Below are 72,089 nucleotides of genomic sequence, written 5' to 3'. Positions count from 1 at the left end.
GGGCTGGCAGCCCACCTAATAAATAGAAGAGGGCTGACCGGCCGGCTTCCCCTTCCCCCCGCCGCGATGGCGACTCAGTGCGGCAACATGCGCCGGCCGGGCGCTGACCTACCTGCCCCCCCGCACCCCGTGCCGAGTCAGCACAACGACATCCGCTGGCCTGGCTCGGGAACGCTGACCGCTCACCGTGCAAGTGGAGCACGGTGAGAACTGCAAGGTCTGCAAAACTTCAGCCGGCCGCTGACGCTGACGCCGACGTCGCCGCTGGGACCGCACTCACCGGGCTCTGGCAGGTGTCGGAGCAGAAGACTGGGGCAGAGCCAATTGGACCGGCGAACCAAGACGACTTACCAGCTTAGATTTATTAAAAAGAATAATTATAACGAACTCTAAAGGCCGACGCTATTCGTTGGGAGGAGCACTAACACATACAAGGGCAACTCTACCGATTGGGAAGAACGAGCTACGCTTGGGACTGCACGAGTACACCGGAATGTCTAGGTATTAAGTCGGTCCTTCCCGGGGACATACGAGGCCCCTCGGGAAGGACTTAACTTATATATAATATATAAGATATACATAGCCGTCTCTCTGCTGTCCAACTGTGGGCAGCGCAGTTACGAGACTTAGGCTTACTTAGAACCTATGGGAAAATGTATGAACAGAAACAACTGAACGTTGGTAGCGGCATCTTTGCTGCTCCAAATATAATAAAAGATTATTCAAATAAATAAAGAGGACATCTTTTTACTGCATGGCGACCTTGACAAGTGTTCACTAGGGCGGTCCACATTTGTATGGAAATTTTTAAGGTCCTTTAAGGTATTTAATGTATACCAAAAAAAAATTTTTTTAAACTTCGTTTTAGGGTCCGCGAATTGGTTTCAAAGTTTATCTCATTATTATTTAAAAAATAATTAGCATTAGCATAAGTATTGTAGGGAACTTTTTCTGTCGTTTGCTCGCTTCGTTAACGCTACACCCAATTTATATGGCGCGACAGCAGTTAAATATGCCAGGGCATGGTTGATACTAAAGCGTTCATTCAACATGATTCTAAACGGCTTTCCCTGTTTCGGTGAAGCTCTCCTCTTTTATTAACACGGCAATGAAGCTAACAGCGCGAGGGGCTGCTCCGTCCCTTTCGCCTACGAAGGAGTGTCAGCGTAGTCAAACCGGCGACGACCAGCTGACGCGGAAGACATCCGGTGCAACAATCAAAATAATTCTAATATACATATAGTGACGTGTCTGCACTGCGATTTCTCAACGGCCACCAGTTCAAAGAACGAAACCGTTCACAAACAAATAGAATCGCCAATTTCGGCTTTGATTAAAAACGTTACAGAAGCTTGAGATCTCGCAATGCAAACAAACGTTTGTTACATACGCCCTCCCCCATACAAAGATTAACCCCTGCAAAAAAACTGTCTTAAGTTGAGGGTAGGGGCCGCTAATGACTATCCACACTCAGATTGATAAGGGCAAAACAGAAATACAATTCGACAACTCACGGGTGTGGCGTGGCCAGAACAACGACCACGATCGACCTGCTCGTAACCGTACTCCAGTAAGGTAGCAAAGTGCACCAGCCGGCCGTTGACTCCTAAGACAGGGGAAATGGAGAAACAGTACCCCTAGGTGGGAACACCTAGTTAATTCATCCAATATGGGGGGCTAGCGAAAGCTCTAGTCCGGTATAAAAGACCCCAGCCAAATAGAGAAGACAGACAGAAATTGTTCTGATCTCCTTGACAGTGGTCTAGAAGTACAACTCCCATCAACACAGACCACGACTGGAAGAAGGCTGGTGTCCAGAAAGATGTCTTGACCGTTTTCCTAGGATCAACTTCACCCAGGAGAACGACCTGATTACCGGTCCTGCGATCGATCACATTCTGAAGGAAGTCAACCTGCAAAATTCCGAAGGACGAAAAGAACTAGTGAAGCAAGTGCATGGCTTAAGGACCCCAAGATGGGCAACAAAACGTCTAAAGTGGTCGGCAGCACCGCCAATGTGTTTAACACCGTAGAGATCGTTGACCACAAGGACGATATTCAAGATGTCAACAAGACCTTGAAGCTAATCGTTGGACTACTCCTGGTTCTGGTGATCCTTAAGGTGGTTTAGATCTACAAGCGCTCTGTTCAGAGACGCCGCGACCAACATCATGCCCTGGAGAAAGTGGTGACCCACTTCAGAGCATAAGCAGAGCAGTTGCACTGAAGTGAAACAGCCAAAAGACAATAGAAACAATAAAATGCGAATAAATTGCATTCCAAAATTATAAACAAAAAGTTAATCGCTAAAAACAATTACAAACAATTTGCGAGTACATGTATTTCTGAATGCAAGTCTAAACAGAACCCCCAAATAAATACGCTGAACAAGAAATTGGAGCTGCACCGACCAGCCCCAGCCCGAGCATTGGAACTGACGTGTGCCGCAGTGGAACTCTCATACGATGCATACATACATACATATCTATACAGCGATGGTCTTATTTTTTTTTGTGTAACGTAATTATACCCGTTACTTGTAGAGTAAAAGGGTATACTAGATTCGTCGGAAAGTATGTAACAGGCAGAAGGAAGCGTTTCCGACCCCATAAAGAATATATATACTTGATCAGGATCACTAGCCGAGTCGATCTAGCCATGTCCTTCTGCCCGTCTGTCTGTCCGGATGAACGCTGAGATCTCGGAAACTATGGGAGCTAGGCTATTGAGATTTGGCGTGCAGATTCCTGAGCTTCTTACGCAGCGCAAGTTTGTTTCAGTAGAATGCCACGCCCACTCTAACGCCCACAAACCGCCCAAAACTTTGGCTCCTACAGTTTTGATGCTATAATAAAAATTTTAACTGAAATGTAATGTTCTCATCAATACCTATCGATTGACCCAAAAAGAAGTTTGCCACGCCCACCCTAACGCCCATAAACCGCCCACAAACTTCAAAAAATCGTAAATATGAACGTGGATATCTCGGAAACTATCAAAGATAGAGAATTGGGATTTCAGATTTAGATTCCGTAGCCTTATACGCAGCTTAAGTTTGTTACGCGATTATGCCGCGCCCACTCTAACGCCCACAAACCGCGAAAATCTGTGACGCCCACAATTTTTATGCTAGATAAAAAATTTTAGCTGAAATGTATTGGTCTCGTCAAAACCTATCGATTGGTCCAAAAAAAAAAATTTGCCACGCCCACTCTAACGCCCATAACGCTTTAATCTGTTTACCGCCGGTAGGTTGCGCATTTTAATCTCGCTTTGCTACTTGCATATCTCTATTTAGCTGAGTAACGGGTATCTGATAGTCGAGGTACTCGACTATAGCGTTCTTCCTTGTTTTTGTGTTATGTTTTATGAACCACCATCAAATCTTTCACTTATATATTTATATATAAACCAATTATAACATCTCCCAAAGACCAGGATCCGGAGCGTCGCGATCTCATCGCCCAGGATTAAAAGGAGGGTAAGTTTGTCGGAACAGGGTCCCTTTCTTATAAATAATTATACATATATATTAGTGCACCATGATCACTTCAGAAGCTTTAGCAAAGACTATAAACCATGATCCACAGTTTAACATAAGAGTTCTATACTTGTTATCCAAAGCAAAACTACCAATAACAGTGAGTGAATTAGAGTACTTTTATTTTGAGACCTTCCGTCTAGATTTTTCATCACTTGTCCACTGTAACAAGTCCGAAAAGGCAGTTATTGTCTCCACCGTTGTCCTCTCCGTTTAGTTAATACCAAGAATTAATCTTTTAGGAATACGTATAATAATATTCATATGTAATAATTAATCATATATAATCATTTAGATCTACATTCCTCTTTTTATACATTTTACATTTTTATATATATAATAATTAAATGTTAATTTTTCAGCGGCGAGTATCAGCCTTGTAATTGTATGACAATTGCAAGAGCCCTCTGAGCGACGTTTGTAGTCGTGAATGGTCAGCATTTTGCTGATATGTGCGTCTTCACAGTTGGTAAATTCGATACTCTCCGCTAACAAAAGTAATTGTCAACTAATTTAATTTCCATATGAATTAGCCAACATTATGTTACTCTTCCGCGCCGAACGCCGATATAAATATTACCTAATAAATTTGTAATTTAAAAGAATATCGAAACATGAAGTGCTAGAGCTTTATTAAGGGGGGTGTGCTGACGCGAGAAGTGGAGTAGGTTAAGAACAATGACATAAAATATTTATTCTCGTTATGTTGGAGAGGAGAGAGGCTTGCCAAGATCCCACGACCCGAATACGACGTTGCTTATGCCGGCAAATGGTGCCTGAACATCGGACGCCTCTCCCTCGGCCCAAGTCCCTGTCAGGACTCGGGCACTAATATGCCCACGTAACACGTTCTAATAAAGAATAAAAACAATTAAGCAATTTAATCGACTAGCTCGGAAGTGCAACTAAGAGATCCTCAAAAGAACATAAGTGCAAATTAAAGGCATTGGTAAAAAATATAGAAATAATTTATATTTCAATCGACTACTGAATAAATCCAATTCGGTCAGTGATGAAGTTGAGCGGAATTTAACTAAACACAATAAAATGGAGCAACAACCACCAGCTCAATGGCAACCACAAATTGGGGTGGCACCCAACCCATTGACGGTGCAAAACTTAAATCAGCTTTTGTCCCAGGTCCGGAATATTCCAACGTTTGAAGGAGATCCATCCGCCTAGGAACCTATGTCAGAAGAGTTAACTACCTTTTACGTCTGTATCCTACAACCAATGATCCACAGACAAGCGTTATACTTGGAGCAATTGAACTTCTAATCACCGGTGATGCTCAGAGGATTCTGCAAGTTCTACAAGTAACAACTGGCTAGATGTTAGAGCAGCCCTAATCGACGAGTACAAAAAAAAATTTTGTAATGAGATCAAGTTCAAACAGTTAGTTATAAGCAACGAATTAGAACTTGAGGGAAATCCAAATGAATTAATATTGTACACAGAAGCAATGTTTAGGACTACAAAAAGCCTAATACAACGAAAGTTACCTGACAGAATTTTTATGATATTAGCAAGAAGCGATATTTAAACAGTAATTAAACTGAAACAAGCGGCTCAGCAAGAAGGGCTATACGAAGAAAATGAAAATTTAAAACATTATAACATCAATGTTAATAAAATTCAAAAGCAACAACAAACAAATTATACACGTAACCCCTACCCTTACACTAATTTGTACAACACCCATCAATTTAATCCTGGCCCAGCTCTTTCAATTCAACCACACCCCAAACAACCCCAAAGAATGGTCCCACAAAATTATAGGTTCCAATCGAATAACAGAAATAATACTTTTGATCAAAATAGGGGAAGTTACCAAGAGTTTCGAAGAAATTTAATTCAGGGACAGCAAAATAATACAATAAATCAAAGCCAACAGCCAAGTGGACGATCGGGCTCAGTACCCAACCAAGCACAAAAGAGAGTCAGAGAAAGTAATAGTGGACAATCAAGAATGCAAGTAGATGAAAATTATTTACAAAATAAAGAGTACAAAGAAGAAGATGATGAAAATGAAAATTTTTCAATGCAAGCCTCGGACCAATTTCATACATAGAAATAACTATAAATAATCATATTTATCGATGCCTCGTCGATATCGGTTCATCAATTAACTTAATGGAAAAGAATTTTCTTAACGGGAGCATATATAAAGATACGACAATTATACGCTCTATGACAGATCATTATGAACTAAATGAATTTGTAAAAGTTGCACCTAATAGTTTATTTACTCAAGAACAAATATTTTATATTCACGCCTTTTCTTCCAATTATGGCATACGAACGTACGAACATACGACGAAAGTTACTAGAGGCAAACAAGGCAAATGTTGATTATTTAAATAATCTCACTACTATTAGTGGGCGCATTTTTTCTACACAAAAACATTAGTTTGAAAAATTCAACACAAATAAATGATTTTGAGGCATTGCTAAAATCTAAAAATTATACTGATGAAATAAATTATGCTGTTCAAAATGAATTAGCAGAGGGAAAAAATTATCGTTTAGAACACTTAACTGAAGAAGAAAAAGTTAAATTATTAAAATTAATAAGCCAATATAAATGCATTCAATATCGTGATGATGAAAATTTGACCTTTACGAATGTTGTTGAGCATGAAATAAAAACGCATCATGAAAATCCAATTTATAAAAAACCGTGTGGGTATTCTTTTTCATTTGAAAAAGAAGTTGAGTCTCAAATACAGGATATGTTAAAGCAAGGAATAATTAGGCACAGCCAGTCACATTATTGCAGTCCTTTGTGGATAATACCAAAAAAGAAGGAAGCTTCAGGTAATCAAAAATTTAGACTTATAGTAGACTATAGGGGCTTAGATGAGATCACTATTAGTGATAAATTTCCCATTCCCAATATGGACGAAATACTAGGCAAGCTAGGACGGTGTCACCAAATCGAAATGGACAAAAATTCCATAAACAAAACAGCCTTTTCCACAAAGAACGGACACTACATGTAAACACGAATGCCATTCGGATTAAAAAATGCACCTGCAACTTTTGAGCGATGCATGAATTAATAAACAAGCATTGCCTTGTATACTTGGACGACGTATTTGCTTTCTCTACGTCTCTTGACGAACACCTTACTTCATTAAAAATCCTTTTTAAAAAACTTAAAAACGCTAATCTTAAATTAGAACTAGACAAATGTCAATTTTAGACAAAAGAAACAGAAGTTTTGGGACACATAGTTGGACCAAACTGTGTAATGGCAAATCCAGAAAAGGTTACGGCAATCAATAAATTTTCAATTCCCAAAACTCTAAATGAAATAAAATCATTTCTTGGTCTTTGCGGTTATTACAGAAAATTCATTCCAAACTTCGTAGATATTTCAAAGCGTTTAACTAAATGTTTAAAAGCTGGTTCTAAAGTGACATTCAAAGATGATGCATTTATTGCAGCATTCGATATATTAAAACAACTTATCATAAACGACCCCATTCTGATGTGTCCAGATTTTGAAAAAGGTTTCAATTAACTACTGATGCATATTTTGCATTAGGAGGAGTTCTTTTTCAGGATAACAAACCAATCAGTTACATTAGTAGGACTCTAATTGCACATGAAGAAAACTATAGTACAGTTGAAAAAGAATTATAAGCTAAAAGTATGGGCGACAAAAACCTTAAGACCATATTTGTTCAAAAGAAGATTTGAGATATTAAGAAGATTTGAGAGTAAGTAAGCCGTTAGTCTGGCTAAACAATATCAAAGAACCTAATATGAAACTGCGAAGATGGAAGATAAGGTTAGGCGACTATGACTTCGAAATAAAATATTTAGAAGGAAGGCAAAATTACGTAGCCGATGCATTTTCAAGAAACAAAATTACTATGGCAGTAACAAAGCAACAGCACATAGCGCTGAAGAAGATAATAAAAATTTAATAACAATTACTGAAAAACAGGGTACAAGGCAGGTACAATTGATTCGAAGCAATACAGAAGGTGAAGAAAGTGAAAATTATTTTAAAAAGTCAAGATTAAAATAATGTTTCAAATAATGTTTTCAAACACTTTTGTACCAAGTCAAGTGCACCATACATCGAACACGACTCTGATTCTGAAATCATTCAACAAGCTTTTAAACAGGTCATGAACTCTACTTCAAAAATTGTAAGAGCAATAGTTAAATTACAGGACATAAAAACTTAAGCTGAATTTAAAGAAATTATTGTTAGCAACCACGAAAAACTATTGCACTCAGGAATTGAAAAAATGGTAAGGCTTTTCAAAGAATCCTATTATTATCCGACTACCAAAATTTAATTCAGAATTTAATTAATGAGTGTAACGTCACCAAGCCAAAACCGAACATAGAAAAGCATCGCTTTTATTAAAAACAATTCCAGAAACAGAATTTTGTAGGGAAATTTACGTCGCAGATATTTACACGATCAAAAATCAACATTACCTAACTTGTATTGATTTATACTCAAAATTTGGAACCGCAATTGAATTAAACGGAAAGGACTGGATAAAAGTTATAAGAGGACTTTTTCGAATATTTAATTTAATGGGAAAAGCCAGAACCTTGAAAACAGATAGGGATAGTGCTTTTATGAGTATAGCGCTTAGAAATTGGCTGGACACAGAAAACGTTAATATTCAGATAACAACCAGTAAAAATGGAGTATCAGATGTAGAAAGATTACACAAAACAATTAACGAAAAAATGCGTGTGATCCAGACCAGCGACAATAAAGGGAAAATAAACTTATGAAAATGGAAGTAATACTGTATTCTTACAATCATAAAATAAAACACAATGCAATAGGTAGAAAACCAGCTGATATTTTTATTTATGCAGGTTCCCCTGCATATAATAACCAAATTATAAAAGAAGCTAAAATAAAACCACTTAATAAAAAACGAGAACATTTTGAGGTAAATATTGAATTTAGAAAGGCTCCCATAAATTACACAATCCTTATAAAAAGACAGGAAATATAGAACAAATAGATAATGATCATTTTGAGAAAACTAACAGAGGTTGAAAAATAAAACATTACAAAACAAACTTCCAGAGACAAAAAAAAGTAAATAAAAGTAAATATTTGCAGGAGGACCCAGATCAAGACCCAGCGCTTTGACTTTCATCTTTCTGACATCAACGTTAATAATAATGATGCCAATGGGTAACAACGAATTTATAGAAACTAACCCTATAAAATCATACAATGGCTATTTGTTATTTATGACCGACACAATCAACATCCCAGATAGTTTTGAATACCATTGCCTCACAATAAACATTACAAAAACGGAAGAAACTTGCAAAAACTTGCTATCACCAGCGATTGGCTTTAAGGAAATAATGCAGATTAAATGTTTAACAGAAAAACTACAAAGGGGAATGAATGGGTTAAAAATTGTTAGGAGAAACAAAAGAGGATTAGCTAATTTTGTAGGAACTGCCTATAAATATCTTTATGGAACATAAGATAATAATGATCAAGAAGAACTAGAAGAAAAAATCAATGTAATAGCTCAAAACAGTGTACAGGTAAACGAACTAAATACTATAATCGATACATTTAACAAAGGCATCGATATAATAAAGAAGCATTTGGAATACTACGAAAACAAAAAATTCTTGAATTATTGGTTTTTAATTTAGAACATTTCGCAGAACACAATGAAGACCTGGAATTGGGAATGCAGTTAGCAAGTTTAGGAATATTCAATCCAAAGTTATTAAGACACGACTACTTGACAAACATTAATTCTGAGATACTTCTGAACATAAACCATCTCAACTTGGCCTAGGTCAGATTCAAACGAAATTTTAATTATATCCCACATACCCAGAGAAATAAAGGCACTTTCCGTATACGAAATATTACCTTATCCAGTTGAAAATAATAAAATATTACAAGATAACACCCAAAACAAATATTACGTATACAGAAACAGTTTGTATAACAAAGAAACAAAAAACCTGTTACCAACGCATGTCTTTTGGGTCTTGTTAATCAAACAGATACTAGTAAAAACGCTATTAACTACCCAAATTATTATGTTTAACCAAATATCATAGTTACATGGAATTTGTCTAAAACGATACTAAATCAAAGTTGTATTAAAAATGAAATTGTAATTGAAGGAAACAATATGATCAAAATACACAATTGGTCAATTGCAATTAACGATTTATCCATAAGCAATTATAATTCTGACTACACACAAAGCATATACACAAGAAAAAATGTCACCAAATTAGACCCAATATCATACATACAAGCAAAAGAAATATTTTTTGAACAAAATAAAGAAAACCAGATATACAAAATAATTGTAATTATAACACTGGGTCTCTTAATACTAAGTATATTACTGTACCTACTTTATAAGTTTAAAGAAATACATAAAAGAATATTTATTAAATACAATAACACAAAAGGTGACGACCCAACAATAGATACACAAGAGTTACAAAACTCACAAGAGTTACAAGAAATACCAAAACTATACCCCAAAATCACATAAATAACCATATGATTTTTGTCTAAGTGATGGGGGAGTGACGTGTCTGCACAGCGATTTCTCAACGGCCACCAGTTTAAAGAACGAAACCGTTCACAAACAAACAGAAAACGTTACAGAAGCTTGAGATCCCGCAACGCAAACAAACAAAGAAAATTGATTCAGTCCGAACGTCAACAATGACGTAATTCAATAAACGTGAAAATCGAATAAGATCTCAAAATCTAATAAGACCGAATTATGTAAACATAAACAAAGAAGTGGCGATCGCATCATCAACTTGCGATTGCGTCACCTAATGCACAAACAGTAAATTCTAAGACGCAAACCGTGGTTTTATTCTAAACAATTCTGTAACATACAATTAGAAGAATAACCAACAAATATATAAAATCTCCCAATTTTTTATTCGGGCGAAGAACGACTCATGTAAATATATACTTTATAAAAATGGTAAAATTGTGCGGAACCATCTCTGCCCAATTAGATGCGCAGCCCGTAAAGCTATACAAAACAATAGGTAGAAAACCTGTAAACGTATATGCAAAGTACAGTAATAAGAAAATTCGAGATCGCGGGTAGAATTACATTACAATCTCGCTTTGCTTTTTGCGTATCTCCACCTGTTCAGCCAAAGAGCTAGTGATATGGCATGCAGGGCGCCGAGCTGAAGGCTACCAAACAGATCGCAGGATGAGGATAGCGAGCGCCCTGGCTCTCCAGGGTAGCTATGAATAAGCGTGGAAGTTGGTTATGCCCGGCAGCCGCTAAGCCCCCAACAGTAAGCGTAAATAAATAGCCGGACAGTCAGCGGGTATCTGCGCCGTAGCAGTACCGACTACGGGCTTGTGCTGCCGCCGCCGACAAATAGCTTACACTCACCCCCCTGCCCACACGCTAAACATACCTCTTCCCTATCCCCCCAACATTCATCTCACCTAAGGCTGGACTAAGGTGTATCTCGTACCGTGCCGAGGGTCAATCTGGCTGGAAGCCCGAGTCAAAGAATAACTCAGTTTCAAACGGTGGGCTCAGGCAAGTGGCGACCGCCTGATCTAAGTCATCCTTAACCGGGTACAGCGGATCTCTGCCGGGGTGGACCAGTCCTTCCTCCGCAGCTCGTGGGATCACTGTGGACGGCAGTACACGTAGTGGCGAAGGTATCGCAAAAACTAAGAAGAATGTATACCAAGACTTTCGAAATATAGATTTGTTTGGGAGAAAAAGCGGTGAAAGCGTAAAAGTAAAAGTTTACAAAAATTGGAGCTGCTTGATACGGTCGGGATGAAAGCCGCCAGCTGCTTAGTAAGTTTTATTCTTACTGAGAATACGCGTCGAATGACACCTCATTTGTTGAAATCCGATGTCCCGTTCAAACGTAATTCAAAAAACAAGATTTTCTTCTTCTTCCCAAAATGAAAATGTTTGTCCCTTTGTTTGTGGGTTTGTATGCATCCCATCTTAATTTTAGGGTTTTGGAAACACTATGGGTGTATAAAGTAGCTTGAATTAGAAAACGTTTGTTCTACGACTTTTGAAAAAACCAGCTAGTTTAGCGGAAAATCCAAAAAAAAAGAATATTTTAAATGCTTATAGTATCTTAACAACTAATGCTACAGAAACGTGCTATATATCTATGAAAAGATAATTTAATTTGCTAAATACCCTTCACATAGTAAAGTTGTCTGAATAGAATAGATTTCGAGTTATGACAAAAAGTTATTTTTTAAAACCACTTTTTGACTATTTTCTCAAAATTGAGTCGAACGATTTCTTTTTAAATTTCAAATCATATAGCCCTTGAGATTCTTCACCTTTTGATATAAAACACTTTTTGCCCTAAAACCGTTTGGAAGTTATTAAGCGATAAAAAGTGCAACTTGTTTCAGCTCCGTATACGAAATATTTCATACCTATTGGAATAAACAAGAAAAAAACCAATTTGATGAAAATTATTCTTATTAGATTTTTTCAAACGGAAAATATGTTTGTTTGTTTGTTGGTTTAAGGGTCCTTTACTTGCATGAAGCTTATCGTAATAGGAAAATTGATCTATTTGTCCTACAACTTTGGAAAAACCCGCTAGTTCGGCGGGAAATATAAGAAACGACAAGTCTCTTGGAATCTGAAACTATACAGCCCTTGAGATTCCAAACATTTGCTATTAAAATAGGTAATTGAAGCGATAAAACTTGTTATTAAAAAGTTTAACATTCATGGGGACGACTCCTAGTCATGGTATTAAGGTACTTAAGCTCTTGTGCAAAAAAACTTCTGATATCAAACAAAAACACATCTTAGCGAGGTAAAAAGTAGTGGCGAACGCGCCTTTAACAAAAATGTCTGATATCAACAATTGTGACGATAAATTTTATTACATTCGATAAAATAAATAAACTATATTAAATTTATGTATTCGACACGCTACAACAGAAAAATTACGTGTAGGTAAATAAATAATTACTGTTGCGGGCCGAAATCATAAATTTAATACAGTTCATTTATTTTATCGAATGTAATATACTTTTTTCGTCACAATTGTTGATATCAGAAATTAAAGGCGCGTTCGCCACTACTTTTTACCTCGTTAAGAGGTGTTTTTGTTTGATCTATTATGGATCAACACATACTAAGAACATACACAAACCAAATCTTGAGTCCGGCACTCATAAAAAGTCCACGCGATTTCTACGCCTGCCAACCAGCGAACAACGCAGCCGACTAGCCGCGAGGCCCCACAGTCATCAGCCCAAATCTCCCGCCAGCGTAGGAGCGGCTAACCAGCCAGTCCATCCTGAGGGGCGTGCCAATGCTGATCTTGTGGTAAGCACTAGGGCCAAGGAGTTCAAGAGGACACCACCTAACCAGGCAGGGCCTCTTGAACGGAAGAAGGCGTTCCGCATCCTCAAACGGCTGGCCACCAACCCCATAAGAGAGGACCAAGCGTCCAAGGAGGATAACCAAAAATCCTAGAGGACTTAGCCTGGGCAAAAGCGGCAATCCCAGACTTGGACATCGCGCTGACCACAAGCCAAAGCAACAAGCGGGAGAGTTCGATGGAGACAGCGCAACCAGCGAGTAAGAAAGGCGCGGCACATGGTCGAGGTCCTTTGCGGAAGTGGTAAAGGATCGAAAGATCATTGGCGGCATCGACCAAAACGATGAAAGCGGAAGGATCCCATGAAACCGGTGGGGTCTGGTTAGACGGGCACTTGCGACAGTGGCGTTGCACAGATGCGGGGTGGTACCAGGGGAACATTTCCCCGCCATCGGGGACCGATGGAGTTGCAGCAGATTGGGGGAGGACACTGGAGGCATTACGGTCCTTCAACATCCTGGAATACCTGTTGAATGTAGTGCACAGCTATTTCAGCAAAAGGGAGCTGGTCCTAGAAACCTCTGTGGGCCCCAGGACTTACGAGGTGACAGCCGGCACGATGTATGTCGGAGTTCTGAAGCTCCCACTGCCGAGCCGCACCAATTTTGTTGGCTTTGCAGATGATGTCGCGCTGGTTGTGGTGGCCAAGGAAGTTGCTGCCGTGGAAGCAGCTGCAAACTGCGCAATTCGAGCAGTGGAGAAGTGGCTCTCTGTGGCGAACCTTGAGCTGGCCTCACACAAAACAGAAGCGGTGCTGATTTCAAGCAGGAAAGCAGTGGAGTCGACGCATATCCAGATCGGAGGGACAACGATACCGTTTCAGCGTGCCATAAGGTACCTGGGAGTTATGCTGGACACCCCCCTCGCCAACCGCGAACACTTAGAGTACGTAAAAAAAAAAGGCAAGTGAGACCTCAGGATCGCTCTGCAGGATCCTGCTAAACACCAGGGGACCGAAGCAGGTCAGACGTAGGCTCCTCGCGACCGTTGTCAAGTCGCAGTTGCTGTACGCTACTCCAGTGTGGGCCGAGCCCACGGCTGTGAGCAGCTACATGCGAGGTTTTAACTCGACGTACCGCCTGTGTGCCGTCAGAATATCGAATGCCTTTAGAACGATCTCGGACGACGCAGCGCTTGTCATTGCAGGCCAAGTTCCTCTATGTGAACTGGTGCGGGAGGCCAAGGAGATACGAGCGGCTCTAGCAAGCGAGCAGGCGGACCACAAAACCATGACCGAGGTGAACAGGAGTGCCACGATGCAGAGCGTGGACAACTGGCAGGCAGCCTGGGACAACTCCAGCAAGGGTCGCTGGACGCACCAGCTCATCCCCAGCATAGAGCCATGGGTAAATAGGAAGCACGGCAAGGTAGATTTTTACCTCACGCAGGTGCTAAGTGGGCATGGTTGCTTCCGAAGCTTCCTTAAGCGCTTCGGACACGACACGAAGGACGGTTGCCCAGAGTGCGACAGTGGTATTGTTGAGGACGATCAGCATGTCGTCTTTGAATATCGCCGCTTTGGCTATGACCGCCAAATACTTATGGAGACCAGCGGGGCAAGAGTTCGGCCAGAAACTTTTGTGCCCCTCATGCTGCTGTATGAGGTGAATTGGGAAGCGACGGCAGCTTACGCAGCGAAAGCTGCGTCGCACCGATAACGAGAGGAGAGAAGCTACAGCCTAGGTGGCTACCGTTGCGCGAAGCAATACTGTTCTTGTACTTATTTTTAGTCTGTATATACGTGTAGGTAATACATTAATATGTCGTAGATTAGTTGGCCAATTAAAGTTATAACAACTGTTAAGTTGGATTTGTCTTTCGCTTCCCATTCGTTTTCATGTATGTCCTTCTGTGCTGTTCCTTTGGCTGTTCAAATAGAGGCAATAGTTTCTGTTGTCAACGTTAGTCTGTGCACTGGTGTGAGCGAGATAGAAGGATGCAGGTGTCCGCATCAAAAAGGAATAACGAGAAGTTCTCATTAGTGTGTGTATTGGAATGCGAGAACGAGAGTAGAAGAAAGTAGCGAGTGACGCTGGCGAAAAAAGAAAAGGGGACGCAAGCTGTAAGGGAAAGCATTCGTATTTGAAGAGCCAAACTGAAAAGATGCCACGCGCCAGAAAACGTTTCCGTTTGGAGCAGCACGAAGAGCAGCCTGAAGCAGAGGAAGGTTCTAGTGATTCCTCGACACACCCAAAAAAAAAACCAAAAGTATACACTTAATAAGCGTTGTGTTAAAAGTATACTAAAGTTAGTATAAAAATGTAAGTATTAACTCAACACTAATTAGTTTCAACTGTATACTTTGTAGTGTAAGTGCTCTACCAAAGAGTATAAAGCGTAAACCTGTAGTGTTATTTTTAAACTAGTCATATTTGACTATTTAGTTTATAATTTATACTTTTGGTTTCAACAAAAACTTAATGTAGTATAAAGAAAATGTAGTTTCAAGTTATTACAAAATAGTTTCATGCCAACACTTTATAGTATTAAGCTTATACCAATTATTATATGAGTGAGACTCAGTAGTATAAATAGTATACTGAACATTAAATAGTTTTTCATGGTGTGAAACTAGGACAATAGCGAATATTCGAACATATATTTTGGTGTTAAACCAGGACAATAGCGAGTATACGAACACAGAAAATGCTACCGGAGTTGGCGTTGTTTGACGCGTTAATGATTATTGTGATGATTTATCTCGGTGAGTTTGGTCCCGCATTTTTGTGAATTTTGTGCCGAGTCAACATGTAAGTAAAATATTTGTTCTAAAATTAAAAAAAATCAATATTATATTGTCCCTGTTGGTAAATTTTGTGTGTATTGTGTATTTTCAGATGCATGTGCTTTGCGCACGCGTACAGATGCATAACGCGAAGGAGCTAACGAACTCGACGTACCGCCTTTGTGCTGTCAGAACAGCGAGTGCCTTCCGGACGACGCAGCGCTCGTCATTGCAGGCCAAGTTCCCCTATGTGAACTGGTGCGGGAGCCACAGAACCAAGACCGAGGTGAAGAGGAGTGCCAGGATGCAGAGCGTCGACAACTGGCAGGCAGCCTGGGACAACTCCAGCAAGGGACGCTGGACGCTGGACGCAAGGGTAAATAGGAAGCACGGCCAGGTAGATTTCTACCTCACGCAGGCGCTGAGTGGACATGGTTGCTTCCGAAGCTTCCTTAAGCGCTTCGGACACGACACGGGGAACGGTTGTCCAGAGTCCGGCAGTGGGATTGTTGAGGACGATCAGCATGTCCCATTTTAATGTCACCGCTTCGGGTCTGATCGCCAAATGCTGATGAAGACCACCGGGGCAAGGGTTCGGCCAGCGACGGCAGCCTACGCAGCGAGTGTACTGCGAACGCTGCGTCGCATCGAGAATGAGAGGAGAGAAGCTACAGCCTAGGTGGCTACCATTGCGCTAAGCAATACCTTGCGGTGATACCGCGCAATCACGGCCCCTACTCTTGTTGCTTGTACTTATTTTAGTCTGTATATACGTGTTAGGTAAAGGAATATAAAAAAAAACACGAAGGAGCTAAAAACATGAGTTTTGTGTTGCGCAAAATATGAATATTTATGAAATAATAACAAAATAATATGTCAAATAGTAATAAAAGAAAAACAACATACAACTTGATTTTATTGGGTTTGGGATACCACGAAAAACAAAATAGTATAAATTTTATACTACAGGCAACGGGGAAATCGTATAAGTTTTATACGAAATAGTATAAAATGTATACTAACAATTTCGATAAATAGCTTAAAAAGTATACTACGGCTCTCTAGATTAGTATAATATGTATACGAAATAGTATAAAACGGAGACTACATAGGATAGCTTTTATACTAAATAGTATAAAAAGTAAACTATCAGCATAAATGTCAGTACACTGAGTGAGTATAAATTGTATACTCGTTAGTTTAACTTTGATAACTTCGAAAGTTTCAGTTTAATACTTTCGGTGTCATAAGGTTAATACGCATCTTATCAAGATATTTTTGACACTCAATAGTTTAGTTTTAATGTACGAATAGTTTAGTTTCTATGATCATTTTTTTTTGGGTGCAGGGGAAGGTTCTAGTGATTCCTCGACATCAGAAGTGGGATTGCCCAGGCCTCAAACCGAAAGCGAAAATAATCTGAAGCTGCTTTTGGAATCACAAAATCGTACTTTCTTGAAACTTTTAAAAGCAGTACAGCGCGCCCCGAAGGACGCAGTTACCGTTGTACTTCCGAACTTTAATCCTGATCGTGGAAGCGCGGATGCAGTATCATGGAGTGCAACGGTGGATTACATTCTTTCCGAAAACAGTCTAGAAGGCAGCGCTCTCGTGATGGCTCTCAGTCGGTCCTTGCAAGGAAGCGCGTCTTGTTGGCTTGCACAAAAGGTCTACCTTGGAATCACATGGACGCAGTTCAGAGAACTGTTTTTGCAGTATTTCGCCGGAACGGAGACCTTGGCTGCAACTGTGTTGAATTTGCTGAATGGTCGCCCAACAGAGGGAGAATCTATGTCGCTGTATGGAAGCAGAGTTGTAACGTCCCTGATGTCCAGGTGGAAGTCCCTGACGGTAATGCAAATTGCCGTTTCTGTTGCTTTGGCACACGTGGCTGGATTGGACAAGCGATTGCGACGCTTGGCTTTTACTACAGAAGTCAATTCTCGAAACGAGTTGCAACAGGAGTTGAAAGCCTTTTCTTTTGATGCTGGACCGAGCCGCGGTACTGGCGACGTCTTGTCGGCCCCGACTAATAAGAAAACAAGACCATTCTTCAATATCAGATGTCACAAATGCGGAAAAGAGGGTCACAAGAAGGCAGAGTGTCGCTCGTCTGGTGTGCCCCCGCGACATAGTCAACTAGCTAACCAACATTCTGGACATAACGGAGGAAGAGATCGCTCGACTCTAATCTGCTTTAAGTGTGGAAAGGAAGGGCATGTGGCTACTGTTTGCCCGGATCGTCAGGAACGCTCAATGACGGTCAAGAGGGATTATGTTAAAGATGTCAACCTGTGTACCGTACTTGAGCCCCTTGGAACTTTTCAACAATTTGGTGAGTCGTTCCAATTTTGTTTTGACTCAGGAGCCGAGTGCTCGCTCATCAAGGAAGCCGTCTCGCTAAAGCTGTCTGGATCTAGAATAAATAACGTAGTAATTTTAAGAGGTATTGGTAGTAATACGGTTTATAGCACCCTACAGATATTGGCTAAGGTTTTGATCTGTGATCATTCCTTCGAAGTTCTTTTTCATGCAGTTCAAGATAGTTATATCAAGTATGATGCTTTGATTGGGAGAGAAATTTTGAGCCAGGGAATCGGTGTAACAATTACATCTAATTCACTTTCAATGTTTAATGAAAAAACTGTATTGCCTGTCTTGACTTCAGACTGTGTTCCCGATTTGGCCAATGTTGATACCGATCTAAGTGGTTTAGATAAGGATAGGCTAACATCAATGCTTCAAAATTACTCTGGTTCGTTTATAAGTAGTATTCCACAAAGTCGCGTAACTACGGGGCAGCTAGAGATTCGACTGATTGATCCAAACAAGACAGTTCAGAGACGACCTTACAGATTGAGCGTGGAAGAAAAAGAACAAGTGCGAATGTCTATTAAACAGCTGTTGGATGCGAACATTATAAGACCAAGTTCCTCCCCCTTTGCAAGCCCGATGCTTCTTGTTAAGAAGAAAAATGGAACTGACCGTCTCTGTGTTGATTATAGGGAACTGAATTCGAACACTATTTCTGACAAGTATCCGTTGCCACTTATTTCGGACCAGATAGGTAGACTAAGTGGTGCTAAGTTTTTCACCTGCATAGATATGGCAAGCGGATTTCACCAAATCCCAATTCATCCGAATTCGATCGAACGAACAGCGTTCGTTACTCCGGACGGACAGTATGAGTTTGTTGCCATGCCATTTGGGTTAAAGAATGCCCCTTCCGTATTTCAACGAGCTATAAATTGTGCTTTAGGTGATCTTGTTCATTCGTATGTAGTAGTCTACATGGACGACGTTATGGTAGTAGCAGGTACCATAGACGAAGCTTTAGAAAGACTTGAGGTAGTTTTGCAAACCCTAACTAAAGCCGGATTTTCTTTTAATATCAAAAAAAATCCAAAAAAAAATAAAAGAATTGACTGATCTGCCACCCCCACAGTCTGTGACCCAGCTGAGACAGTTTATTGGTCTCGTTTCTTATTTTAGGCAATTTGTCCCTCAGTTCTCACAATTGTTGAAACCTCTGTATGCTTTAACTTCCAAAAGCATATAGTTTGAGTGGAACCCGGATTACGAGCAAGTACGACAAAGAGTAATTTTTATCTTGACCAATGAACCCGTGCTCACTATATTCGACCCACTTTTTCCGATTGAGCTTCACACCGACGCAAGTGCTGATGGTTATGGGGCCATTTTATTGCACAGGATTGAGAACAAGCCTCGAGTGATCGAGTATTTCAGCAAAAGGACTTCCCCCGCCGAATCACGCTACCACTCATACGAGTTGGAAACGCTCGCAGTATATGTCTCCATGAAGTATTTCCGTCATTACTTGCATGGTCGTCAATTTACGGTGTATACGGACTGTAATTCGCTCAAAGCTTCCAAAACCAAAGCCGAGTTAACTCCTAGAGTGCAAAGGTGGTGGTCGTATATGCAGGTTTTTAAGTTCGATATTGAGTATAGACCAGGTGATCGAATGGCTCATGTAGACTTTCTCTCTCGAAACCCAGTGTTGGAAGATCGTAAAAATTCAAAAGGTATAACCGAAAAGCGTATAAACTTGACAGAGATTACCGACAACTGGTTGCTGGCAGAGCAGCAAAGAGATGAAGAAACATCATCTATCGTGTCCAAATTGCGCAATGAAGAACTTCCTGAGGATATAGCGAAAACCTTTGAGTTACGTGGTGGTACTCTATATAGGAAAATTCAAAGACATGGGAAAACTCACTGTCTTCCTATTATTCCAAAGCCCTTTAGGTGGTCTGCTGTTAACAACGTTCACGAGGCAATTATGCATCTCGGTTGGGAAAAGACCCTTGCAAAAATGTATGAGTACTATTGGTTTGACAAAATGTCAAAGTATGTCCGTAAATTCGTTGACAATTGCATTACCTGTAGGTTATCTAAGCCTCCGACTGGCAAGGTACAAGCTGAATTGCATCCCATTCCGAAAGTGAGCGTCCCGTTTCATACAGTTCATATTGTTATCACAGGGAAGCTTAGTGGTAAAAATGACCAAAAGGAATATATAGTCGTTCAAATAGATGCATTTTCTAAGTTCGTCCATTTGTTTCACACCACTAGACTAGACTCTGAAAGCTGCATCAAATCAGTGAAGTCTTTAGTATCGATTTTTGGGGTTCCTTCCCGTTTGATAGCTGATCAGGGACGTAGCTTTGCTAGTACTGTGTTTCGTGACTTTTGCTCAGCGCAAAAGATAGATTTACATTTCATCGCAACTGGCGCCAGCCGGGCCAATGGCCAGGTCGAACGAGTGATGAGTACTCTTAAATCTATGCTTACTGCGGTTGAAACGGGCAAGGGATCTTGGCAGGACGCTTTGTATGAAATTCAACTGGCTCTTAATTGCACTCCTAATCGGGTAACGAAAGTTAGTCCAATAGAGTTACTAATTGGAAAAGAAGCTAGACCATTTGGTCTTGTACCCGTTGCTGAAAACGAAAGTGTAGTTGATGTAAATCTAATCAGAAATATAGCTAAGCACAATATGGAACAAAATTCCAAATATGACAAATTAAGATTCGATCGGAATAAAGCCACTATTGTTAAGCATAAAGTTGGGGATCATGTCTTACTCAAGAATGAGGAGCGACACCAGACAAAACTAGACCCCAAGTTTAGAGGCCCATTTTTAGTTGTTGAGCTATTACCAGGCGATCGATATAAATTAAAAGCGTTAAAGGGCAATCGAACTTACAAATATTCTCACGAATTTTTACGAAAAATGCCTGAGAAGGGGATTACCAGAGAGCATGACGAGGCGGTCATGGATGAAGATGATGTTGATCAAGCCGGTGATGGCTGCGATGATTTATGAAATAAGAAAATGTAAATGATAACCGTGTGGTCAATCGATCTGTTTATAGTCGAGACAGCTGTGTGCTATGTTGGCCGGTTGATCAATCGATCTGTTTATAGTCGAGACAGCTGTGTGCTATGTTGGCCGGTTGGTTGAGACAGGACTTAAATTGTTAAGTAAAATGAAAACTGTTAATGTGATTGCTTATTGGAGAAGCAAATGAAAATGGAAAATGAATATTGTTTGAATTGATGGTAGTCCGGATCTCAAGGCTTAAAATAATAAAAATATTGTCCTTTGTTAACGTATGAGGAAGTGTAAGTTCGATCTGCTAGTTAAGAATTAAGAATTCTGTATAACTTTTGAATTTAAAAGAATAATGTTATTGAGAAAAAAAATGTTAAGAAAGCAAAAATGCTAAGTTTGATTTGTTATTCACAGATTAATAGTTTATAAGGCTTTTGATTAATGAAAATATAGTTGTTTTGCTTTAACTTCAAGGTACATATCTAGTTCTATTTAATATTGGGAGATAATATTTTGTAATGTTTAAAAGTTGGAAACACACGAGGACGTGTGAAAGTCAGGATGGCCGTGTCGTAGATTAGTTGGCCAATTAAAGTTATAACAACTGTTAACTTTGATTTGTCTTTCGCTTCCCATTCGTTTTCATGTATGTCCTTCTGTGCTGTTCCTTTGGCTGTTCAAATAGAGGCAATAGTTTCTGTTGTCAACGTTAGTCTGTGCACTGGTGTGAGCGAGATAGAAGGATGCAGGTGTCCGCATCAAAAAGGAATAACGAGAAGTTCTCATTAGTGTGTGTATTGGAATGTGAGAACGAGAGTAGAAGAAAGTAGCGAGTGACGCTGGCGAAAAAGGAAAAGGGGACGCAAGCTGTAAGGGAAAGCATTCGTATTTGAAGAGCCAAACTGAAAAGATGCCACGCGCCAGAAAACGTTTCCGTTTGGAGCAGCACGAAGAGCAGCCTGAAGCAGAGGAAGGTTCTAGTGATTCCTCGACAGGGGAAGGTTCTAGTGATTCCTCGACAAATATAAAAAAAAAACTAGGGGAACGTAAAGCTGATCGCCTGTGAGGAAGAAAGATCGGCAGCACTTTACAAGGCTGCCATCACCAAGGTTGGCTAGGTCTACCCCGGGGCCAAGCTGACGGCTTGCGAGGTTGCAGACTTCCCGTCTCGACAGAGAGCGAGGGTGTGAGCCAGGGCCTATTCTTAGCCTCCTCACAAGGTTCAACCCAGAGCTTCCGACAAATATTTGGAAAGTGGTTAAGGTGGAGAAAACCGAACGCGTCACCATGATCGTGGCGATCCTCCTTAAAGAGGCATGCTTTGTACCCCTCGGAGCGCAGCAGAACCGGCTGCACTATGGGTTCGACAATGTGCAACTCCGCATCTACGACACGGATAAACTAGCGGCAGACAACCTGGCTGCCTGCGCGTTCTACGAACCCCCGAGTGATGACGAGTTGGAACAGGAGGAGGCCAACCATACGGGGTACGTGTCAACTGACTCAGAGCTCTCCGAAGGCCTGAAGCAGCTGTGCACACAGGGCACGACCGGACCGGGGGCACTGTACTCCAGGACATAGTGGAGGAAGCGGAGGGTAAAAATGGTGCAGTTTCTGCAGATTAATCTGCATCACAGCAAGGCAGCATTTGCTGCCCTCCTCATCAAAGAGTCATGGATTGTTGGTAACAACATCTGTGGCTTATTAAAACCCCAACAAAAGCTATTCTACATCAAGGGTAAGGGTAAATCCAGGACCAGCATTCTTACCAAGACACACATTAGCGCTTTTCTTATTCAGACTGGAGCTAAACGCACACACACACCACACCATAGCATCATTCTATCTGGCTCACGACCGTAACGGGCCGATACCAACCACCATAACACAACAACTCATACACGCACACTCAGTAACTCATCCTGGGAGGGGACGCTAACTCACACCACACGCAAAGGGGAAGTACAAACACAAACGAAAGGGGTGAATTACTCTATGACTATCTCCTTCAATCAGACCTATATACAACTTTTATCACTGGAAATAGAAGGGAAGTCTTAGACATTACACTTATATCTGATCCCCTGCTTAGCCAGCTTGAATCGTGGAATGTGGGGGTCGAACACTCATTCTCAGACCACCGGTACATCGAATTTACAATAACTCTAGACTGTCCTCCCTCTAGACAAACCGCCCTGGTGGAACACAACCCTGACGAATCTTTTAAGCCGAACTTACTTCAATAGAGCTAAGTATTACAACAGCGAAGCTTCCTGGAACATATACCATACGAAGCTTAGCCTATGCAAAAAAGAAATAAGAACATCGAAGCGAAGAGAATGGGCTAATTTCTGCAGTAGCATAGAATCTACCGCGGAGGCATCCAGACTCAGAAGAATCTTAGCAAAATCTCCAGCAACTATTGGCTACCTAAAAACCAATGGTGACACCTGGACGGAAAACAGCCAAGGAGCTCCTGAGCTCCTGCTAGACACCCATATTCCTAAAAACACCCAACCAGTGGAGGACCTCTTCATAGGGAGACCCGCATCAAGTGGGTTATTAACTCTTTTAAGCCCTTAAAATCCCCGTTCCCTGATGGGTTCTTCCCGGCCCAACTACAACGGACACTTAACACATCCCTCTCTTAGCTGGTAGCCATCTTACGGCTTCCTATCACTAAACCACATTCCATCCAGGTGCCTGGACGTTAAAGTATTATTTATACCAAAGGTTGGCAAACCTTCCCACATCACACCAAAGTACCTCCGCCCGATAAGTCTCTCTTTCTTCTTGTTGAAGACCCTAGAAAGGCTAATTGACTACCACATCAAACTAACTACCAACCCAAGCCTACTCCCCAAAGCACAACATGCGTACCGTAAAGGCAGATCAACAGATACCGCCCTTTACTCCCTAGTATCTTGTATAGAGAAAGGTTTCTGCAACAAGGAATAATTTCTGGCAGCTTTTCTAGACTAAGAAGGTGCCTTCAACAACTTCACCCCAACGGCTATCACTGGTACTCTGACTGAACTGGGCATTGATCTCATGCACACCATGCTTACCAGCAGGGAAGTGTACTCCACTATGGGATCTGCACACTCGACCATTACTATCAGTAAAGGAACCCCGCAAGGGGGTGTACTCTCACCTCTTCTATGGGTTATAGTGGTCAAAAAATTACTATCACTTCTAGAAGAGGCGGGCACTAAAGTGGTAGCCTACGCGGACAACGAGGTTATCTTACTGCAGGGAAAATTTCCTCAAACTCTACAATATGATGGAGGTAGCCCTATCCACCCTCTCTGGGTGGATATTGGAATATAGACTGGGAGTTAACCCAGAAAAGACCGAACTAGTTCTATTCACAAGGAAGTATAAGATACCAAGTCTACTCTCCCAAAACTACACCAAACGCGCCGAACCCTTATCAACCAGGCAAAGTACTTAGGTGTCATTCTTGATAAAAAACTCAATTGGACGGATAACATCACAGACCGCACACGTAAAGCGACCATAGCACTCTTCGCTTGGAAGAAAGCTATAGGGAAAAAGTGGGGTTTCTCCCCCGCAATAGTTCACTGACTATACACTGCAATAGTCAGGCCCGTTCATCTTTACGGAAACATCGTCTGGTGTCCTTCCCTAGAAAAGAATTGTTTCCTTTAGATCCCTCGCAAGATGCCAAGAAGCACAGAGCTCTGCATTAGTGGGGCGCTCCGCCCCACCGCCACTGAAGCATTGAACACAATCCTCGGCCTTCAACCCCTGGACATACTTGCTAAAAGCTGGGCATCAGCAACAGTCAGGCCCGTTCATCTTTACGGAAACATCGTCTGGTGTCCTTCCCTAGAAAAGAATTGTTCCCTTTAGATCCCTCACAAGATGCCAAGAAGCGCAGAGCTCTGCATTGCGCTGAGAATCCGCGAAGCAGCGGCCTGGACAACAGGCTCAACCGGTCGCTCTAGCATACTAACAAACCAGATATCCATACCACGCATTACAGACTACGTCCCACCCATAGTCAACTTCGAAATAAAGTACAAGATTTTCATACCTACCCGTGCAGACTGGGAAAACCTTCCACACCAAATCGAAAACGCCCAAACAGGTGGGGGAGTATTCTCTCCAGAACTGGACATTAAGGTCTCATTTCGCCTACCAGATCACTGCAGTGTTTTCCAAGCGGAAGTCATGGTAATCCAGGAAGCCTTGTCCCTCCTGGATACATCAGAACATCACGACACAGACACTTACATCTTTTCGGACAGTCAAGCAGACCTCAGGGCCTTCGACTCCTATACAGCTAACTCAGCAACTATCTTTGAATGCCGCAAATCTCTGAACGAGATGGCCACTCATCTGAGAATCAACCTCATCTGACAACCGCCGATATCCTTCGCGATAAGGTCACGGTGGGTATGCCCATGGCTACCGGTAAGTTCCTCCTTAGGCAGAGATTGTACACCCTCTCCAACAACCGATAGAACACAACCTTAAGCCAAACAACAACCCGAAAAAAACCAAAATTCTCCTAAAATGCAACAGGGAAGACATTTCCACTCTCATAAATCCCCTCATGGGCCATTATCTTTTAGGGACTCACGCGCTTAGGTAGGGACACAGCAACCACGAGCAACCACTGTAAGCAGACAGACGAAGACACCTCCTATACTTCTGCCCAGCGCATAACCTCAAACGTTTTCAAACTCTAAGAACCTTGCGGCCATACAGAGCGTAATTCCCAAACTCCTATGTTTCCTAAGACGAACAAACTGCTTACATGGTATCACAAGGGGCCGAGGGTGGCCTAAGTGGGGGGATCCACCCGAACACCGTCTTCTGGGCTACTGGCAGTCCATCGTCGACCATGTGGAAGCCCGGCTGTATCACCTTCGGGTAGACGTCCGCGCCCAGGATCAATGAAATAGTGGCTGGCCGGTGGAAACGCTCATCCGCGAGCGGTAGCTCCTTAAATTTCTGGACGACGCTCTCACTGAGCGCACGGATGGGAGTGCGGATGCGCACGTTCGGCTCGATCTTGAGGACCACCTCCAGCTTGACGGCCTCGTCGACCTTCGAACGAATCGTCGCCGTGCATATGTTCTCATCGCCCACGTTTGTTGTCGGCAAACGAAACGCGGCGGCCAGGGATGCATCGATGGAGCTTGTCGTGGTGCACTGATCGATGAGTGCGGCGGTGTCGAACGTCTTCTCTCCGGTCTCGACGATCACCGCAGCAGTCGGGAGGACATTGACTTTTTCCGGGAAACAAGGTCGTGCATGTGCAGGAGCGTGTGATGGTTCCGGTTGCACGTTCTGCACCGGCCACCGCTACGACAGCTCCCAGTGGAGTGCTCGTGTGCGAGACAGTTCGCGCAGTACTTGTTTATAAGAACTGCCCGCAACCGCTTCTCTGCGCTCAGCCTTAGGAACCTCTGACACTTCCGAAGAAGATGGATTCCGCGGCAGACTCGGCATCGGTAGGACTGAGTACCTCTAGTACGTCTGCTATCCAAAGCCTGAGCGCTACGTGGACGGGGAGTCATTTTCCTGTTTAGAGTGTGGATAAGGAAAAACAAACAGGGCTGATTAACAATGACGTGAATAATGGCTACGGACTAAGGTGTCTAAGAAACGCGGCTCGTTACGAGGTAGTTTTGGGCGGCTCTCTTGGAAGAAGAACCACCTTGGTCACTGGACGTTTGACAATGCCGCGTGTCGTACGAATGTCGACTACGCGGACATTGCCATCGGCTCCCGGAAAAACGGAGTCTATTCTTCCGAGTCGCCACTCATTTGAGGGCAAATTGTCATCCTTAATGACGACCAGATCGCCAACACGCAGATTTTCTGTGGGGACTTGCCACTTGTTGCGCTTGTGGAGCTCCTTAAGGTACTTCCATCGAGTGCGGAATTGTTGATGGAAAGACTTTAAGTGCTGCCACCGGTTCAGAATGGACTTGGATTCGCCCTTTACTTCAGGTTCCACTATGGATAGAAGAGGTCCATCAACAAGAAAGTGCCCTGGTGTCAACGCTAAGAGATCAGTTGGATCCTCCGACATGGGAGATATCGGTCTGGAATTCAGAAAAGCTTCGATTCTCGCTAGGAGGGTGGACAACTCTTAAAAGGTGTACTTCCGTGTAGCGGTGGACTTGTAAAACAAGGTCTTGAAGCTCTTGACACAAGCTTCCCATAGGCCTCCCATATGGGGTGCCCCAGGAGGAATGAATTGCCAGGTGAGCTGCTGATGACTATACGCATCGGTCACAGACTCCTTAACGGCTTGCAGGAAGCCTCGGGAAAGCACGGGGGAGGCGCCGACGAAGGTCTTTCCATTGTCGGACTGGACTTGGCGAGGACACACTCTTCTAGAGACGAATCGAGCGAAAGCGGCCAGAAACTTTTCAGTCGTTAAGTCGGATGTAGGCTCTAGATGGATTGCCTTTGTAGAAAAACAAACGAAAGCCAACACATACCCTTTCGTAATGAGACAAGCTCTTCCGGTATAATTTTTTATATCAAACGGGCCGGCATAGTCCATCCCTGTGTACGTGAACGGACGGGAAAAAGACACTCGCTCTTTCGGAAAACTTCCCATCATCTGGACTTGCAATCTCTTTTTGTGAATAACGCAGACCTTGCAGGAGTTAACCACTGCCTTGACCAAGTTCTTTATTCTCGGATCCCAGGATCTGGACCGAGTGAGACGCACCACTAACTGGTTACCACCATGTAACGTAATGAGATGCGTGAAGTGCGAGAGTGCACATTCGTACGGCAGGATTATCGGATGTCGTTCATCATACCGCAAACTGTCGAAGGCCGTTACGCGGCCGCATGCCCTGATTACCCCTTTCTTATCTAGAAAGGGGTTCAGGGAGAGAATCGAACTTGCCGCGGGCACAGGACGCTTCTGACTCAAGCAGCGGTATTCTTCAGAAAAATACCTGCGCTGAGTGCAAATTGTCATGAGTTCTTCCGCGGCAGCAACGTCCTGGGCCTCTAGACGGACCCCGAAAGGCGGTGATTGTCTTCGACATCGTTGGACAAATCGATGTACATACGCGAGGACCTGCAAAGCTCTATCTAAATTGGAAAAGCGATCTAGGAAATCTTCTGACGGCATGGACGCCAAATGGACTTTAACGTCACGCTTTTCGATCTCAGTCACCGGCAGGTCGGTTCCCTGGCTGGGCCAATGATCGCGTGGACGTTGCAGCCAAGTGGGTCCATGCCACCAAAGCGGGTTATCCACCAGCTCTTGAAGGGGAACTCCTCGACTAGCCAAATCAGCTGAATTATGTTCGGATTGAACGTGTGACCAATTGGCCGCCTCAGTGGACTCGGTGATCTTCGTCACCCTGTTGGCAACGAATGTAGTCCAATGGCACGCTGGTTTGGCTAACCGTGCTAGCACAATCGTGGAATTGGTCCAACAATGGAATTTTGAGGTCAGCCTCGGCATATTAGGAAGAATGGCTTCGGCCATCTCGGACAAAAGGAGAGCCCCACATAACTCTAGCCTGGGAAGGGACACCGTTTTGACTGGCGCCACACGCGTCTTGGCCGTGCGCAAGTGCACCATCGTCTTATGGCCCACTTCTACGCGCACATAGATCGCAGCACCGTATGCCGTTTGCGAGGCGTCACAGAGTCCGTGATGCTCTACGCGGAACTCTGGACGGAAGGAAACCCATCTGGGTATTCTGACCTGGTCTAGGACCGAATAGCTCTGGAGAAAGCTGTTCCACCTTTGGCACAGCTCAATTGGAAGTTTATCGTCCAAGCCTAGATCCTGAAGCCAAATCTCTTGCATAAAGATTTTGGCACACACAACAAATGGAGCGAGCCAGCCTGCTGGATCAAACAGCTTGGCAATTTGGGAAAGGACTGGGCGTTTCGTGTAGGAGATTTCCGTTGCTAAATCTGGTGGGACGAAAAAGAATTCATCGGACGTCGCCTTCCATCGTACGCCGAGAGTTTTGGCTGTGCTCTCAGTGTCGATCTCCAGTAAGTCTGTTGTCAGAAGATGATCGCTTTGGATATGAGCTAATATTTCTTTGTGGTTGGAGGTCCATTTTCTCAATGGAAACCCCGCGGAATCTAGAGCACATTGTAGCTCGCGAACAATGAACTTAGCGTCCTCGGCGGAGTCAGCTCCCGAAAGGACATCGTCTACATACATATGGTTTCGAATGAGGTTGCTCGCTCTTGGATGGCTGAGCTGCACGTCAGTTGCCAGCTGTTGCAGGACTCGAATGGCCAGGAATGGCGCGCAATTGACTCCAAAAGTTACCGTCTGTAACTCGAAATCTCGAATGTGCCCCTCGCTGTTGCGGAATAAGATGCGCTGGAACGGGGAATGCTTCGGATCTACCCATATCTGCCGATACATTTTCTCGCACTGTAGACGTATCGGAAGTATCGCCACTTCAGGATCTGGATAGTTAGATCGGACTGTAAGACTGGGCCAGCATGAAGGATATCATTTAAACTGACCCCATTCTCTGAAGGGCTGGAGGCATTGAAAACCACAACTTGGTGGTTGTACTTTCCGGCTTGAGCACGGCATGATGCGGAAGGTAATAACTGGCAGAATTATGGGTAGGACGGACTTCTTTCATGTGATTGAGGTCAAGATACTCTTGAATCACGGAGTCGTATTTGGCTTTCAGCTGACTGTCCCTCTTTAGGCGTTGCTCGGTTCTTAGGAACTGCGACAACGCGGAGGATCTGGAGTGACTGAGGGCGGATTTTACGTTTTGGGGATCACGAAACGGAAGACTTACGACATACCTGCCGTTATCGTCTCTCGTAGTCGTTCGGAGAAAATTTTCCTCACATGTCAAATCGGAAGATTTTGTCACTTTTACTGGCAGATCCTCCACCTCCCAAAATTTGGTGAGAAGCCTATCCAGGGACGTGTCAACTGTGTGGGAGATTCGTGTGGAAAAAACGGAAATCTGATTTTCCCTTGGAGCAGGAACGGTACCTGTTAGGATCCACCCGAAAATGGTTTCTTGACCGCGGAGAGAGCCACAAATGTTCGGCCGGGTGCCGCTTAGGAGAATGGATGGCAGTATGTCGGCCCCAACCAGAATATCTATCTGTGCGCTCTCGTAGAACTTTGGATCCGCTAGTGACAGTTCGGGAAGATCCCGTAGAAACTGTTGCGGAATCGGACAAGATGGAAGGTTTCCAGCTAATTGAGGAAGAACATAGGCCGTCGTGTTTATTTGCAAGCCAGGCCTGGTCGGAGAACGGATGGTAAACTGACAGAGCTTTTTGGATTCAGCGGATACTGTCTGGTTTAAGCCTGATACTTGGGCTCGGATTACCTGATGAGGCAACTTAATTAGTTTGAAAAGCCGCTCAGAAATAAAGGTTGCCTCTGATCCTGAATCTATCAAGGCACGAGCTTTAAAATTCGACCCCAGGTGACATATGTCAATTATGGCGGTGCCCAGCAAGACGGATCTATACCCCGTCGCGAAGTAATTTTGGACTGTAGAGTCCGTGGACCGGGAAGCGGTGGCAACTGGTGTACTTGGTCTTGATCTGGGTCTTGGGGCGGTATTCGAAGGCGATTGGGAGGAGTTGCCTCTGTGTAGTAAGGTGTGATGGCGGCCGCGGCACGTAAAGCAGCTATGAGTGCTTTCACAATCACGCAGCTGATGCCCTCGTGCGAAGCAGTTCAGACACAGCTGCTTCCTCTTTATACATGCCGACCGCTCGTCGACCGTCATCTGGAGGAACCGTGCAAATGTGCGGACAGGATGGTTTTTCTTCTTACAAAGGTTACATCCTTTTGGCTTGGGTGTTACCCTTGTCTCGTAACAATTTATTCTTCGAGGCGCTGCAGTGGGGGCGGATGTTTTTGGCAGAGATTGACTCGAGCCTGACGGCCGTACGTCGTCTATGGCTTCTAAGGTCCGGTGACGCTCCGTAAGGAAGGCGTTCAGTTCCTGCCACGTCGGAATCTCTGCCTTATTGTGCAGGGACTGTTCCCACAAGGATGGCGTGAGCTTAGGAAGTTTGGAGGAGCACACGTACACTAAAAGGCAATCCCAATTTTCGGTTTCAATTCCGGACATTTCTAAAGCCGTAAGGCATCCCTGGATGGTACGTTGAAGTTCACGGATAGCTGACCCATATTCCTGATTAACGGACTGAACATTGAAAAGTATTTTTAATTGGCTATTTTCTAACAACCGCTTGTTTTCGAAACGCTCAGTTAGGTTACCCCAAGCTGAGCGAAAGCCGTCGTTAGTAAGGGGGGAGTTCGACACTATCGTGTGTGCATCGCCGCTTGTTTTGGCATTTAGGTGAAACAATTTTTCGACTGACGTCAGCCTTGGATTGTTTATATAAATGGCCGTAAACAAATCCCTAAAGGTCGGCCACCGCAGATAATCTCCGGTGAAAACCTCGGTATCGCACGGAGGCAGCCGACATCCAGAGGAAATGTAAGTCTGGGTAGGAACAGCTTGAACTTGGGGAGCCTGGGCTATCATATCCGCGATCTGAGCCCCACATCTCTCGTAAACGGAATAGCAGTAGCCGTATTTAGCCTTGAGAACTGGCAAACTATCAGCTGCACCGTCTCCGGCTTCTGCTATGCACCCGGTGCATTCATCGTATTCTGCCTTGATGCGGTCCCATAACGCGCGTATTTCTTCGCGACGGATGTTCAGCATGGACAGAGTAGGGGGGATCGGCGAAGGAGTGTTTGCTCTGGATTCAAACTCACTCAGCCGATCTGAGACCTCAGTAAATTTGCTTAGAGCGATTTGGGAAGGTGTTAGTGCCATTTTGACGTTTGCACGGGTGACCCTTTTTCGGGGTGACGAGGTCTTGGCGGTTAGTTCGGGTGTGGGCGGATCTACGGATATGCCTGGGACTACGGCAGGTGGAATAGACAACTTGTTGTTATCACTTCCAGCGGACCTTTAAAGAGAAATGACCTTTTTTTGGGTCAGAATCTGCTCGCCTTTGTTTATGTCGGATAAGTAGGAAACCTGGCTCACTTCTGGAACAGTGGAACGAGGTGTCCACAAAAAAAGTAGTGGATCGGAGAAATAGAAATTGGAAGAAAGTACCGACCTGGTTACTTCGCGGAATTAAACCCAATAATACGGATTAGGAACGGTGAGTGATGAGTTCGTATATCACCCGTAAAGATATAATACTATAATATTTAACCTTTTTGGTATATGTATATTGTAATTGGGATCAAGTTTGGTATATATTTGTTTTTTTTAGTGCTGGTATTTTTTGGCGCTTGAAATAATTTGAGGGGGAAAAATACCAACTATGTGTTAATCTGTAGTCCCCGGTGAAGTAATTGTAATATTTCGCCTTTATTTAAACTTCTGAATGAAGAAAAAATACCAAATTATGCCAATAAGTTGTTGGCCGGAGGATGCGATCGGTTGATTATTTAATATTGGAGTGTTGCTTTAATTTGATTTAATATTCCGAGGGAAAAATACTAAAAATATACAAAAAAAAATTGGTGGACGGAGGATGCTACGGTGGAGTGCTAGTATTTTTCTCGTTTAAATAAAATAAATTTTACGGAGTAAATACCAAATACCGAAAAAAATACTAAAAAGTTTGATGGTAAATAAAACACAATGACCAAAAAATTTTCACGTCAGTTGTGTAATTTTTTATTTTATTATTTTTGACCGGATGGCCGACGGAAAACTTTAATTAGTCGGAACGGGATGGTGGAGTTAAAAATTATATGTGACTGGATGTAGATATTTATATGTATGTAGATATTTGTATGTATGTAGATATTTGTATATATGTAGATATTTGTATGTATGTAGATATTTGTATGGATGTAGATTTGCATGTATGTAATTTTCGCCGGTTTTACATTTATTAAATAATTATTGCCGGCGGGGTATGTGTTGTTGTGGAAGTTTTCGATTTATTGTGTGTGGACTGTATTTGGAAAAACGAAAAAATATGTGCAAGTATTTTAGCGGCTGCGGATATACAGTGAGAAAAATCTAGAAAAGTTTTGGGGGCCTGAATTGGCAGAACACTAGAAATTTAATAATTCTCACTGTATGCTTGGCTTATATTTACACAATATTTTTTCTAAGCTTGGAATTTTTTCTCGATTTTGTATATGTGTATGTAAGTATGGATGAGCGGCCAAATGCAATTAAAAAAAGGAGTCGGAAAAAATTGGCAATATGGCCGCACGTAGCAAAAGGAAAATCGAAGAAAAAAATGGCGAAGTAATTTTTAATTGCCGTTGTCGGATTTAATCGGACTAGGATTTTGGACAAATCGTACAGAAAGTCAAACGAATTATATTTTCGAGTGGCTGACTGCAGACCGGCAATTAATAAGACGAAAAGCTTTACTTATCTTATCCGGCTCGAAGGAACAAAATGTACGCCGGGGGGTAGCGGGGTACCGTGGTGGCGCTGATAGAATGGCGTGGGAGGCGACGGCGGGAAACTGGCGGCGTCGACGGGCTGCTGCGCTGGGCTTCGGCGGTTTGCTGCTGGTGCGGTTTGCTGCTGGTGCGGCGGAAGCTGTAGGGGAGAAACCACTCGAAACGCGTATTTGCCCCTTGATCGAAAAACAATGTACGCACAAAAGTTAACTTGGAAAGTATGCGGGGGTACGACCGCGGTTTATTCAGATTAAACTCCAGAATTGAACTAACTAAGTCTAAGCTCCGCTCTGCGCTCCAAAGCGCAGCGGAGACTTCATGGAGGGAGCTAGGAACAGCGCAGGAGAGCGGGAGCGCGAGAGAGCGGGAGAGCGGGAGAGCGGTGCAACTGGATAGCGGGGCCAGTCCAGATTCGCCGGACAGTGGGCCTGAACAACAACAAATACTACAAATACAACGAGTAAAGACGTGTAACTACGACAATTAAACACCTGCTACGCAAGTGCTTACCCAAAATTATTGTGACAAACAAACAAGTGACTAAAGCAGAACCCGAAAAAACAATAACAAAACACACATAGCCCACAGCAACAATAACAACGCGGGGCTCGCCCCAAGTGCACCGAAATGATACCACCCGACAAAAACAAACTTCTTGGAATGAACGCAAGCTTACTGAACCAACAAAAATTTATAGTAATTTCTCGTAAAGATAACCAATCATTCGAAAACGTTAACCCAATTATTATTAAAAAATCAATAAACTTTACATGTGCAGGCGAAGTTCTATCATGCAAAAAAAACAAGAGCCGGAACATTACTAGTTCAAACGAAGCACATAAATCAAGCCACAAAACTACTGAAAATAAATAAAATTCGAGACATAGAAGTAATAGCTACCGAACACAAAACCCTAAATTCATCAAAAGGAGTAATATACTGCAACCAACTTAGAAATATATCCGAAGAAGAAATCCTTAAAGAGTTAAGATCGCAAAAAGTTATAGACGTATACAAATGGAAAAAAATTGAAGCAGACAAAACCGAAACATTAATGGGCCAAATTACACTAACATTTGACTCAGTTACTCTTCCCGAGAAAGTAATGGTAGGGTACGAAGTAGTCTTTACTCGCCCATACATCCCAAAGCCACGCAGATGCAACAAGTGCCTTCGTTACGGTCACCTCACACCAATTTGCAAACAAGAAAACTTTATTTGTAACAATTGCTCTCAAACCAAACACACGACTGAAACCGAACCATGCTACAGAGAACCCAATTGCATAAACTGCAAAAACAACCACAAGCCAACTGATAAGAAATGCCCAGTATACATCAAACAGCAAGAGTTAATTGCAATTAAAAGTTGACCAATTTATTTTTCGCGCCATAACCATAATAAGGAAATTACCTTCTCCCAAATCTTAGCAAAACCACCTCCAAGCAAGGTTATCACCCAACCCAAACCCCCAAACGCATCAACTATCAAACCAGCTAACACAAATCTCGACAAAACTAAACAAAACAACACAATAAGAAGCCAACAAGCCCCCTCCAAACCACAAGCATCATCCACATCACAACAACAGAGAACGCACATATCTTACGAATCAGACACTGAAGCAATGGACACCCTACCTTGTACAAATCTTCAGCCACAAAACAAACCCATGACTGACAGAATACTTAGAAGTACCTACAAAGAAAAATACAACACTCTCACAAAAACCCTTAAATCAAAAAAAACCAAATCAAACCAGCACAAAACTGATTTCATAAAGAACTCAAAAACAAAACCTACCCAAAACGACGACGACGACGAAGAACTATAGCCCCAAGACATGTCATTGAAAAAATTGCAGTGGAACATAAAAGGTTACACTAACCACTACAACGAACTTCTCACCATAATTAAAAAAAACTCACCCCATGCAATATCCCTTCAAGAAACACAATCCACACACAATTTACCAACACCAATTAACTACACATTAGTCACTAACATAGCAACTAACAGATTCGGAGGGGTAGCTCTTCTAGTCCACAATTCTATCCAACATACGCAACACATCATCAATGAAGACTTTGAAGCAATAGCGGCCAAAATAGAATCCAAACAAACTATAATAATATACTCAATATACATAGCACCAAATAAACCACTTTCACGCAATAACCTTAATAACGTTATAAATACAAATAATCAAACAATAGTCGTAACAGCAGACTTCAACGGATGGCATCCCAACTGGGTATCGCCCCCCATCTCCAAATTCATAGAACAATCACACCTTACACTCCTAAATGATAAATCTCCCACCCATTTCACCACATACAACACCTTCACTCATATAGACCTTACTTTCTGCTCACCCTCGTTAACTCCTGTCGCAAGCTGGACAATCTCTGATGACCTTTGCGGAAGCGATCATTTCCCTATCCTAACTTCCTTATTTCCTTTCGAACCACAAAACAACTACAGCAAACCATTCTTTAAAATCAAAGAAGCCAAATGGGAAAAATTCTCGGACTCTACTATAAACCTGAACAACATATACCCCAAACCTACAAACATCAACAAAGAAGCAGCCACCATCAACAAAATATTAATACAAAGCGCGCACTTTAGTATACCACAATCTTCACAAAACCTACACTCGCACAAAGTTCCTTGGCGGAACAAAAAACTTACACAAATGCATCAAACGAAGAAAAACACCTGGAAATTAAAGTAAGAAAAAGAGAAGCCACCATCGCATTTACATCTACTACACAAAGTAACACACCGACATCACCAATATGGAACAACATTAGACGATTCTGCGGTTTAAATCAATAACACAACTAACACACATGAAATAGCAAACCAATTCGCACAACACTGGTCTAGCCTTGCCACAGATAACAATTTCGACCTACAATTCACATCTCACAAATATAAACCAATATTTATAAACCACACCCCATCCACATCTGCAACACAAATAGAAAAAACATAGCAAAAATAGAACTTACAATAGCCTTACAATCATTGAAGGGATCCACACCAGGACTCAACAGATTGTCATACCCGATGATCAAAAATAGCTCTTCAATAGTACAAATAAAAATAGTATCCCAATTTAACAACATTTTAAGCACATACATCCCACAATCATACAAAACGAGCCTCATAATACCCATACTCAAACCAAATAAGAATAAAACAGACATAACCTCCTACAGACCCATTTTTCTTAACTGCTGCATAGAAAAAATATTGGACAAAATAATATCGCAAAGACTTTGGTGGTTTTTAACCAATAACAAACTTATACATCCAAGCCAATTCGGCTTCAAAAAAGGAAAATCGACTTCATAACGAAGTCACTAAACACAAAAAAACATATCTGACTCGTCTCTCTTGATTTTGCAAGAGCATTTGATCGAGTGGGTGCACACTCAATAATAGACCAACTTTTCGATTAGAAATGTGGACCAAAAATAATAAACTACGTTAAAAATTTTATGAGCAGCCGCAAAATAACAGTCCGAGTAGGAACTCAAAACTCTACCATACGTCCTCTTGATAACGGCATACCTCAAGGCTCATCGATATCAGTCGTCTTATTTATAATAGCTTTTAACAAACTCGCAAACATAATCTCCCGACACAAACAAATTAACTTCAGCGCATATGCAGACGATTTTTTTATAATAATAAACCTAAAAAAAAACAAAAACATAAATTACAACCTAAACCCAGTCTTTCTAGACATCGAAAATTGCGGCAACTACTCAGGTGCCTCTCTTTCTCCAACAAAATGCCAGCACCTACACATTTGTAAAAAACACAATTGTAACTGCACTATCACCTGCAACAAAACCATTATAAACAACACAACATCAATCAAAGTCCTCGGACTTTGGATTAACAAAAAATACAACTGGAACACCCACATCAATGCTCTCGTCCCTGCACTCTCCTCCAAACTGAACATCATAAAATGCCTATCTAGCCCTAGATTTAATTGTAACACACATACCCTGCTAAATGTCACAAAAGCCATTCTAATATCAAAAATTGACTACGGACTTCACATATATGGACACACCTCAAAAAGTTCTCTAAACAAACTAAAAACATCATTTAACTCCGCTATCCGGCTATCTCTGGGAGCATTCTATACAACACCTATTCACAATCTTTTATACGAAACAGATACACCAACAATAAAACAAAAGCGCGATTATCTTACAGCAAAACTCTTTAAATCCTTACTACACTCAAAAGACACCCCGATTCATAAATTAATTAAACCAAAAAAGCACCCGGAAAAAAGGACCTCAACAATTCAGCGATCTATTAAAATATGGCAAAAATAAAACATACCCTACAAACCAAAAATAATCAACAAACTAAAACCCGCCTGGCAACTACCTAGCAACACTATCAATACATCATTACACATTTACAACAAGAAGAAAACAACACCAGAAACATACCAAACACTCTTTAACGAAGCAAAATCACTTTTCCAAAATCACATCTTCATATACACCGACGGGTCCCAACGAAACTCCATAACAACATTCGCAATGACCACAGAAACAGAAACCTTAGCATTCGGAAGTTTACCTCCCTACTCTTCAATTCAATCAGCTGAAATCTTAGGCATCCTTGAAGCCCTAAAAATATTTCAAAAAATGCACGGTAAATTCGTGATATGCTCCGACTCTTTAGGAGCCATCGAAGCCATAAAAAACACACAAAACAATAACATGTACCCAGCCCTAATCCGTTCAATCCTAACAAAGCACTACCCAAAATTCAAAATCCTATGGACCCCAGGACACTGCAACATTAAAGGAAACGAGATGGCCGACAAAGCAGCAAAGTTAGCACTAAATATGCCACTAATATATACACAAAACTTAAGCACAAAAGACAACTCAACGAAACCAAAAAGAATATACTTTTTAAATGCAATAATTGGTACCAAAACATCAACGCAAACAACACACACACATCTTTCTACTCAAACGTAACACAACAACAAATAACTCGCCTTGATCAAATTAAATTTACTAGACTGCGTCTAGGACATACAAACCTGACACATAAATATTATTTAGATCGCACCACCCCACAAAGCTGCCCAATTTGCCTTACACACTCCCCAATTAATATGGATCACATCCTTAATTCATGCCCCGCCATAGCCCAAACAAAACTTAATATCCTCAATAACATTAACGCCATACAGTACCTTAGAAACCCATCAATAGAAAACATCAAAACAATAATAACTTATTTAAAAGAAAAAAAATTATATCATAGCATATAAAAGCTCCTCACATCCCTCAAATTAAAAATATATGTAAACCTAAATGTAAAAAAAAAAATGTTTAATTAAGTAAATAAATAAGTTGTTAAATTAAGTAAATAAATTCGTAGTCGAAGGCCTCGTAGCTAGCACTACATTCCCTATGTTAGTATTGTTTTGTAAACTTTACTATCATCTTTAATAAATAAATAAATAAATATTATAGAAATAAGAGGAATAAGTCAAGAGGTAACCAAATCCAAGGGGTTAACTTCTATTGAGATACAGACCACTAAGTACATAATCAAACAAAATTTTCATATCGTGGATTTACATTTCGCTATCACTTGTGATGGCATTTTAGGAATCGATTTTATAAAAAAACACAACTGTCAATTAGACTTCAAGTCATCTGAAGATTGGCTTATAATTAGACCTAATAACTTAAAATTTCCAATTTATGTTCCAATAACATACAGTTCTGGCAACAACTCAATACTTCTGCCAGCAAGATCCCAAGTTATTAGAAAAATTCAATTAAATTCAAAAGAAGACAGTGCATTGATTCGAAATCAAGAAATCAAGCATGGTATTTCTATAGCAAGTACCATAGCAACATCTAAAAACGCTTTCATAAGACTACTTAATACCACAAATAAAGATCAAGTAGTCAGTACAAATAAATTAGCTTATGAATCACTTTCGAACTACGAAAAATCTGTATTATCTCAACTTTCAAAAACTTTCCTCCACAATTGAAATCACAGCTTTCAAGTCTATGCACACAATATATTAATATATTCGGATTGGAAACCGAACCAATGAGCACAAATAATTTTTATAAACAAAAACTGAGATTAAAGGATGATAAACCAGTGTATATAAAAAATTACAGAAGCCCACACAGTCAGGTGAACGAAATACAGAAACAAGTCGGAAAATTGATCACCGACGGGATTGTTGAACCATCTGTATCTGAATATAATAGTCCATTGTTACTTGTTCCTAAAAAACAATCTCCAGGTTCGGAACAAAAAATGGCGATTAGTGATTGACTATCGTCAAATTATTAAAAAATTACTGTCTGAAAAATTTCCACTCCCAAGAATTGATGATATTTTGGATCAAGTGGGAAGAGCAAAATATTTTTCATGCCTTGACTTAATGTCAGGATTTCAACAAATTGAACTCGAAAAAAGTTCAAGGGATATAACGTCATTTTCAACGAGCAATGGCTCGTACCGCTTCACGCGATTATTTTCATTTCAGAGAATGATGACTATTGCATTCTCTGGATTAGAACCTTCACAAGCATTCCTTTATATGGATGACTTAATAGTTATAGGTTGTTCCGAGAAACATATGCTTAAAAGCTTAACAGACGTTCTTGAGAAATGCAGGAAATACAATATAAAGTTACATCCAGAAAAATGTTCATTTTTTATGCATGAAGTGACTTTTCTCAGTCATAAATGCACAGATAAAGGAATACTTCCAGATGACAAGAAATATGACGTCACTATGAACTACCCTGCGCCGCACAATGCGGACAGCGCTAGACAATTTGTAGCATTTTGCAATTATTTTAGACGTTTCATAAAAAACTTCGACGAATATTTACGGCACATAACAAGATTACGTAAAAAGAATGGACAGATGAATGCCAAAACGCATTCCAATATTTAAAAACAAAACGAATGGAACCTACTTTGCTACAATATCCCGATTTCAGCAAAGAATGTTGTATAATTACTGATGCGGTTTTAACTCAAAACCATAACGGACTCCAACTTCCCATTGCATATGCATCAAGAGCTTTCACTAAGGGAGAAAGTAATAAGTGTACAACGGACCATATATTCGACCATATATTTATGGAAATCACTTTACTATCAAAACAGATCACAGACCATTAATATATCTATTTTCAATGATAAATCCGAGTTCCAACTGACACGTATGAGGCTAGAGTTAGAAGAATATCATTTCACAGTTGAATACCTAAAGGGAAAAGACAATTATGTAGCTGATGCGCTATCAAGAATAACCATTAAAGATCTACAAAACATTACTGGAATTATAAAGAAAGTCAGTACTAGATATCAAAATAGACAGAAATTCCGCGCGGAAAACAAACAAATAGAATTGCCTTCGCATTCTATAGAGAAAGCTTCTAAGCCCAACGTATATGAAGTCATAAACAATTACGAAGTACGTAAAGTAGTGACCTTGCATGTAAAGGATATGATATGTTTACTTAAACATGGTAGGAAAATTACTGCAAGATATGATGTTAGCGATTTATATACCAATGAAATCCTAGACTTAGGTGAATTTTTCCAAAGGCTTGACATGCAAGCCGGTATAAACAAAATCAGCCAACTCAAAATGGCACCGTGAGAAAATATCTTTGAACATGTGTCAGTAGATAATTTTAAGCAAATGGGCAACAAGATATTGAATACCTTAAGAGTAGCGCTACTCAACCCGGTGGCCCTAATAGAAAAACAAGACGAGAAAGAAGCAATACTGTCTAAATTCCATGATGATCCAATACAAGGAGGTCATACTGGCATTACAAAAACCTTGGCCAAGGCCAAAAGACATTATTTTTGGAAAGGTATGACTCGAGATATTACTGAATACATACGAAAATGTCAGAAATGCCAAAAAGCTAAAATAACTAAGCACAATAAGACTCCATTGATAATAACTGATACGCCTATAAATGCTTTCGACAGAGTGATAGTGGACACTATTGGTCCACTACCAAAATCAGAAAATGGCAATGAGTATGTTGTTACTCTAATATGTGACCTGACTAAATATTTAGTTGCCATACCAGTTCCAAATAAAACCGCGAACACTGTCGCTAAAGCAATTTTTTAATCATTTTTTCTGAAGTACGGTCCAATGAAGACGTTCATTACGGACATGTGTATAGAATATAAGAATTCAACTATAAATGACTTGTGCAAATATTTAAAATTGAAAATATAACATCTACGGCACACCACCACCAGACAGTAGGAACAATAGAACGATGTCATAGACCTTTCAATGAATACATACGCTCATATATATCGGTTGATAAAACTGAGTGGGACGTATGGCTTCAATATTTCGTTTTTTGTTTCAACACGACCCCTTCAATGGCACATAATTATTGTCCATACGAGCTAGTATTTGGTAAAACCAATAGTTTACCAAAAGAATTTATTTGTATAGAAAATATAGAACCCATATATAATATAGATGACTATGCAAAGGAAAGTAAATATAGATTAGAAGTAGCATACAAAAGAGCTAGAATAATGATAGAAAAAAATAAGGAAAACAATAAGATACTATATGATCAGAAAAAAAGAATATAGATATATCGGTAGGTGATCAAGTCCTTTTAAGAAATGAAACAGGTCATAAGTTAGATTATCAATATACCGGTCCGTATAAAGTAACGGAAATAGGAGAAAGAAATAACATTATAATGACGAATAATAAGAAGAAAAAACAAACAGTTCATAAGGATAGATAAAAAACGTTTATTTCATAATTGCATTTAGCATGGCCATGCTTAGAAGTACTTCTTGAAATACGAATATTATTACCAAATCCGTTCTTCTTGCATCTAAAAAAAATTAAGAAAAAAGATTTAAAAAAAAAGGAACTATTAATTTAAGTAAAATATACTAATAAAATAACTTCATAAAATAACTTCATAATTCAAATGGAGGGAGATGTAGTATGCACATATATTGAATATCTACTGTACCAAGAGAACTTGAAGCAAACACACTGTAACACTTTGGTGCAGTGTTTACATAAACAAAGGCCCGGTCAAAGACCTAAGTGGCCGAAACATGAGTCGTTCGGCGCGCTCACAGAAAGTGCAAGTGTCAGCATTCTGTTACACACGCCGGCCGCTCAACCATAAAGTAAGAGTCTATATAGAGACACCATTTGCTCTGCCCGAACCTCTGCGCAACCTCTGCTGAGAGCCACTTCAAGGTCAAGTTTGAAGCTAACTTCGGGTTTTCAACACACCCAACAAGTGCGAAGCAACAGCAATAGTGTTGAGGATTAATTACAAAAACAAAACAGTGAGTAAGAGCGGAGCAGATATATAATTTCCCATAAAACTCACCAGGGGAAGGAATTAAAAGGTCACATCGAACTTTTAAAAAACTAGGGATATTATCTGTTTTTGCCTAGGTGGCATCATTGGCAAAGTTTCAAAAGAGAGCGGCAGAGCAAATGGTGTCTTTATACATTATTACTCTATGGCTCAACCATAGAGTAAGCGTAGCTAAAGAGAGCATAATTAAATACACATGATATATATAAGATATACATACATAGTATCTCTGCCGTCCAACTGTAGGCTGTGAGGAGTTGAAAACCTCCCCACAAATAGAAGCAGCAGCAGATGGCCGGCCGCTTACCAGATACGCGGCGAATTCGCGTAGTAACGGCGCGGCGAGGAGATCGAGAGAGTTTGGAGACCAACGAAGGAGAGCGAGAGATTTTGGAGACCAATGAAGGAGATCGAGAGAGTTTGGAGACCAACGAAGCAGAGCGAGAGAGTTTGGAGACCAATGAAGGAGAGCTATGAGAGATTGGAGACCAAGGATGGAGATCGAGAGAGAATGGAGACTTCGCGGGCAGAGAAAGAGTGCCGTATGCAAAAGGGGATAACGGAACTCCACCGGACTTTGGACTCTCCCGTGAACTTTGGACCGGGAGAGGAAGTGCCACATCTCGGCAGTGGAGCGGCACACAGGCGTGCCACAAGCGGCCCGGGAATCAGCGGGACTGCAGCAGTGGGCGGAGCATCGATTGAAAGCGGTACGTGAAGGAGAAGTGGGTCATCCAGGAGGCACGGACTTTGGACCCAGAGTGGAGAGATCCAGCGGGCCGTGCGCAAAAGGGAAATAACGGTGCTTGGAGGCCCTATATAAGGCCGCAGAGCGCTGGCAGCTGGATCAGTCGATCACGAGGAGTCAAGCCTTCAAGATCAGTCAAAGTACCAAGTGAGCGATCAGTCAAGCAAGCAATCTGCGAGGGAGCTACAACCAAGCGAGTCGTCGGAAGCAGCGCCGTGGGAGCAAGGAGCAAGATCGTCACGTCGAGACGTTCGGGACTAGGACATCAGGAATCTCCGAATTGAGACACAGGTGGCTGAGTTCTGAAAGGCATCACGCGGCTAAGTCAAGGCGTTTGTTTTCTAACTTTGTCACGACCACACCCTGGCGAGTCGCCCGGCGGGTCTGTCAGAGACAAGCAAAAGAGTCCTACGACGAAGAGCCGTCAGCTTGGGGAGGAAAGTTGTCTGCGACCCAGCGTACCTTGCCCGACCAAGCAGGACCTGGCGTGACGGACGAGCGGTAGATCGATTTGCGGTTTCAAGAGGCGGCAGCCTGGAGAGCCCTGCGATTACCGGCGAAGTTCCCGAGCAGCGACCGCCCAACTCCCCGAGTGCCAGAACGTCGAGTGGTCAGAAGACAGAGGACATCGACAGCGACGCCAGCAGACACTTCCGGCAGCCACGTTACCATCGCCGCGCGGAGCTCATTGGGGAGCGCAGGAGCGTCGCGGACGTCACGCATTAGGGTGAAGCCGGGTGGAACGTTCGTCTGCGCTAGGCGTAAAGCGAAGTGAACCGCTAGACAGCCTCCGGGCGGCAGCCTTGACTGTTAGCGCGAACTGAGCAAGAACCTAGCGGGACCGTCCGGGACAGAGCAAGGGACAGGTATTGCCTCGAAAGGCGTCAGCCTGGAGAGCAAGGCTTGTTCACCCTAGTCTGAGAACGGTGACGCTTCCCTAAGCCCACAAGGCCGAACTCTCTGCGGGTCTAAGGCGCTACAAGCGACCCCGAGGCAACGCGTCGGCAAGCAAGCAGAGGCGGCCACTACGAGCGTCCCGAGACCCAGGAGCCAAGCGGAAGCCGAGTCAACGCGTCGACAAGCCAGAAGGAGGAGCACCAGCAGCCGGCGGAACCAGAACAAGGAGATACAGAAGCCAGCATAGCCACACACCCGCTGTACCAATACCACGAGAATAAATCCCACTGTTGCCATTTGAACCCATTGTTTTCTCACTGATCTACGGGGCAGTCACGTCATATAAATTTGGTGGGACGAACACACAATCTTCTGAGCTAGACGCACGAATCTCGTAGCGAGCAGACATACAAAATCAGTTCGTTACATCTGGCGCCCATCGTGGGGTATCAGACAACAGTTCACTGCGCCATACACACCACAAGAAAATCCGACCGAACGAGCGAACAGAACGGTCAAGACCATGATTGCGCAGTTCGCAGGGCAGGACCAGAGAAACTGGGACGAGAAGTGGCCGGAGATAATGCTAGCAGTGAACACGAGCACATCGGAATCCACTGGCCATACACCGGCGTTTCTTACCCAGATAAGGGAACCACGTCTACCCAGCAGCCTATATGATAAGGAAACCCTAGGCACTGGACGAGCTACGGAGACCCCTGAGGAAAATGCCAACAAGCTAAAAGAGGTATTCGAGATCGTGCGGCGAAATATGGAAAAGGCGTCCCAGGACCAAGCCAGACACTACAATCTGAGAAGGAGGCAATGGTCACCAGCGGTGGGCGACATAGTGTGGGCCAAGGAACATCACCTGTCCAAAGCGGCCGAAGGATTCGCTGCAAAACTAGCCCCGAGGTACGGTGGCCCTTACCAGGTTGTAGATTTCGTCTCTCCAGTGATCTGCAAAATTCGCCACACACAGTCGAAGAAAGAAAAGACAGTTCACGTTGGCGAGCTCAAGCAACAAGTAAACGAGCAGACAGCAGAAACATCAGATGTCTAACAACGGGTACGAGGCGGCAGGATTAGGCGTCAGGCCGAAGCGAGAGTCATCCATACGCCACACGGAAAGGACAATCCGGATAGAACAAGGACATGGATAAGGATCACACGTTGATCCAGACTGCGAGGCCACAGGATTAGGCGTCAGGCCGAGGCGAGAGTCATCCACACGCCACGCAGAAAGGTCAACCATAAGGGTAGGGCACAAGGACGTGGATAGGGATGGATGGTGATCCCGACCGCAAGGCAACAGGATTCAGCGTCGGGCAGTTGCCAGAGTCATCCGCGATAACGCCAGGCGGAAGGGACACTTACAAAACGGCACAAAAATACGGGTAACGTAGAAGAGAGTATGCGCGGAAGGAGACAAGCAACACAAGACGCGAAGTCCAGACATACACCGCAGCATCCGGAGATTCTATACGGAATGCGCCGGACGAGCTCGTCTAGTTGTTACCCGAGGAAAAGGGGAGGACGGTGCAGAATCAGATCTACACCGTAGCCAGGTGGTCACAAAAAAAAAACAGAATCACGCATCACACCAACAGTTGACTAAAAACAAGAAAAGGAACGGGGCATGCATGGGCCGCACCAGCAACCTGAAATTTAAAGGGGGCTTAATGCAGGAAGCAGAAAGACATCATAAATACTTACCGGCTGTCCTGGTTGCGAAGCGAATGCGAAGTCCTCTCCGTAACCGCTCTCAAAAGCTGCCAATGTGGAGTCAGATGCTGCCAACAGAGGACGAGTGAAGGGCGAGAGAGGACGAAAGGATGAGATGAAAAGGAGTGAAGGAAATGCAAAAGAAACTTACCTATGAATTTCATAGTATGAAAGTTGCAAAATCACCACGAGCCAGGGAAGGGGGCGCCTCGATAGGCGATCGATTGGCACTGGACGATAGTGCGATCGATGGGCACACGACAATGGAAATATCGGCCAAGGTGGAAATATCGCAAACGAGCAGGTGGCAACGCCGCACCGTCGGTATCGATATGCGAATAAATATCGATCACGCACGAATGGTGTGACGAGGCGGAGGAAACATGGAAAGGAGTGAGACGCAGCAATAAGCAGCGAGCTGGGGATCGATAGCCCAGGAGTATCGATGTCCCAGTGGGAACACAGGAAATATCGGCGCGGGAAATTAAAAGTTGCTACGAGGCGGATGACCCCCGCTGGAGACACTCAAGGGAGTTGAGAGCGTCGAGGGAGCATCGAGGGAGCAACGAGGGAGCGCCGCGGGAATCACAAGGACTCAAAGGCTAGGATAAACAAGGAAACGCCGGAGAGTAGGAACCAGTCTTAAATGTTTCCCGAAGTAAGGGGGGAATGTGAGGATTTGAATAACTCCCCACAAATAGAAGCAGCAGCAGATGGCCGGCCGCTTACCAGATATGCGGCGAATTCGCGTAGTAACGGCGCGGCGAGGAGATCGAGAGAGTTTGGAGACCAACGAAGGAGAGCGAGAGAGTTTGGAGACCAATGAAGGAGATCGAGAGAGTTTGGAGACCAACGAAGGAGAGCGAGAGAGTTTGGAGACCAATGAAGGAGAGCGAGAGAGATTGGAGACCAAGGATGGAGATCGAGAGAGAATGGAGACTTCGCGGGCAGAGCAAGAGTGCCGTATGCAAAAGGGGATAACGGAACTCCACCGGACTTTGGACTCTCCCGTGAACTTTGGACCGGGAGAGGAAGTGCCACATCTCGGCAGTGGAGCGGCACACAGGCGTGCCACAAGCGGCCCGGGAATCAGCGGGACTGCAGCAGTAGGCGGAGCATCGATTGAAAGCGGTACGTGAAGGAGAAGTGGGTCATCCAGGAGGCACGGACTTTGGACCCAGAGTGGAGAGATCCAGCGGGCCGTGCGCAAAAGGGAAATAACGGTGCTTGGAGGCCCTATATAAGGCCGCAGAGCGCTGGCAGCTGGATCAGTCGATCACGAGGAGTCAAGCCTTCAAGATCAGTCAAAGTACCAAGTGAGCGATCAGTCAAGCAAGCAATCTACGAGGGAGCTACAACCAAGCGAGTCGTCGGAAGCAGCGCCGTGGGAAGCATACAAGGAGCAAGATCGCCACGTCGAGACGTTCGGGACTAGGACATCAGGAATCTCCGAATTGAGACACAGGTGGCTGAGTTCTGAAAGGCATCACGCGGCTAAGTCAAGGCGTTTGTTTTCTAACTTTGTCACGACCACACCCTGGCGAGTCGCCCGGCGGGTCTGTCAGAGACAAGCAAAAGAGTCCTACGACGAAGAGCCGTCAGCTTGGGGAGGAAAGTTGTCTGCGACCCAGCGTACCTTGCCCGACCAAGCAGGACCTGGCGTGACGGACGAGCGGTAGATCGATTTGCGGTTTCAAGAGGCGGCAGCCTGGAGAGCCCTGCGATTACCGGCGAAGTTCCCGAGCAGCGACCGCCCAACTCCCCGAGTGCCAGAACGTCGAGTGGTCAGAAGACAGAGGACATCGACAGCGACGCCAGCAGACACTTCCGGCAGCCACGTTACCATCGCCGCGCGGAGCTCATTGGGGAGCGCAGGAGCGTCGCGGACGTCACGCATTAGGGTGAAGCCGGGTGGAACGTTCGTCTGCGCTAGGCGTAAAGCGAAGTGAACCGCTAGACAGCCTCCGGGCGGCAGCCTTGACTGTCAGCGCGAACTGAGCAAGAACCTAGCGGGACCGTCCGGGACAGAGCAAGGGACAGGTATTGCCTCGAAAGGCGTCAGCCTGGAGAGCAAGGCTTGTTCACCCTAGTCTGAGAACGGTGACGCTTCCCTAAGCCCACAAGGCCGAACTCTCTGCGGGTCTAAGGCGCTACAAGCGACCCCGAGGCAACGCGTCGGCAAGCAAGCCGAGGCGGCCACTACGAGCGTCCCGAGACCCAGGAGCCAAGCGGAAGCCGAGTCAACGCGTCGACAAGCCAGAAGGAGGAGCACCAGCAGCCGGCGGAACCAGAACAAGGAGATACAGAAGCCAGCATAGCCACACACCCGCTGTACCAATACCACGAGAATAAATCCCACTGTTGCCATTTGAACCCATTGTTTTCTCACTGATCTACGGGGCAGTCACGTCATATAAATTTGGTGGGACGAACACACAATCTTCTGAGCTAGCCGCACGAATCTCGTAGCGAGCAGACATACAAAATCAGTTCGTTACAAGGCTTACTTACAACCTGAGGAAAATTGTAAAATCAGAAACAACTTGACGTTGGTAGCGGCACTAATGCTGCTCCAGATTTAAAATAAAGAATATTAAAAATAATATAAAAGATGTCTTTACACTACAATGAACTTTTTGTCTTTTTTCTCTACTATTGTAGGCAGATATGCTAAAACTAGAGTTCATAGTTGTTATAGACTACCATGGTACACACAAGGACTAAAAATCTCGGAAATAAATTCTATAAGCGTTACATAGAAAGCGGAGATGCTGCTGACTTTGATCGTTACAAGCAACGTAAGCGTGAGTTTGAGTTCCTTAATAAATTCTTATACAGCCAATATATTGCTAATATAGAGCGTATATTAATTACGAATCCTAAATCAATCTGGCACTTTGTCAATTCTAAACGAACAACCTCTTACTTTCCTTTTCATATGCCATATGTCCGAGCTTCCTCGGATATTGGCGTCGCTAATCTATTTGCTTCGATTCGACGTCTTGAATGGTCCGCAGAAGTCAACTTCTGAGACAAGAAACGGTCAAGCGGTCTGCGGGCAGGTGACCCATGATTTGAGTCATCAACTTTGGCTTGTAATGGATGCAATGCGAACATGAGCGTACGACCTTTCGAGCTAACTCTTCTGCGTTTGGTATCCATATATGTTCACGTAAGAGTGAAAGAAGCACATAGATATACAGAAAGACCCTGCAACCTGTCTTTAAAACGCTTTTGTTTCTTTAGAAGAGAGATATCATTGTGGTATACTGATTGCTATATGAGTTGGCGATGAGATGTGGACTACTTTTTGTTTGTTTATGACCCCGTTAGCTAGAACTTTATTAGAGAAGCGAAATACGAATGCAATAGTTCGCATAGCTTGATTTGGTCAATGAGCAGTCGGCAGGTTCTCCTCAGCTTTTTGACCGAGGACGGATGAGTGTGTAACTGGGAGGGCTCTCCTTGTATATAAAGACTTATCGCCTTTGCTCGCACTTCCGGAACCAATTGAGCGGCTTGGCGTGGTGTGGCCAAAGTGCATTGTCTTCTTTTAAAAATTGAGATCCTTGAAACCATATAGTTTTCTGTAAATCTGTAGCGCAGCAACCACTCGACACTTTGACAGCTGGGTTCTGTGCTGAGGGCATGTGGCGCCACTCAACTTGGCCTGTGGCTTGCTGAAGCTCTGAGATACGATTTCCCACGAAGCAGAACAGTAGAGAGGAATGCATTTCTAGCCATCGTATATATTGAAGTCCGTCCAACACTAGACTTTTCCAATTTTTGGTGCTATCTTCTGAGCCATTTTCTTGTACAATGTAGCAAAACTGCTGCGCATAACTTCAATTTAGGAAGCGTTTGTACCTTAATTAACGCTACGCGAGATTTGGCCATTAGTAGATTGACTTCGATCCCTTGTGTCATCATAGCTCGTATGTAAATGCAGCATCCACACGCACGTTCCGACGCGTCTGCGAAGTCGAGCACTTTGCTATCGTGGTTGAATCTTGGAATGCATAGATTCGAGATATTTTTAAATGCTCCCTGAAGAGATTCCCAGGTTAGCCGTAGGATGCCTTCTAAGGGCTCGTCCCAATCTAATTTGAAAAGAGTTAGATTTTGTAGAAAAATCTTACAACGGATTACAATTGGACTGGTTAACCCTAGAGAATCGAAAACCCTTGCAATGGTTGAGAAAACTGTTCTTCGAGCATGTGTTTCGTTGACGAAAGCCTCGTGGTGAAAGCCGAATGTATCCTGAAAAGGCTTCAACGCTAATCCAAGTGCTTTTACTGTATCTGGCTCGTCGAGTTGAATCTTAACTTCCGATTGTTTAGTTGCTGTGAAACTTCGATCCCAAGAGACTCGTTCTTTCTAGCATTTCCGTTAGCTGCCGCCTTTTGATATCCAGTTGGACAAGGTCGTCAGCACCGGTTAGTACGTCGTCCACGTATAGATCGGACTTGAGTACGCTGGCTCCGATCGAAAACTCACTTGCAAATGCGTCGGCCAAGCTGCGAATAGCTAGGAATGGGGCATCTGACAGCCCGTATGTGACCGTCTTGAGTTGGTAGATCTGCAGTTCTTTGGAGTCGCCTTTCCAAAGGATTAGTTGATACCTCCGATCTCGTTCATCCAGCATGCATTGTCGGTACATCTTACTTATGTCGCCAGATAAAACATATTTGTGTAGTCGGAATGAATATATAGTTGTAACTAGATCCTGTTGGATTGTAGGACCCGTCATCAAGATGTCGGTCAGTGACTGGCCATTTGACGACTTGGCGCAAGCGTCAAACACGACGCCAAGTTTTGTCGAGCTGCTTTGCGGTCTTAAAACGCAATGATGCGGAATAAAAAAGTACTGATGATTCCAGTTTATGTCCTCGAGCCAGACATATGTCCTTGGTCGCTGTATTCCTGCATAAGTTCATCATATTGCTTCTTTAACTCTGGGTTGCGTGAGAGTTTGCGTTCGAGCATGTTGAAGCTTTTTGATGGCATTTTGAAAGATGATCCGAGGGTGGGATGTCCTTCCTTTAATGGTAAACGTACTTGGACACGTATTTCAGGGATCCACTGGACGTTGGCTACAAAATGATTTTCTCACGCTTATTGCACAGTGCCTGGGCTTTTGTAAAAAAAAGCCCTTCTTTCACGTTCTTGAGCCGCAGATTATTTTTCACGTCGTTTTCTTCTCTATGTTATACACACACTCAAAATGACCAAAAAAGCCTCCTTCCAGGCTAGTCTTACAAAGTGACCGTACGAGTTATTGAAATATACTAGATCTGTTAAATTTCAAAAAAATAACCTTGGAGGCGGTCAATCCAACTCAGTTAAGATTTGGGCTTCAACAAAGACGCTACAGTACTAATTTTAATTTTTTTTATTTGTTTGCAGCACTAAATTTGCAGCAAGAAACTGAAATAATCACGTCAAAAGCATAAAATTAGTGTATATTCTCGATCCCAGTTTTACTGCAGCTCTAATGAATAATCATAATTTTACTTTTAATATATTATTTTGCTCAAATACCTATCGTTTTAAGTATAAGAAAATATAGAAGGATTTTTAAGTACCAAAAGATATACTGAAGTGCCGATCGCTTTTGTCAATTTTGCTCAATAATTGCATATTAGAGCCGACATATGTCGGTCTTGCTCGCAACTAGAGTATTTTAAAACCAGGGCGCTTTGGAGGGAAATAGGCACGCTCTCCGTTCTGTCGTTTGTCACCTCTACGCCCTTTTTTGCAAAAACATCAGCTGTCTCGTTGCCAGCGATGCCCTGGTGGCTGGGAACCCAATAGATCCGCACTGACTTTGTCGTGCTGAGGCTATCTGGTGCATCCCTGCTCGCCATTACATTTTTGGAACTGACCGTTGACGATTGCATGGATCTTATCGCCGCTTGGCTGTCCACGAACAAGTTGACCACATCATGTGGACGGTTTATATTTTGAGCCACTTCAGGTTGTTTTAAACTCCGGCCGATTAAACTACGAGGGCAGTCCGATAAGTACTTAGCCTCACCGCCCGATGGCGTCACTGTCGCAAGAGAATTTTACTATCGTGTAGTACATTCTCGTAGACAACTACTGTCGAAATTTCAGCCGAATCGGACTCGTAGTTTCCGGACGTGTCCGCGGATTTTAGAAAAACGGAGAAAGAGCAATATCGGTCTGTGATTCGATTCTTGTTTTTGGAAGCGAAATCGCGCAGCGAAATCAAAGAGCGCTTGGATGCTGTGTACGGTGACTCTTCGGTGACTCGCCCTCCTTCGAGGGCGACCGTCAAAAATTGGCTTAACGAGCCGAAAACGGCTACCACGGAGGATAACGTGACAAAAATCCACTATCTCGTATTGGCATCACTGTCGCAAGAGAAATTTACTATCGTGTAGTACATTCTCGTAGACGGCTACTGTCGAAATTTCAGCCGAATCGGACTCGTAGTTTCCGGACGTGTCCGCGGATTTTAGAAAAATGGAGAAAGAGCAATATCGGTCTGTGATTCGATTCTTGTTTTTGGAAGCGAAATCGCGCAGCGAAATCAAAGAGCGCTTGGATGCTGTGTACGGTGACTCTTCGGTGACTCGCCCTCCTTCGAGGGCGACCGTCAAAAATTGGTTTAACGAGCCGAAAACGGCTACCACGGAGGATAACGTGACAAAAATCCACTATCTCGTATTATCAGACCGCCGATTGAAGATACGCGAGATAGCAGAGACAGTAGGCATGTCAAAAGACTGCGTGGGTCATGAAATTTTGGGCATGAGAAAGCTGTCGATGGGTGCCGCGTTTGCTTACTCCGGGCAACAAACGCAACCGTGAGACCACTTCAGAGCAGTGTTTGACGCTGTTTAAGCGCAATACGAAGGAGTTTCTGCGTCGTTTCGTGACCGTTTACGAAAAATGGATCCACTGGTACACACCAGAGACCAAGGAACATTCGAAATAGTGGACTTCGCCGGCGAACCTGCTCCGAAGAAGGCGAAGACTGTCCTATCGGCCGGAAAGGTGATGGCCACCGTTTTTTGGTATTCGCAAGGTGTGATCTACATCGACTACCTTGAGAAGGGCAAAACGGTCACAGGGCTGTCGAAATAGCCCATTCGCCGCCGAATTGCAGAAAATACGGCCCCATTTGGCGAAGAAAAAAAAGCTCTTCCATCATGACAACGCACCGGCTCACACTTCCGCCCTCGCCAAGGCCAAAATGGTCGAATTGGGCTACGAACTGCTACTCCATCCACCATATTCCTCAGATTTGGCCCCGTGTGACTTCTTTTTGTTTCCAAACTTGAAAAAGTCACTCGCTGGACAGAAATTTGCGTCGAATGAGGAGGTCGTCGCTGCCACAGAGGCCTATTTTGCAGACCTCGAGAAAACGCTGGGTCAAGTCTATCGAGCTAAAAGGAGATTATGTTGAGAAATAAATCGCCACTTTTCCAAAATTTTCGTTTCTTTTGGAGGCTAAGTACTTATCGGACCACCCTCGTACGCCCGAAACTTTCCTGCAGTCAGTTGAGCGTGGATATCTATGGTGTCGATTCCGAGGATCTTTTCTGGAGCCTTAGGTGGGGTTGACCTCAGCGCCCCCGTTATGCAGACCAGTGCCTGAAGCTGAGTTCTCGCCATAAGCTCGGTGTCTTTTTAGTGGCTTGTCACCACATTAAGGCTCTATACAGCAGAGTCGGACGCACCACCTTGTGCTGGTAAGCATCTTTTCGGATGCATATAACGCCACGGTGGCCTTTTTCACTCTTTCCAATACATTGGGTCTCCATGCCAGCTTGCAGTCCAGTACTGTGCCGAGGTACTTGACCTGTGTTTTCGGGGTCAGCCTTGTTGCGCCAATTTTTGGGGGTCCATTTCGGTACCTTGTATCTCTTAGTAAAGAGAATGAGGTCCGTCTTGTCCGCATTGATACTGAGTCCCACCTTTTCCGCCCACTCACATACCTTCCTGAGTGTTGATTCCCGTAATAATTATGCCTATGTCGTCCGCATAGGCTTTTATTTTTTGGAGCTCTCCTCTCGAATCTCTTAATTAGGTCATCGACCACCCAATTCCATAGGTGAGGCGAGAGGACCCAACCTTGGAAGCAGTGCCCCACTTTGAATGTACCCGCCTGCAGCTAAGCAGGTTTCTTATCTAAAAGCTTATTGCGGATTCCGTGTTGGTCGTTCTAGGCGATCCATTACAGCATCCGTTTTTACATAGTTGAATGCTCCGGATATACCTTCTAGTACTCCAAGCGCATATTCTGTGTAGGGCTCTCAACAGTTACTTCTAGCGAGTGTAGTGCCGTTTCCACAGATTCCCCTTTGGTGTAGGCGTGCTGGTTGGATGACATGAGTCCCCTACATAATTTCTGATGTGTAGATCCAGGAGCATTTCCAGTGTTTTAAGTATGAAAGAGGTAAGGCTTATCGGCCTGTAATCCTTGGGGGTTGCGTGACTGGACTTTCCCGCTTTTGGGAGGAAGACAACCCGAGAGGTCCTCTATTGGATTGGGATATAGCCCGTGCTTAGACATGCCGAGTATATTTTTCATATAAGGGTGATCCTTTCCTTGGTCACCTGTAACAAGGCTGGATATATTCCATTTAGTCCCGGTGCCTTATAGCCCGCAAAAGAGTATATAGCCCAGTGGATTTTCCTTGGTGTTGTTAGATCATTCGGGGGGCCAGTTGCTATATCCTGATGCGTGCTGGCGTCTAGGACATCCGTGCACCGTGGGACGTGCGATTGCATAAGTACTGTTAGGACCTCGGAGGTTATTTCTTTTGAGTGTCATTTCCCGATTCCACCATGGTGGTCTTCTTCCTTGTTCTTGATGTCGGGCATTGGACAGGGTCTCTAGAGACGTTTCTATGTCTTTCACGGATTTTACTACGCCCGGGCTAGTCGCGAGTTTCGAGGTAACTGTCCTTGTAAACTTTTCCCAGTTCGTGTTCCGGGAGTTTCCATAGACTGTTACCTTTGGAGTACTTTTAAAATCATACCTGAACTGAATATACCTGTGGTTTGAAAATGATTGTGTTTTTAGGACTCTCCATTCAGAGACCAAAGTACTCTTTCCCTTTACAAGCGTTATATCTAGCACGTTCGACAAGATAGGACCTACGAATGTGTGTTCCTCCCCACGTTTGCTATATCTAAGTTAGTAGATAGAATAAAGTCTAAGAGTGACTTACCTCTGTCGTTGATGTCGGAGCTTCCCCACACGCTGTGGTGTGCATTGGCATCTGCACCAATGAGGATTTGGTCATCCTTAGAGTCGAATTCCACCAAGCTGCTCAGCTCGTCCGGTGGCGCCGGTCTATCGTGTGCCATGTAGCAGGAGGCTACGAAGAGGCGCTGGTCCGCGCTTTCCAGCATCACGGTCGTCAAGTCATCAGAGCTGTAATGAGTCATAAGGTTAGCATGGATACCCTTCCGCACAAGTACGGCGCTTCTGTTCCTGCTTCCCGTTGGTGAGTAGAATGCATTGTAGTTTGAGGACCTTAGTCCAGCCACGACATTGCCCGAGGCAATCCGAAGCTCCGCCGAGTCTGCTTTTATGGATATTGAACTGCAGCACCTTCAGTGTCAAGATTGGCTGGCTCATCTCCGCTCGACGGGTTGGCTATGACAGTCAGGTCACCGTCCTCTTCGTCCTCAGAGTCGTCCGCGCAAGGTCTTGGGCGGCATCCACGATGGCCAGACCTAGGTCCCTCTCCACCTCTCCCGGCTACATGATGTGTGCACCTTGGTCGTCGGGGTGGCGCTTCTTAAGACGCATGTTGATTAGGAGAACCACACTTTGGCCCCCTCAATGGGTAGAGGGCTGGCCATGTGCAGAATCTTCCAATTCGCCGTTGGGACGTCTGGGCTCTGCCGTTGTAGCAGCTTTAGCGCCCGATCCCCTTGGAATGCGAAGGGGAAGAGCACTTTCGCCTTCGGTATGGATGGGATTAATTCCCTGTCCACCACCTCTAGCTAAAACGCCATCATTGGGCAGACCTTTTGCGTCAGCCACTTCCTTGTAGGATCATCGTTGCACTTCAGGATTTTGACACTGTTCAACCAACCTGCACCATCGAGTGTTGGCATGGGGGTTGTGGGTGCCTCTTCAATCCGTGCAAAGAGGGACTCAACGAGTAGCGCATGGACGATCTTCCAGCGCGCATCCGTCATCTTCGCATTCTCGTCACTCCTGTCAATGAGCGCCACGATCAGGTGTCAATTGACTACATCACTGACCTTGGCCTTCTTGTTGGGCTTCCTTGCTACTCTTGGTGGCGAAGGGCCTGCCTCCTTGGGCTCGCGTTTCCGCTTGCTTACCGGAATGTCCTTAGCGGCACTCTCGCATCTCCTCCACCTTGTTCGCAAATCCGCCCGTCGACGCCATCGCGGGCTTGCTCGCGGGCTTGCTCAATCCTTTGCTCTGCCCAGGCTAGTTTTTCCTTCTCCTCCTGGGAGAGGGCCGCTTTGTCCTGGAGCCGGCTCTTCATCATCCCCTCGCTTGTACGCTTCGGCCCTTCCCTACGCGAGGAGTTGGAACCTGGTTCAGGCAAGCGGGTATGGCTTGTTTCTCCTTCGTGTAGAACGCTCTCTACTTCAACAACGGCACACGTGCGGCTTTACGTTGCATGAAACGTGGCAGTAGCATTACCACTGAGATGACCTGCTCCCGTGATCCCAAGGGCTCGACCGCTGGCAATGCGCAGAGAGGATTGCTCCTCCCCGTGCCCGCCGATGGTAGCAGTCGTACTTCCCATCGACGTTTGGGCTGACATCCCAGCCCTGATTTTTACCTTCACGCCGTCCATACTGGTTTGTTTTTCAGGGGAACCACCCACTTGCGTTTTATGCCTACCGCCTGGCACCTCCAACCATGGCCACTGATTCAAGGGGTTGAACCAGTCGCCTTAGCTAGACACTGCACTACATTGTATTATTCTGCTCTGGGTAATGCAGTGACCATTGCCCAGCCGGCACCCTCGTGGAGGGTTCAGCTGGAGGATTTTCACCAGCCCAATCAATAGGTACTGACGCATGAAAACTGTGGGCGCAACAGTTTTTGGTGGTTTGTGGACGTTAGAGTGGGCGTGGAATGTTCGCATAACAAACTGGCGCTGCAAACAAAGCTAAGGAAACTTAATCTGAAATGCCAATTCACTATCTTGGATAAATTCCAAGATATCAGGGTTCAAATTTTAGATTTTATGAAGTTTGTGGCAACATTTTTTTATATCGATCGATAGGTATTGACGATAAATGTAAATTTCAGTTAAAACTCACTTATAATACACATATAACCCAATTTTAAAATTTTACCAACCTCCCATCACATAGCTGCCATAGAAAATGGTAGAAGCAATGCCTTTTGTTCCTTTAATAATTTTGATTAGGGGACAGGAATTGAAAATTTTATTATACCCGTTACTCGTAGAGTAAAAGGGTATACTAGGTTCGTCGGAAAGTATGTAACAGGCAGAAGGAAGCGTTTCCGACCCCATAAAGTTTTTATATTCTTGATAGGGATCACTAGCCGAGTCGATCTAGCCATATCCGTATGTCCTTCGTCTGTCTGTCCGTCCGGATAAACCCTGAGATCTCGTAAACTATAAGAGCTAGCCTATTGGGACTTGGCATGCAGATTCCTGAGATTCTTACGCAGCGCAAGTTTATTTCAGCAGCGTGCCACGCCCACTTTAACGCCCACAAACCGCCCAAAACTGTGGCTCCTACAGTTTCAATGCTAGAGTAAACATTTTAACTTAAATGAATTGTTCTCATCAATACCTATCAATACCTACCTACTTTAACGCCCACAAACCGCCCAGAAACTTCAAAAAATCGTAAATATGAACGCAGGTATTTTGGAAAATGTCAGAGACAGACAATTGCGATTACAGATCTGGATTCCGTAACTTTAAGCGCAGCGCAAATTTGTTAAGCAAATATGCCACGCCCACTCTAACGTCCACAAACTTCCGAAGCCTGTATCGCCCACAATTTGCATGCTAGATAAAAAATTGTAACTGAAATGTATTAGTCTCTTCAATACCTAAAATACGATTGACCCAAAAAAAGTTTGCCACGCCCACTTTAACGCCCATAACGCTTGAGTTTGTCTACCGCCCACATAACCATATATTGAGATCAAGGGTGTGGCGCATTTCAGTCTCGCTTTGCTGCTTGCATATCTCCATTTTCCTTTTGTCCCTTTAGCTGAGAAACGGGTATCTGATAGTCGAGGCAATCGACTATAGCGTTCTTCCTTGTTCGGTCTAGGTTTTTTCAAGGCCTGCCTCAGAAGCAAGTTGAATAATGGGAAAAATAAACATTGCTTCCATCAATTTCATATTCCACATGCTAGCGTTCAAATTGTTTTGCTTTGCTTTTTTTTCCGAAAAACTCAGTTTGAATTTCTTTATTATTTTTATGCCTATCAGAGGTTTTGGTTTCCGCAAATTTTTATGTGAACAAAAATTCGCTTAAAATTGTAAGAGCTAGAAGCTTTTAAAAGCCTGCTGTTTGTGCTTTGAGTAAAAGGGTATACTAGATTCGTCAGAAAGTATGTATCAGGTAGAAGGAAGCGTGTCCGACCCTATAAAGTATATACACTGGTTGGCATAAGTATTTTGACAAAACAAAAGTTAAATATACTCATAATTTGAACTTACTTCTTGTAAACTTTTGACATCAATGGAAAGGTAATTTAAATGCCGTTTGAATGGTACAATACAATTCTTAACCCATTTCACCTTAAAAAAATCATAAAAAATGTAAGCAAAATGATTTTTGAAAATTTTATTTTGCAGTAACTATTATTTTTGTTTGAAGAATCTTTTTGCATAAATAAATTTATGTTTTCTAGTCGAGGAAAAAAGTTTAAAAAGTAGATGTTTATACAAATTCGACCTTTTCAATAAGTACTGAATGGGTTAATAAATGTATTGTGTCATTCAAACGGCATTTAAATTACCTTTCCATTGATGCCAACTTTTACAAGAAGTAATTTCAAATTATGAGTATATTTCATTTTTGTTTCGTCAAAATTCTTATCCCGACCAGTGTATATAGTCTTGAGGATCAATAGCCGAGTCAATCTAGCCATGTCCGTCTGTCTGTCTGTCCGTCCGTCCGTATAAACTCTGCGATCTCGGAAACTATAAAAGCTAGACTTTTGGGATTTTATATGTAGATTCGTGAGCTTCTTGCGCAACAAAAGTTTGTTTCAGCGGGGTGCCACGCCCACAAACGACTATAACACTAAAAACCATCCAGCGGGTAATGTGAGTTTGACAATACCTATCTACACGCCAAATATTATTGATAACCGACAACTCATGTAAAAGTTATATACAAATAATATTCAACATTTTGCTACTCAATCGAGATGGCACACCACATGCAGCAAATTCGCTGTTTTCACTAATACGCCGCCCAGCCGCTAGGGGCGCTATGGGCTAGTTGGCGCTGTAGGCTAAGTGGCGCTATAGTAGAAGAAGATAGGTGGCGCTATAGGATAGGTGTGTTAGTGAAACAACAAAGTTTCTTTAAGCATAAGCGTCTCGTGCTCCCTTAAGCTGAGTAAGGGGTATCTAATAGTAGAGGCAATCGACTAAACCGTTTTCTCTTGTTTTTACATAAGTTTAGCATAGTCAAACTACCGTTTTATTGGTACATTCCTGTTACCTGTATGCGGCCACGCAGACGCTGTCTGTCATAGTACATTTGAGCTTACGACATATATATACAGAATTTTACATTTTTCTAATTGAAATCTTACACCCGAAAGGGCTCACTAATTTTGTATATTATTACCTCTTAAACTCCTAAATGCGCTAGTTGTGGTATTTTAAAAGACATTAAATATAAGATCTTTCCAGAATTTATACTAAGACTATATAGTATTTGAACTACATTTGTTGGATGACTTCTTGAGGTGCCTCCGATTTCTCTGCTAACCCTAGTTTAAGGGCCATTTTATCTGCATACTGAAAAATTGAGCCAGGAAAAATAAAAAAATGGACGATGCCGACATGTCGGCGTTTGGCCACGAGGAGGATGCTAACATCTCTGGTAGAGAGTTGTCGTGAGATGCTAATTTCTTTGATTTCTTTCTTTGGATTTTTGATAAGCTAAAGCATTGTGTAATAATGAATGAGTGTGGACGTCTGGGACACACGCCGAACCGCCGTAGAGTAACTGTGAAAAATTCCTAGCTTGTTGTAAGGAACCCGGAGTGCATGAACCATGAGCCAATGCAAGGTATGACCAAAGGAAAAAAACATTCTAAAGCTTTTTATCTTTTTAAAATTTGCGCGTTAACAAATTTTTGAACAGTACTTTCCAAAAAATTCGTATGATATAAAAGATTTGGATAAAAACTTTTCTTCTTTGTATAAGAAAGGTTTAAACACAATTAACAATAGCAAAGCTGCAAAGGAGGTGGTTACACCTGCAAGGTAAAACTGAATTGTAAAGAGACCAGGAGTGCTAACTTAAAAAGCGCATTTAAGTCCAGAATCCTATATACACGACAATGCTGGAAACATATATTTAAAAAAAAACAGACGATGTACTATCAGTTTGTAATGATCTATTCGCTCTTTGAAATAAAGAATTCTGAAATTATAGAGGAGGTTTCTTCTTTACAAAATAAATTGTATCTCATTCAAAAGACGAAAAATTACTTTAAATACTTCTCGAGACACAACAACAATAAATGACAATACCATTTCAACAATATAACGTCCAATAATTTATTGCTAATGAAAATCACCTTGAATTTTTATTAAATTATGAAAGTTATTATATTTATTTTCTCTCAGACGTTTAAGCTTTAAATTTTAACATTATTGGATTGGATATGGGGGAGTTGCCCTCGTACTCAAAAATGAAATACTAATACTGATATTGAAAAACCAATTTTATCCTGGTTTCAGTACACCTACAGCCTTCAATGACTTTAAAGATGTATGACGAAGACTAGAGGTTAGGAACTAGAGCTCCTTCTGATCTAGTTGCAGGTTGCGCAGTCAATCTACGCCCGCCGAACTATGTCCGCGTAACAAACATGCCACCAGAGTCGAAGCGCGTGGGTAGACTATCGTTGTGACAATCGGAATTACATTTAAGGTTAACGTGATGAAGGTCCAAAAAGCTTGTTTATTTAGCCGGTTTAGTCCAAGATTTTTAAGAATCCTTCGACAGTAGGGTTGTGGCCGATGCTGTCAGTCTCTAAATATTTGCCGCAGGTGGCTCCTACAGCTTCGGCAGCAACTATTGTTACGGTTTTGATCGTGATTGTGAAATACCTATTGCTATTACCACACTGAACTGGATTTGAGTGCAAACGTCGAGGTCGTTTTGCAGGAGATCGTCTTCGTCAAGAGACAGAGTTCTTTTCTCATTTTCAACAAATTTGATGAATATCTCGGAACAAGAAAAATTTACGTCTGGTTCCGCCGAATAGTTGTGAAAAGAGAACGCTGGAAGCACAAGAAGTTGGCCGCTATGGTTGGAAGTTTGACATTTACAGGGTTGCCATATAGGACATTCGGTGCGATTACTAAGGATGTGAGCCAACTTAGTTAACTTAGAGTTACCGGACGGGTTGTACAGCGCTCGATTTAGATTTAACGATTAATAACTTCTAATAATCGGTTTAATCTTTGATTACAAAGCGAATATACAAGCTGAAAGAAAATCAAAGGGTGTGATTCCCTACCAAAGATCCTTAGCCTGGAAATTTCCAATCTCTTTACCATTTAAATCCTCAACGAGATATATATTTCGACCCAATTTCGTTTATATTCGAGCTTTGATTCTCAGTGGAGCTAATTTTGCATTGAAGTTATCCGCTGCCTTGCTTAGAACTAAATTTCGATTGATAATTTTTTTCCTACTTCAAAGGAGCGTGAACGAGATCGCAGATCAAGGGTACGTTGGTTTTTCTCATACGCATTGGTCAGATACTTTCCTATATTCGATCGAATACTGTGAAATTGATCACTTTGATTGCATCTTTCTACGTCACCACTCAATTAAAATCTAACACCAAAATTATGGTGTTGGGTAGCAATTAATTTTATGACCTCGTCATCAAAAGTAAAAAAAAATTAAATTTATAAATGGAACTCGCGCGGCCAACAACTCCAAATTTTTAGTGGAAAAATTAGAGCATCCACCAAAGACTTAAATGGGAAACAATTCATGAAATAATCCATTTAAAAGTATTAAGTTGATTAAAAGGTGGACCGAAGATCTAGCTCCCAAGTAAAACATCAAGAGCACAACAAAAACAAATAAAAATTTAAAACGCACAATATAATACAAAAAAAAAACTTAGAAACAAACAAAACCAAAAAAACAACTCGAAGAAATCACAAAAAAGGAAGGAAAGGCTGAAGGGCATTCCCTAACCAACAACGCTGGAAAAAAAACACCAACAAAGGAGAAGGAAGACCCCATCGAAAAGTATCGTGAGGATTTATATAAAATTGTGTTTAAAATAAAGTATTTAAATATTAGATTAAGTATTAACACGTATAAAAAAATTGATAAGAAACAGTAAGATATTTTCACAATTGAATTAAAAGAAAACAATGTGAAAAATTTAATATATAATTGTGGTGAATAAAATTTGACAACGGCAACCGGAGGCTGCTTTGCTTGGCCGCAAACAGCAACTTAAGAGTTAAATTCATCAATAGATTAGTAAATGTTCAACTAAGCGAAGTGAGCAAGAAAATAGATGGCTTAGAAGAAATGTTAGCTACAGATGCAAACGCAATGGAGGACTATAAAATTCAAGAAATATACTTAACTGTACACCCAGAAAAAAATCCGTTCGAAACGTTCAAAAATCAAGACCAAACGTTGTCAAAAAGTGCGTAAGCCCGTTTGTTGACAGTTCATGAACGGTCGTTCGTAAAATGTGACCGAAACTTTAAGGTTGGGTTCCGAACGAATGGTGTCAATTTAAGAACATTTCGGGATTAACTTGAGAACATAAAAATATAAAAAAAAAACGAGGTTTGTGTACATGCTAGACTTTCTGAACGCCTGGTAGAGATTTATTTCATTTCCCACCTTATGTTTTGTTATTGCTAGAATTCAATGTGTTTTGGTTATTTTGTTGAAGACAAAGAATTTATTATTAATAGAAGTACATACATATAAACATTCGAAAAAATATTTTAATAAAACTTACATTTCACAACCGTCTTCTCGCGGACTCGAACCCGTGCTACCATGTGTCGAAGGCGGACGCTCTAGCAGCTGGACCACCGAGCGAATTTTTCGAGTGCGGAAAATCTGGACACTAGACCTACATACATGTTTTTATGAACGATGTTGATAATTTATCGATTTCGATAGACTTTAACGCGTCTATCGCAGCTTTTTCATGAACGGCGTTCGATATCTGAGAACATTTTTCGCAATTTGGAACCAAGTTGTTCGTCGGTAGAAATTGTTACCAACACCGTTCGATTTTCGTGAACAAACGTTTGAAATGTGAGAACTAAAAATGGAGAACGGGTTGTTTGCATTTCATGAAAAATGTTCTTGATTTTTTTCGTTCGTTTTTTTCTGGGTGTAAAAACTAAAAGAACTCTTGAAGTGATAAAATCATTGCCAAAATTCACAGGTGAACCAACTCAGTACGTGGGTTGGAGAGAAGCTCCAGAAACTGCATGAGCCTTTTTAAAATTTAAAGTCAGAGGCATTATATCGCCTTAACAACTTAACGAAACAAAAGCTTGGGAGCTGCCCAGGTCGCTTTAAGCAATTACGGCACCGTTTTAAATTTTCAAGCAGTCTTGTTTACACTGGACTTTATATATAAGTATAAGTGACCAGTTTATATTCTTGAATCAGAATTAAGTATCCTTAGACAGGGTAGAATGACAGTTACTGAGAACTATAATGAAGTCATGGCTAAATCGACTCGTCTAGTGATGCTGATCAAGAATAGATATACTTTATGGGGTCGGAAGCGTCTCCTTCACTGCGTTGCAAACTTTTGAGTGAAATCAATATACCCTCTGCAAGGGTATAAAAAGGGAACGAAAAGAACCCTTAATCAGCCTGCTAATAAGGTAACAAGATTAAATAATGTCAATGAAGATCATTTTTTAGATCAGATCCCTGCAGGGGAATGCCTTATTTAAAAAGGGTAGACATAAAAATTAAAAAGGAGTATATTAAAAAGGGAATTTATGAAAATAAAAATTAATTATAAATATATAAAAAGTATTTACAGTTCTTGGGTACTCCATTATTAAATATTACAACTATATAAATATATTAAAAACGAGACATTTTTATACCCGTTACTTGTAGAGTAGAAGGCAGAAGGAAGCGTTTCCGACCCCATAAAGCATATATATTCTTGATCAGGATCACTAGGCGAGTCGATCTAGCCAAGTCCGTCTGTCCATTTGAACGCTGTGATCTCGGAAACTACAAGAGCTGCAATACTGAGATTAGGCACGCAGATTCCTGAGATTCCCGCGCAGCGCAAGTTTGTTTCAGCAGGGTTCCACGCCCACTCTAACGCCCACAAGCCGCCCAAAACTGTGGCTCCTACAGTTTTGATGCTAGAATAAAAATTTTAACTGAAATGTATTGTTCTCGTCAATACCTATCGATTGACCCAAAAGTGGGCGAGGCAAACTTTTTTTTTTGAATCTATATAAAACATTTCAGTTAAAATTTTGTATCTAGCATGAAAATTGTTGGCGCCACAGTTTTGAACGGCTTGTGGGCGTTAGAGAGAGCGAGGCATGTTCGCGTAACAAACTAGCGCTGCCTACAAAGCTACGGAATCTATATCTGAAATCTCAATTCTCTATCTTTGAAAGTTTTCGAGATATCCGCGTTCAAAAATACGATTTTTTGAAGTTTGTGAGCGGCTTGTTTGCGTTAAAAAGGGCGTGGCAAACTTTTTTTTGGGTCAATCGATAGGTATTTGTGAGAACAATAAATTTCAGTTAACATTTTTTTCTAACATATACTACTACTACTACTACATGATGTTATAATAGCCCCTGTTTATACAACACAGACAAATTCATGAAATGTTATTAGTAAAGCTGTCATATTTTTGGTATTTGATGTAGAGCTCTATAGAGTAGTAGGCTGTGAAGTAGGCTGTGCCTCAACATTTTGTACATTGGGACTGAATTCATAGTCAACTTTCGTCTGTTATCGAATTCATGAAAAGGTGTTTATGCACACACGAATTTGTCCATTTCATGATCTGATTTCATAAAGTAGGCATAACATAAACACAATAAAAAAAACTGTAGAAGCCAAAGTTTTAGGAGGTTTGTGGGCGTTGGAGTTGGCGTGGCACCCTGCTGAATCAAACTTGCGCTGCGCAAGAAGTTCAGAAATCTGCATGCCAAATCCCAATTGCCTAGCTTCTACAGTTTCCGAGATCTCAGCGTTCATACGGACAGACGGACATGGCTAGATCGTCTTGGCTAGTGATCCTGATCAAGAATATATTTACTTTATGGGGTAGGAAACGGTTCCTTTTGCCAGTTACATACTTTCCGACGAAACTAGTATACGCTTTTACTCTAACGTAAAGTAACGGGCATAAAAATATTTTGATGAGAAAAGTTGGAAAAACACAGATTCGATATTTGTAGAAAATAGCAAGAATAGTTTGGGAGCAATAAATCCTGAACACGCCGACGTAGAAATATCCGTCAATAAAAAATTAAAAAGTTTGGGATCACAAAAAAACCTGTGCACGCCTACGATGAAATTTCCGTCAACAAAAAAGTTCATTCCTTAGGATCTAAAAATCTTTAACTCCCCGACGTGGATTTATTCGTGAATAAAAAGTAAAATATTTTGGAACCAAAGAGTCCAAGCGAATAAAATGAATAATATTAAAATATCTAGTACTAATCGAATAGAAGTTCTGGAAAAGAAAAGAATTGATAATTTCGAAGAGGAACACACACCGACTCAACCGATATTCGAAGTGAAATAAATATCGACAATGACAGGGCAATTTATAGTAAACAATATCCCTATGCCTAATTAGTTTCAGATTTCCTTAATAATGAACTAAATAGAATGCTAAGGGAAAATATTATAAAACCAAGTAGAAGTCCATATAATTCATCAGTGTTAGTGGTACCCACAAAAGGTCAAAATGAAGATGGCAGTCCTAAGCATAGACACTATAAAACTCTATACCGGACAGATACCTGATGTAATATTAGCTAATTTGGGAAAGGCTTTTTAACAATCGATTTAGAATCAGGACTCCACCAAATTCTTATGATATGAAACAGCTTTTTCTATTAATAATGAAAAATTAAATTTTTACGAATGCCTTTTGGCTTAACAAATGCACTGAGAATTTTTCAAACAGCTATGGATGATATCTTAAGGGAACAAGTGGGAAAAACGTGCCATGCTTATATGGACGATATTAATTTTTTCAAACGCAATTGAACAACGTAATGTTGATTTATTTAAAATAATTAATATTTTACAAGGAGCAAATATGAAAATTTCACACGAAAAGTCTAAATTCTTTAAATAATATCAACAGTTACAAAATATCCGATTCCACGAAATATTATGGGGTGTTACCGAAGATTTGTCCGTAACAATCCAAAAATTGATAAATTATTAAAAAACAAATCTAGGTTTAAACAAGGAAGAACGATATAGTCGAGTACCTCGACTATCAGATACCCGTTACTCAGCTAAAGGGAAAAAAGGGAAATGGAGATATGCAAGCAGCAAAGAGAGATTGAAATGCGCCATCTACCCGCGATCTCAATATATGGTTATGTGGGCGGTTGGCAGACGTAGGCGTTATGGGCGTTAGGCGATAGGTATTGACGAGACTAATACATTTCAGTTAATATTTTTCTAGCATGAAAATTGTGGGCGCCACAGATTTGGGCGGTTTGAGGGCATTAGAATGGGCTTGTCATATTTGCGTAACAAACCTGCGATGCGCTCAAGGCTACGGATTCTAAATCCGATGCGTTACAGAAGAAGCTTAGGAATCTGCATGCCAAATCTTAATAGCTTAGCTCTTATAGTTTCCGAGATCACAGCGTTCATCCGGACGGACGGACAGACGGACAGACCGACATGGCTAGATCGACTCGACTAGTGATCCTGATCAAGAATATATGTACTTTATGGGGTCGGAAACGCTTCCTTCTGCCTGTTACATACTTTCCGGCGAATCTAGTATACCCTTTTACTCTACGAGTAACGGGTATAATTACAGAAGCCCACACAGTCAGGTGAACGAGATACGGAAACAAGTCGGAAAATTAATCACCGACGGGATTGTTGAAACATCTGTATCTGAATATAATAGCCTATTATTAGTTGTCCCTAAAAAACAATCTCCAGGTTCAGGACAAAAAATGGCAATTAGTGATTGAATATCGTCCAATTAATAAAAATTACTGTCCGTTAAATTTCTACTCCCAAGAATTGATGATATTTAGGATCAACTAGGACGAGAAAAAAATTTTTCATTCCTCGACTTAATGTCAGGATTTCATCAAATTGAACTCAAAAAAATTTTCAAAAGACATAACGTCGTTTCAACGAGCAATGGCTCGTATCGCTTCACGCGATTAGCTTTCGGATTAAAAATAGCGCCTAATTCATTTCAGAGAATGATGACTATAGCATTCTCTGGATTAGAACCTTCCAAGCATTCCTTTGTATGGATTACTTAACAGTAATAGGTTGTCCAAAAACCATATGCTTAAAAACTTAACAGACGTTTTTGAGAAATGTAGGAAATACAATCTAAAGTTACGTCCAGGGAAATTTTCATTTTTTATGCATGAGGTTACTTTTCTCGGTCATAAATGGACAGATAAAGGAATACTTCTATCGACATTATGAATTACCCTGCACCGCACAATGCGGACAACGCTAGACGTTTCGTAGCATTTTCCAATTATTATAGGCGTTTCATAAAAAATTTCGACGAATATTCACGGCCCATAACAAAATTATGTAAAAAGAATCTTCCCTTTTAATGGACAGATAAATGCCAAAACGCATTCCATTACTTAAAGACAAAACTCATGGAACCTACTTTGCTACAATATCCCGATTTCAGCAAAGAATTTTGTATATTTACTGATGCTAGTAAGCAAGCGTGTGGATCGGTTTTAACTCAAAAGCATAACGGAGTCTAACTTCCCATTGCATATGCATCAAGAGCTTTCACTAGGGAGAAAGTAATACGTGTACAAGTGAGCAGGAATTAGCTGCAATTCACTGGGGAATATTAAATTTTAGACCATATATTTGTGGAAAACACTTTACAATCAAACAAGGATCACAGACCATTAAGATATCTTTTTTCAATGATCAATCCGAGTTCTAACTGAGAATAAGAATGATTTCACAGGCAAAAAAAAGGAAAAAGACAATTATATAGCTGATGCGTTATCAAGAATAAACATTAAAGATCTACAAAACATTACTGGATATATAATGAAAGTCAATACTAGATATCAAAATAGACAAACGTATATGAAGTCATAAACAATGGCGAAGTACGTAAAGTAGTGACCTTGCATGTAAAAGATATGCTATGTTTATTTAAACGTGGTAGAAAGCTTACTGCAAGATATGATGTAAGCGATTTATATACCAATAGAATCCTAGACTTAGACCAATTTTTCCAAAGGCTTGAAATGCAAGCCGGTATAAACAAAATCAATCAACTCAAAATGCGCAGTGGGAAATTTTCCATTTTTCTAACAAAGAATTATTAAAATTTTTCTTTAGTAATTACAAATTATTCTTTTAACTAAAATATACTAATAAAATATCTCAATAATGTTACGATATTTTTCAAAAGGAGGGAGATGTAGTATGCATATATTGAATATCTACTATACCAAGAGAGTACTTAAAATGAACACACTGTAACACTTTGTTGCAGTGTTTACATAAACTAAGTCTAAACATGAGTCGATCGGTGCGCTCACAGAAAGTGCAAGTGTCAGCATTCTGTTGCACGCGCAGACCGTTTAACTGAACTCCAATACATGCATATTCTCTAGCGCTCCAGCTTCAGAGAGCATACCTATATACATATAATATATAAGATATACATAGCCGTCTCTCTGCTGTCCAACTGTGGGCAGCGCAGCTTCGAGACTTAGGCTTACTTAGAACATAAGGTAAAATGTATGAACAGAAACAACTGAACGTTGGTAGCGGCGTCTTTGCTGCTCCAAATACAATAAAAGATTATTCAAATAAATATGGAGGACATCTTTTTACTACACTAGTGCGCTAGTTGTTCTACGATCTTGTAGGGAAGAAAGGTGTACAAGGCGACATTTCGCAGAGAAAGAGCAGACCGGGTAATTAAAATTTAAAGATAGAAGTGCAAAACGTAGGGATTTTTTTTAACATGCCCAATCCGATTGATGTATGTAGTACCAGTCGAATTTCAGACAAACAAAGCGTATTCCAATCTGGACCTAATAAACGATGAAAATAGCCTTAGTTTCGTGTACGGAGCTTACGAAAGCCTTTGGAGTTATGTAATTTATGTGTTCAATGAAAGTAAATTTAGTTTCAAACATAACTCCTAGGTTCAGGGATTCATTTCTTAAGGAAAGAATATGGAAACGAATGGAATACGAGCAAAGGACATTAATTATTCAGAGGCAACTTATTTCGAGAACCCCAATTTCCCACTCTTACTAGGTCATTTTGAAGAAGTTCACTATCGGAGATTGAATTCACAGACCTAGATATTTTAAGATCGTCAGCAAACAACAGATATTCAGAATTTATTATGCAATAGGTTACATCATTAATGAAGATGATGAAAAGAAACGGGCCCACGGCACTTCCCTGAGAAAGGCCAGAAGTTGCCACATACGGATTTGAGAAAATACCATTACACTCTACTTTGTTAATCCGGTCATGTCAATAAGATTTAAACCAATTTAGTATTGATGAATGAAATCCCATTTTATGCAAGTTTGCTAATAAAGCATTTGGGAGGATTTGTCAAATGCTTTAACGAAGTCGGTGTAGACTACATCAACAAGTGGATGTAAAAAAGATTGAACGTAGTCGACCGTCCAGGCATAAAACCATGTTAGTTAGGACTGATGATCCGTCCAGCTTAGCTACAATTCGTTCAAGCATTTTTGAGACATTACTTATCTTTGCATTTGGGCTACAATTTGAAACAATATTTTTAAAACCAGACTTGAATATAGGAGAAACTGTGGCAAGTGGCAGCATTAATACGCCAATAGAAAGAGACTTGTTAAAGATGATTTTAAGGGGCCTAAGAATACCTATACCTACACCATCGCAGTCTAAATTTCTTAAGTCGTTAGAATGCTCAGCCGCCATATAGCAGTCAGAATCAGTGACATCTAAGCACCAAATATTTAGCATAGTGGCACTGAATGAGTCATTATCATTCCACAGCGAGGTCAGTTCAATGTTAGATGCAAAGTACTTAGCAAATAGGTTAGCGACCCCAATATCCGAGGAAGCTCGGACATATTACATATAAGAAGGAAAGTAAGAGGTTGTTCGTTTAGAATTGACAAGGTGCCAGATTGATTTAGGATTCGTAATTAATTTACGCTCTATATCAGCAATATATTGGCTGTATAAGAATTTATTAAGGAACTCTAACTCACGCTTACGTTGCTTGTAACGATCAAAGTCAGCAGCATCTCCGCTTTCTATGTAACGCTTATAGAATTTGTTTCCGAGATTTTTATATATTTTTAGTCCTTGTGTGTACCATAGTAGTATATAACAACTTTGAACTCTAGTTTCAGCATATCTGCCTACAGTAGTAGAGAAAAAAGACAAAAACTTCATATCTAGTATTCACATCAGCATGCGAGAACACTTTCGCCCATCTAATATTAGAAGTATCATTACGGATAGAGCCTAAACTGCTAGAATTAATATAAGCAAGATGCTATCGAGAATTATTTGGTGAAAAAATATAACAATGTATATATGTATAATAGGGGATGGTGATGAGCATAACACGCGACTAGATGATTATCGCTGCAACATAAATTAAGGCATATATCAGGATGTACAGAAATTAGATCTAGAAGCTTATTTAATTAAATATTACATGATTAAATACGAGGTGTGTTCAAAAAGTAAGGTGACTTTGTATTTTCAAGAAAAACTATTAATTTATTTATCAATATTAATGTTGTCCCCCTTCAAAGTAATCCCCCTCAGATACAATACACTTATGCCAACGGTTTTTCCAATCCTCAAAGCACTTCCCATAAGCACTTTTCGGTATAGCCTTGAGCTCTTCCAGCGATGCAGTCTTTATCTCTTCAATCGTTGCAAATCTCCGTCCTTTCATAGGTCTCTTTAGTTTTGGGAACAAGAAAAAGTCACATGGGGCCAAATCCGGTGAATATGGTGGCTGAGGCATTATTGTGGTGTTGTTTTTGGCCAAAAAATCTCTCACAAGCAAAGATGAGTGAGCAGGGGTATTATCGTGATGCAAAAGCCATGAATTGTTTTTCCACAATTCTGGACGTTTCTTTCGTATTGCTTCTCGCAAACGGCGCATAACTTCCAGATAATACTGTATATTGACCGTACGACCATATGGTAAGAACTCCTGATGCACCACGCCATGGTAATCGAAGAATACAGTGATCAAAACTTTGACATTTGATCGAACTTGGCGTGCTTTTTTCGGTCTTGGCTCACCTGGGCTCTTCCATTGTGACGATTGGGTTTTGGTTTCGATATC

At 42.0% G+C, this 72,089-nt stretch overlaps 1 protein-coding gene and 1 pseudogene across 1 annotated transcript; one reads left to right on the top strand and one right to left on the bottom strand.

Moving 5' to 3' along the window:
• Positions 1–15,623: 15,623 nt before the first annotated feature.
• LOC139354831 (uncharacterized) lies at positions 15,624–16,585 on the top strand. Its single transcript, XM_070999074.1, has 2 exons — positions 15,624–15,702; positions 15,790–16,585. The coding sequence occupies exon 2, from the start codon at positions 15,790–15,792 to the stop codon at positions 16,213–16,215; it is 426 nt and encodes a 141-aa protein (XP_070855175.1). The 5' UTR covers positions 15,624–15,702; the 3' UTR covers positions 16,216–16,585.
• Positions 16,586–27,086: 10,501 nt separating this feature from the next.
• LOC139354828 (uncharacterized) lies at positions 27,087–50,939 on the bottom strand (annotated as a pseudogene).
• Positions 50,940–72,089: the final 21,150 nt, after the last annotated feature.

This window comes from Drosophila suzukii, unplaced genomic scaffold (genome assembly GCF_043229965.1).
Source record: "Drosophila suzukii unplaced genomic scaffold, CBGP_Dsuzu_IsoJpt1.0 scf_28, whole genome shotgun sequence".
In the NCBI taxonomy this organism is placed as follows: Eukaryota; Metazoa; Arthropoda; class Insecta; order Diptera; family Drosophilidae; genus Drosophila; species Drosophila suzukii.
Note: the sequence above shows the minus strand (reverse complement) of the source record. Positions and strands in the feature narration are given on the sequence as shown.

Excerpts from the sequence above, each read along its gene's own strand:
- LOC139354831 (XM_070999074.1), top strand. The coding sequence starts at position 15,790 with ATGCATGTGCTTTGCGCACGCGTACAGATGCATAACGCGAAGGAGCTA.